The sequence below is a fragment of the Mobula birostris genome, chromosome 16 (assembly GCF_030028105.1).
Source record: "Mobula birostris isolate sMobBir1 chromosome 16, sMobBir1.hap1, whole genome shotgun sequence".
NCBI classification, from domain to species: domain Eukaryota; kingdom Metazoa; phylum Chordata; class Chondrichthyes; order Myliobatiformes; family Myliobatidae; genus Mobula; species Mobula birostris.
In genome coordinates this window covers 54,136,405-54,208,493 of record NC_092385.1, presented here as the reverse complement: position 1 = coordinate 54,208,493, position 72,089 = coordinate 54,136,405, and the positions used below count along the sequence as shown (strand labels likewise).

Below are 72,089 nucleotides of genomic sequence, written 5' to 3'. Positions count from 1 at the left end.
GTTAGCAATATCACTGTGTTGATGAGAAGAGCAATATAGATCATTAGGAGAGTCATCTAAAGTCTGCTCGCATTGGGGTTATATATTCAATCCATTTATTCCAGATTTGATAAAATTTTTCTTTTTGAGTTCTCAGGGAGTAAGTCAACTTTTCCATTTTAAATATTTCCAAGATAATTTCGTACCAATCTTCTAATGTAGGTGGTATTGGATTTAGCCATTTTCTAGTGATTGATTTCTTACTTGCCGCTAAGAGGGCCTGCAGCAACTTTATATCTTCCTTCTGTTCAAGGAACAATACATGCCCCAAATAGAGCGTCTCAAAGTTCAGAGGTATCTGGGACCTAAGTACCTTAACTAATGTTCTATGAATACCTTCCCAAAATAGACTTAATTTAGGGCAATTCCAGAAAATATGAAAATGATTTGCCTCCTTGGAGCCGCACCTTCTCCAACACATCACATTTGTATCTTTATATTTTTCCTGATATGGGGTCTTGAAGTATCTTATAATGTTTTTCCAACAATGTTCTCTCCAAGTCAAAGAATTAGTCGAGGACCATTGAAAGCTGCAGATTTTCCCCCAAGCCTCCTCTGAAAGTACCAACCCCGCTTCTTTCTCCCATTTCTCTTTAATATACAGTGTATTTACATTTTTAGCATGGGAGAGTGCATTATATAGGCGAGAAACTGATTTATTAGGTATTGAACTGCAAGCCGAATTCAGACTCTTGAAAAATTCTAATTCTACTGTTGATAGGTCTGTATATCTACAACTCTGGTTAACATAGTTTCGTATTTGAAGGTACCTAAAAAAGTCATTATGTTCTAGGCCATGTTTGTCCTGCAGGATTTGGAAACTTTGTAATACTCTTTTATCTATAAATGAGAGGTAGGTTGTAAGACCTTTCTTTATCCATAGCTTAAATCTTTTATCTCCTCTGTTGGGAAGGAATTCGGTATCATATGCACACCATCTAAAGAGTTTTAACATGTTATTAATTCCACATGAATTAACCACCTTCTGCCATACTTTTAATGTAAGATTAATCCAAGCGTTATTAAATTTTTCCAACTGGGCCATCAATCCTTTGTCAGCTATTGAGGCCTGAAGAGGAAAACTGTCAATTAATCCAAATTCTATTTCCTTCCATCTAGCCTTATATTCCCTATTACACCAATATAACAGAGGGGTTATCTGTGAGGCGTAAAAATAATTTCTCAGGCAAGGAAGAACCATACCTCCTCCTTCCTTCCCTAACTGTAAGGTGTTATATCGAATTCTAGGTTTCCTTCCTTGCCAAATGAAGCGGGAAATCCATTTGTCCCATTCCCTGAATTGATTATCATCCACCTCCACCAGTAAAGTACGGAAAAGATACAATAACCGAGGAAGAATATTCATTTTTATAGTATTTATCCTTGAATTTAAACTTAAAAAGGGGATAAGATTCCATCTATGCATATCTGCTTTTATCTCTGAGATTAATGGCCCATAATTTACCTGTGACAGTGTTGAAAGATCCTCCGGCAGGGTTATTCCTAAATATTTTAATGATTTAGCTTCCCACTTAAGATCGTATGTATCCTGCAATTTTTTTGGATGGTGTATAATTTAGGGACATAACCTACGTTTTCTTTACATTTATTTTATAACTTGATATTTTCCAATACTATATTCCATTTGTCACTTTACCCATACTCCTTATCTGTCCAAGTCCTTTTGTAGTTTCTCTTACTTCCTCAACACTACCTGCCCCTCCACCTACTTAGTATCATCTGCAAACATTACAACAAAGCCATCAATTCCATCATCTAAATCATTGACATATAATGTAAGAAGAATCAGTCCCAACCCCTGTGGAACACCATTAGTCACCGGCAGCCAACCAGAAAAGACTCCCTTTATTCCCACTCTTTGTCTTCTGCCAATCAGCTACTGCATTATACATGCTAGAATCATTCCTGTATTAGTACGTCGCATCCGGTTAGCGGATGATTTCCCTCCACGCCTCTCTGATGTAGTGGGGAACCGTGTACGAGGCAAGTTACAGCAGTGGTTTGCCATTGCCTTCTGCCGGGTGAGTTTCCAAAGAGATCACCAGCTCGTAACCCAGCACGGGTGGAACGTGTGCAGGGGAGCTGGCTGGACTCGAACTTGGGACCTTTCGACCCAAAGTCCGGCACAGATGCCACTATGTCATCAGCCAGGTCTCCTGTATTAGCATGTGCTCTTAACTTATTAAGCAGCCGTATGTGTGGCACCTCATCAAAGGTCTTCTGAAAATCCAGGTACACAGCAGCAATCAATTCTCCTTTATCTATCCTGTTTGTTATTTTTTTTCAAAGAATTCCAACAGATTTGTCAGGCAAGAATTTCCCTTGAGGAAAACATGCTGACTACAGCCTATTTTATCATGTGCCTCCAAGAACCCCAAAATCACATCCTTAGCAATCGACTCCCAATACCTTCCCAACCACAGAATTCAGACTAACTGGCCGATAATTTTCTTTCTTCTGTTTCAATCCCTTTTTGAAGAGTGGAGTGACATATGCAATTTTCCAGTCTTCTGGAACCATTTGCGAATCTAGCAATTCTTGAAAGATCATTACTAATGCTTTCACAATCTCTTTAGTCACCTCTTTCAGAACCCTGGGGTGTACACCGTCTGGTCCAGGTGACTGATTTAACTTCAGACTTTTCAGTTTCCCAAGAACCTTCTCCCTGGTAATGGCAACTTCACACATTTCATGATCCCTGACACCTGGAACTTTCACTACTCGTGTCTTGCACAGCGAAGACTGATGCAAAATACTTATTCAGTTTGTCTGCCATTTCCTTGTCCCCATTACTACCCCTTCAGCATCGTTTTCCAGTTGTCTGCTATCCACTCTTGTTTCTCTTTTACACTTTATGTATCTGAAGAAACTTTTGGTAACCTCTTTAACATTATTGGCGAGCTTACTTTCATATTCCAGCTTTACCTTCTTAGTGATTTTTTTTAGTTGCCTTCTATTGCTTTTTAAAAGCTTCTCAATCCTCTAACTTCCCACTAGTTTTTGCTCTATTGTATGCCCTCTCTTTGGCTTTTATGCTGGCTTTGACTTACCTTGTTAGCCACGTTTGTGTCATCTTGCCTTTAGAATACTTCTTACTCTTTGGGATGTATATATCCTGTGCTTTTCAAATTGCTTTCAGAAATTCCAGCCATTGCTGTTCTGTCATCATCCCTGCCAGTGTTCTTTTCCAATCAATTCCTGGCCAAATCCTCTCCTATACCTCTGTAATTCTCTTTACTCCACTGTAACACTGTTACTTCTGACTTTAGCTTCTCCTTCTCACACTTCAAGGTGAATTCAATCATGTTTTGATCACTTTTCCCTAAGGGTTCTTTTACCTTAAGTTCTCTATTCAGTTCAGGTTCATTGCACGCAACACCCAATACAGAATAGCTGATCCCCTAGCGGTTTCAACCATGAGCTGCTATAAAACATAAGCTCATTAGAAAGTCCCCTCTTGGTTCAGACTAAGTGGCCTATAATTTCCTTTCTTCTACTTTTCCCCCTTCTTGAAGAGTGGAGTGACATTTGCAATTTTCCAGTCTTTTGGAACAATTCCAGAATCTAGCACCAATCTGATTTTCCAGTCTTTTGGAACAATTCCAGAATCTAGCACCGATCTGATTTTCCCAATCTACCAACACACTGAAATCCCCCATGACTATTGCAACATTTCCCTTTTGGCATGCATTTTCTATCACCCATTGTAATTTGTAGATCACATCCTTTCTACTGTTGGGGGTCTGTATACAACTCCTATAAGGGTCTTTTTAATCCTTGCAGTTCCTTAGCTCTATCCACAATGATTCAACACCTTCAGACCAAAAGTCACCTCTTTCTAATGATTTGCCTTCATTTTTTACCCACAGAGCAAAGCCACCTGCCTGTCCTTTCGATACAATGTGTATCCTTGGACATTAAACTTCCAGCTATAATCTTCTTTCAGCCATGATTCAGTGATGCCCACAATGTCATACATAACTGTGCTACAAGTTCATTACCTCATTCCGTATTCTGCGCGCATTCAAATACAGCACCTTCAATCCTGTATTCACACTTCGCAATTTTGTCTTCTTTTTACATTGTGACTTATCTTGTTGACTGCAATGTTGCCCTATCATCAACCTCTCCTTGCCAAGAGCTTCACTACATGTTGTCTTTTTTTGTAAACCAACTAGCTCATCCAGTTTTTTTGTAAACCAACTAGCACTACCACTCCAGTTCATGTCTCCCTGCCAAATTAGATTAACAGCTCTAGTTAACCTGCCCACAAGGATATTAGAACTTGGGTTCAAGTGTAACTCGTCCTTTTGCACAGGTCATATCTTCCCCAGAAGAGATCCCAAAGATCCATAAATTTGAACCCCTGCCCCTTGCACCAGTTCCTCAGCCACACATTCAGCTGCCAAGTCATCCTATTCTTATTCTCTCTGGCATGTGGCACAGGCAGTAATCCAGAGATTACTACCCTGAAGGTCCTGATCTTCATCTTTCTTCCTAGCTCCCTAAAATCACTCTTCAGGACCTCCTCACCTTGTCTACCTCTGTCATTGGTGCCAATATGTACCAACCCTTCTGGCTACTCACCCTTGCCTTTGAGAATGCTATGGACCTGATCCGAGACACCCCTGATCGTGGAGGCAAGAAGGCAACATACCACCCTGGTATCTCTGTCGTGTGCACAGAATCTCATCTCTGTTCCTCTGACAATGGAATCTCCTAACAACACTGCAGTCCTCTTCACCTCTCTGCTCTTCTGAGCCACAGCACCGGACTCAGTCTTAGAGACCCGGTAGCTGTGCTTCACCCCTCTCCCCCACCACCAGTAGGTCATCTCCCCTCAATAGTATCAAAAGTTGTATACTTATTATGAAGAGGAGTTTTCTTAGACAACTTATTTTGTCATACAAAACCTGGTGGGAGGCGAAGGTCAAGTTTGAGGAAAGGTGGAAGATGGGATAGAAGAAACAGTTCTTGCAGAGTCTCCTATTGAAAATCAGAACAAATGAATTTTAATTTATGTAAAAGGTAGATACAATGTAAAGCCCCCTCTACACTGTCCCATATGAATAACATAATTTGACATTATTCTTTACATTACTTTTAATTACTTTTAATTCTGTCTGCCTGTTTGGTCTCTTACAAACCCAGCTCCCCAGTGAGCTGAAAGCTTTCACTATGATTTACAAGTTTCACTCTAGTTCTTTCCAGTTGACAAATGTTGGCCGAACTAATCTATAATCCTTTGATTTCCCTTATTCATTTTTCAAAAGAAGTTAATGGAATTTGCCAAATATTCTGTAACTTAGAATCATGGTATCATGGAGAACTACTGCAGGGAAACAGGCTCTTCGGCCCATCAAGCCTATGCTGAACTAATAATCTGCCTAGTCCTATTGACCTGAATCTGGACATTTCCCTCCATGCACTTCCCATCTATTTACCTATACAAACATTTCTTAAATGGTAAAATTGAACCCTCAACTATCACTTCTGCTGGCAGCTCGTTCCACACTCTCACTACCCTCTTGAGTGAAGAAGATCTCCCTCAGGTTCTCCTTAAGTATTTCACCTTTCACCTTTAACCTATGACATATAGTTCTAGCCCAACCCAGCCTCACTGGAAAAAGCCTGCTTGCATTTACCCTATCTATAGTGCTCATAATTTTGTACTCCTCTCTCAAGTCTCCCCTCATTCTCCTACTCTCAGTATATAAAGTCCTAACTTTTTCAACCTTTCCCCATTACTCAGGCCCTCAAGTCCCGGCAACATCCTTGTAAATTTTCTCTGTACTCTCTCAATCTTATTGATACCTTATTTATAACAGAATACTACACAGCCTTCTCTTGATTAAAAACAGGCGGAAACACTAATTTTAATTTGCACTTTGAATTAAGAAAATATACTGAAGGAGCTAGGATTCAAGAGAAGCTTAGACCAATTTTGTAAGGTAATGAAGAAAGTGGGTTGTTTTGGAAAGGCAGCTTGTTTCAATTAAATATGTTAGGGAGGTATAGGAATCACGATATAAAGCTTTGTCAGGCTAGATCTAGGTTAGATATCAAGAGAATAAACTTATCTTGGAGAACCATAATAAAACACATCAGTAGTAGTCTGTTCGGCCCAGAGTGCCTGTTAGGGAAATTAATTTGCTAAGGAAATTCAGTTAGAGTTGATCAATAATTTGAATACGGACTTCGAAGTGACTAGGGAATACCTGTATTTATGAATAAGGGAAGAATGACTCGCTAACGGTGGGATTGTTAAGTCTTCCAAAGAACTATAGTCACAGTCTTTTTTATACGTGCACACAGAAAGTCATTTACATCAGTCAAAATTTTAAGAAGTCTCAATTCCAACAAAAGTCCCAGAGGCAGTCTCTTCTCTAGCCACAGAGATAGGTTGTCAGAGCATCCTTGAAACTACATCTTTATTGCAAGCATGCTGAGAACACAGGCTGAATGGTGAGTCTTTATTTATGATAAAGCTTCATTAAATCCTTCGATCCAGGAAGTCATTAAAGTACAAAAGTGTAATTTGTTCTATATGGTAGTACCTGACATGTGAAAGAAAACCAGGACACTTTTTAATTGTCAGAAACCTAACAACACATGGGGTCCTCCCCACAATCTATGGCCTTCACTGTCTTCATCTTGTTAACACAGTTGTGTTAAACATTAAGGCCACACTAATTAAAGGAAGCTACAGTGTGATAATAACTCTGATATTTTAACCCTTTATCCAGAATTTTCTTCCACAGTGCCTATTGTAGCCCTTCAAAGGTACCATGTAATTTGTTCCATAACCTGCTGGCTTTAGCTCTGCAAGTTTATCCCATCAAACATTTGTTTGGAACATGCTGTGGAATATGCTCTGCCACCCCTTCAGTCTCAATTTTATAACTTGCTGCACCAGGTTATTCCCTACGATGCCTCTTCTGGCTGCATCTTCTTGTACTGACACTTCTGTTATTCGACGTGTCTTCTCTCTATTTATTCTATAGAAGTCATTCATGGTCTTAAACTTCACTTTCAAATCTCCCTTAATCTTCTTGGTGCAGGGAGAAAAAATAAAGTCACTTCATATCCCTTCAACACTGATGTTGCCTAGATTGGCTGACTTGTGAGAGTTTGGTTAGGCTGGACTTCCTTTTCTTGGAGGGACGGAAGCTGAGGGTGGGGGGTGGGGTGGTGTGATCTGATTGCAGAATATGATTGTGAGAGGTATAGATAAAATATATTGTCAAAAACTTTCCCCTGTGGTACAGCCATAAGGACCAAGAGAGCATAGGGTTAATGAGAGTGGAAGAAGTTTAAAAGCAGATTTGAGGGATAAGTATTTTAAACAGAGAAAGATTAATGTTTGGAATGTGCTGCCAGAGGAGATAGTTAAAACAGATACTGCTACTACGTTTAAAAGCTTTTTAAACAGATACTTAAATAGGCAAGGATTGGAAGGACACAGAATGAGGACAAATTAGTGTAGAGCAGTAAAACAAGGTTGAAGGGCCTGTTTCTGTGCATAATGATGCTATAACGCTATGACTGGAAACATCTCACTTGCTTTAAATCCTTCTAAAAGAGGAGAGCAAATCTCATAGCATGATCAGCATTTTAGACAGGTTGCCTTGGTTTTGTTCAGTTGACCCTGTATCCTGTACATGGAACCAGAGCTCTTTGCTCATCTGAGGCTCCCTGGTGAAGACCTCTTCTGGTCAAGTTGAGACCCTGATGAAGGGTCTCGGCCTGGAACGAGTGTTTATTCCTCTCAATAGATGCTACCTGACCTGCTGAGTTCCTCTATCATTTTGTGTGTGTTACTACTGTCATGTGTGACGCCAAGCAGAGCTACCGGACGGATGATGCTAATGAGAGAGATAATGGAAAACAATGGAGAAACGTTTGAAATGCTAACAAGAGAGAAGAGAGAGATTAACGAGAAAGAAACACAATTCAGATATTGACAGACCGTTTGCTTTGAACCTGAACTGCTTGAAGTTTAATGGACAGGTGATACCCCAGCAGGGGGATAAAAAGAGCAGGTTTGCTAAGGCACAACACGCCACGAGACCCTGGAAAGAACAGTGTTCCCCCACAAGGTGGTGGGAGTTTGGAGGACTGGTTCGCAGGAATTGGTCAGAGGCTCACAGGGTGTAAAGGTACAATTGGTGGGAACCTGGGGTGTGAGTCCACCCTTGCCTGGGTGTCAGATTTACTGCGGAAGAACGATTGTATCTGGAACGGAGGGGTCACAGTCGGTGACCACAGCGGGATCAGAAGACATCAAAAGGTCTTCCCAAAACCAACTGCATCTCTCTCTCTCTCTCTCTCTCTCTCTCTCTCTCTCTCTCTCTCTCTCTCTCTCTATCTCTATCTCTCTCTCTCTCTCTCTCCTCCCCAACGGTACAACAACAGCGATTACTTCGAACTGAACTGAACTCTGCTTCACTAAAGACTGATCATTTTACCCCTAGACTGTGATAGAGTTTGGTTGATTCCTATTACCCTATTTCTGTGTATATGTGCCTATTATCATTGCTAATCTGTTACATTTATATCCTTGTGATTAGTGTACTGTACTACTTATTTCTTTAATAAATCTTTATTAGTAGCTGGTAATCACAGACTCCAATGAACATTCCATTTCTGCTGGTTTGGCAACCCAGTTACGGGGTACAAAACATAAGTGGGGATCTCGTCCGGGATTTTGAACCCCAAAATTGGGACTGGGTAAGTTGATTGGGTTAAAATTCCTGATAGAAAAAAAAAGGGAAAACAGCAGAAATGGAGATTGAGGAATTTCTGAAGGCGCCAACCTTGCAGGCATTAGAGGATGCCAGGAAATCAGAATTGGCGACTGTTGCCAAATGGTTGAATCTTTTTAAGGGGAAGCCGACAATGTGGAGAGTGGAGATGCACAGAGCTATCGTTGAGCATTATGTATCTAAAGGTATGTTTCCCCATTGGGAACTGGAGGTGGTGTCTATGAGCAAACATGGTGGAGAGGCAGTGCAGCTGCAGATGGAAAAATTAAGACTCGAGCACGAGTTCCAAGTAAAGCAGTTAGAACAGGAAGAGAGAGTAAAGCACTTAGAACGAGAAGAGAGAGAAAGGCAGCTAGAACAGGAGGAGAGAGAGAAGCAGAAGGAAAGGGAGTTGGAGCTGGAGAAGTTAAGGATGGCACTAGATAGGGGCCAAATGCCGAACCAAGGTGGAGGGTTCAGGGCGACCCAGGAGGTTAGGTTGGTTCCCCCATTTGAGGAGGCCGATGTTGATCAGTACTTTCTACATTTTGAAAAAGTCGCTGCAAGTCAGGACTGGCCGAGGGACAAGTGGGCTGTTTTGCTTCAGAGCATACTTAAGGGGAAGGCTCAACAAGCTTACTCAGCGTTGTCAGCAGAAGATGCCCAGAGGTATGATGTGGTGAAAGAGGCTATACTCAGGATTTATGAGTTGGTCCCGGAGGCATACCGGCAAAGGTTCCGGAATGTGAGGAAGCAGTGGGGCCGCACGTATTTAGAGTTTGCCCGTGAGATGCAGATGTATTGTGAGCGTTGGTGCGCCTCGAAAGGGGTCAATGGGGATTATGACAGACTGCTACAGCTAATACTGACTGAGCAATTTAAAGGTTGTGTCCCTGAAGGTATGAGGCCCTATCTAGATGAGAAAAAGGCAGAAACCTTAGCCGCAACTGCTAAGTTAGCGGATGAGTACGCGTTAACACACAAAGCAAAGTTTACCCCGAGTAAAAGCTACCAGAAGGGTAGTCGAGAGGGCGGAGAGAGTCCACCGGAAAAGCCAGAAAGTAAGCCGGGGACTAGTGAGAAGGATAAGGAAGACAGGAAGCAGTTTGGTAGGAAGTCTCCTGGGGTCGTATGCTATAATTGTGAGAAAGCTGGTCACATTGCGTCCAGGTGTTTTGCCCCAAAGAAGGAGACGGGGAAAGGAAAAACAACAACTCCGACAGGCTGTATTGAGCTGGGAAACAAACCGCTAGGGGAGAAGAAGTCTGATAGAGTTCAGGAAGGGCTTGAGAAGTTTATTTCAGCTGGATTGGTGTCGGTGAAGGAGGGGTCAACCCCAGTTCCAGTACGGATCTGGAGAGACACTGGGGCTTGTCAATCATTGATCTTAAGGAGGGTGTTAGACTTTAGTGCAGAGACCGAGACTGGGGAGGTCAGTGGGATAAAAGGCATTGGGAAAGGGACTGAAGCAGTACCTTTGCACCAGATACACCTGAAAAGTGACTTGGTTTCCGGACTGGTCACGATAGGGGTGAGGCCCGAATTACTGATGGAAGACGTGGAGGTCTTACTCGGTAACGACCTTGCAGGTGGAGATGTGTACCCAGCAGTAAAGCTGACGAGCAAGCCTGCCAGGACTGAGGACCCGCCCATGGACTCACAGGTTTATCCCGTTTGCGCAGTAACTCGGCACATGTCCAGAAAGGCTGCCGAAGCGAATGTAGATTTAGCTGAGACGTTTTTACCAGCCTTGTACCAGGAGGGGTTAGAAAGTGAGAAGAAGGAGCATAGTGGAGCGGAAGGAAGTGAGGGAGTTGAGGGAGATTTATCATTAGCGAGGAAGGAATTTATACAGGCACAGGAATGAGACAAGGAGCTGATGGTTTTGACGGAGACAGCTCTCTCCGAAGCAGAAATAAAAAGGGAACCAGTGGGCTATTGTGTGAAGGAGGGAGTACTGATGAGGAAGTGGAGACCAAGTACCGTGCCCGTGAATGAGGAGTGGTGGGTGGTACACCAGGTGGTAGTGCCGAAAATTTATAGGGACGAGATTTTTAACCTGGCCCACAAGATACCCCTCGGTGGACACTTTGGGGTGAGGAAAACAGTCGATTGAATTATGGAAGAGTTTTACTGGCCGAACATGAGGAAGGATATTATTGAATATTGTAGATGGTGTCATTCCTGTCAGGTGGTAGGAAAGCCGAACCAGGTCCTGTCTAAAGTGCCCCTTCGACCGATACCCGCTTTTGGGGAACCTTTTTCCCAAATAATTGTGGATTTTGTCGGTCCCCTGCCCAGAACTGCGAGTGGGTGAGAGTCTGTGATGACTATGATGTGCGCCGCCACCAGGTCTCCGGAGGATGTGCCCCGGCAAGGGTCAAGGCTCCCGCAGTGGTAAAGGCGCTTGTGAAATTTTTCACTACAGTGGGGCTGCCAAGGCAAATCCAGTCATATCAGGGGAGTGTCTTCACATCTCACACATTCCGACGGATGTTGAATGAGATGGGAGCAAAGCAGATTTTGGCCTCCGTGTACCACCTGGAGTCCCAAGGGGTGATGGAGAGATTCCACGCAACATTAAAGACCATGATTAAAATTTATTGTCAAGAGAATGCTAGGGACTGGGATGATGCCTTGCCTCTCCTGTTATTTGCCGTAAGGGACACGGTTCAGGAGTCATTGGGGTTCAGCCCATTTGAGCTCGTCTTCGGTTATCGGCCCAGAGGACCTCTGACCTTACTGAAAGAGCAATGGTCCAATCCGACAGTACAAGTCAATGTGATTGATTATGTTTTAAAATTTCGTGAGAGGCTTAAAAGGATCTGTGACCTTGCCAAAGAAAATCTATGACACTCCCAAACTAAAATGAAATGGTGGTATGATAGGCGTGCCCGCGAGCAAGTGTTTCAAGTGGGCAATAGGGTCTTAGTTCTGTTTCCAGTGGTAACCAACCCCCTCCAGGCGAGATTCCACGGTCCATACAAAGTGATTAAAAAGATAGACTCTCTGAATTATGTTATTGAAACGCCAGACAGATGTGAGCCGACCCAATTAGTACATATTAATATGTTAAAAGCTTACCATGATCAGAAAGCAGATCTAGCCGGTGTTATCACAAAAATAAATGAGGCTCGGGTGCCAAATGATAAGGGGAAACCCATCTTGAAAAGATAAATATGGTGCCGACCAGATTGGAGAACTCTATTGTTTTGGCCAACTTTGCTGATAAGGTCTCTCACTTAACCCCTGAACAGAGCGAGCCGCTGATAAAGCTAATTAACCGGCACGCAGACGTATGTCCAGATGTCCCGAGGCGATGCAAGGGGACGGTACATGATGTTATTGTTACATCAGATCAGCCTATTAAGCAACACCCCTATAGGATGAACTTGGAGAAGGGCAAGCTAATGCAGAAAGAAACTGAACACATGCGAGCCACAGATATTATTAGGCCATCCAAATCGGAATGGGCGTCCCCCTGTGTGGTTGTCCCGAAACCCAATGGAAGCATACAATTCTGTACAGATTACAGAAAGGTGAACGCCATCACAAAATCTGATGCTTACCCCATTCCAAGGGTAGACGATTGCATCGATAAAGTGGGGAGAGCTAAGTACATCACAAAGATCGATTTGCTGAAAGGGTACTGGTGAGTTCCTTTAACCGACCAGGCTAGAGAAAGCCCAGCATTTGTCACTCCATCGGGGTTATACGAGTATAATGTTTTACCTTTTGGCATGAAGAACACTCCAGGGACCTTCCAAAGGATGATTAATTCAGTGATAAAAAGGTTAAAGAATGCAGAAGCATATATTGACGATTTAGTGGTCTGGAGTGACACTTGGGAGGAGCACATTGTGGCAGTAGAGGAACTGTTTAAATAGCTGTCTGAAGCCAACCTGACAGTGAAGCTCGCAAAAAGTGAGTTCAGCCACACTAAAGTTCAGGCTATCTCTGAAGTTCCCATCCCGATGGACAGGAGAGCTCTGAGAAGGTTTTTGGGGATGGTGGGGTTCTATCGGAAGTTTTGCAAAAACTTTGCGGATATTACCCTCCCTCTTACTAAGCTCTTGCCGAAGAATGCGAAGTTTGTGTGGAACGACCTTTGTCAACAAGCCTTCGAGAGTCTGAAGGCGATTCTGTGTCACCACCCTGTATTGAGTGCGCCTGACTTTTCAAAACCCTTCTCCCTAGCAACAGATGCTAGCGACGAAGCGGTAGGGGCGGGGCTGTTTCAGACAGACAAAGAGGAAATTGAACACCCAGTGGCTTATTTTTCTAAGAAGTTTAATGTCCATCAGAGAAATTATTCCACTGTGGAGAAGGAATTACTGGCAATCAGACTGGCATTACAACATCTTGAGGTTTATATCTGTCCGGCATGGAAACCACTGATAATTTACACTAATCACAATCCATTAGTGTTTTTGGCCACAATGAAGGATAAAAACAAACGCTTATTAAGTTGGACCCTGGCCTTACAGGAATTTGATATTAAGATAAAACATATAAAAGGAACTGACAATGTGATTGCTGATTGTCTGTCAAGGTGTTAAAACTTAAAGTTCTCTGTATTAGCCGAATAGCTGATGACTACCTGCATATTAGTACGTATCTTATAATGTGCATTCACGCCTATAATTTTTACCTCACTAAAAATCCTTTTAAGGGTGGGGGTGTCATGTGTGACGCCAAGCAGAGCTACTGGATGGATGATGCTAATGAGAGCAATAATGGAAGAGAATGGAGAAAAATTCAAAATGCTAATAAGAGAGAAGAGAGAGATTAACGAGAAAGAAACACAATTCAGGTATTGACAGATCGTTTGCTTTGAACCTGAACTGTTTGAAGTTTGATGGACAGGTGATACCCCAGCAAGGGGATAAAAAGAGCAGGTTTGCTAAGGCACGGCACGCCACGAGACCCTGGAAAGAGCAGTGTGCCCCCACAAGGTGGTGGAAGTTTGGAGGACTGGTTCGCGGGAATTGGTCAGAGGCTCACAGGGTGTAAAGGTACGATTGGTGGGAACCTGGGGGGTGTGTCCGCCCTTGCCTGGGTGCCAGGTTCACTGCGGAAGAACGATCGTATCCGGAACGGAGGGGTCACAGTCGGTGACCACAGCGGGATCAGAAGGCATCAAAAGGTCTGCCCGAAACCAACTGCATCTCTCACTCTCTCTCTCTCTCTCTCTCTCTCTCTCCCCCTCCCCCCCAACGGTACAACAACAGCGATTACTTCAAACTGCGCTAAACTGAACTAAACTCTGCTTCACTTAAGACTGATCATTTTACCCCTAGACTGCGATAGAGCTTGGTTGATTCCTATTACCCTATTTCTGTGTATATGTGCCTATTATCATTGCTAATCTGTTACAGTTATATCCTTGTGATTAGTGTACTGTATTACTTATTTCTTTAATAAAACTTTATTAGTTCCTAGTAATCACAGACTCCAATGAACGTTCCATTTCTGCTGGTTTGACAACCCAGTTACGGGGTACGTAACACTACTGATAAAGAGTTGAGTGTGTTCTTGGGCATTTCCAGATAAAATTGATGATGAGCAGCTGATGATCTCTGCACTTACAAATCTGCTTTTGCCATGACATCTCAGGTTCACCCTATTTTGCAATTATATGTTGTTGCCTGAACAAGCAAGAAGTACTGAGACTGACCTGGTGGTTATAATTAAATCAATTTCTTTGAATATTTTTAAGGAAGAGACAGCTAAATCCTGGATAAGATTTTATGGAGCCAGAGGATGGCAAATCAGTGGAATTCATTCCCACAGATGGCTGTGGATGCCAAACCATTAGATATACTTAAACTGGAGGTTGATAGGTTTTTGGTTAGTTAGGGCATCAAACATTACAGGAAGAAGGCAGGAGAATGGGGTTGAGAGGAAAGTAAATCAGGTTGAGTGGAGCAGCCTCAATGGGCTGAATGGCCTAATTCTGCTCCTGCGTTATGGGTCTATGAAAGGTTACTGGCGGTCAGTAGGAATGTGGAGTTGAGGTTGCAGTCAGTTCACTCTGATCTTATTTAATAGTAGCGTAGGATTAGAAGGCTGAGCACCCTTCCCCTACCCCTAGTTTGTGTATCTATATGTTGGTTTGACATAGGCTGCACTCTCAGTGGTGCTGGCCTCCTGATGAGATGGACCTCAGGCCTCATCAACCCTCCTGGGTGAACTCAGAATATCCCCTGGCATAATTTGAAGAATAGCAGGTGAATTTCTCCAGGTCCCCCAGCCAGTATTTAACCTTCACCCTGCAATATTAACACAACCAGCCCGATGCTTATTGCTGCTCTGTTTGTAAGAGTTTGCTGCAAAAAAAAACCTCACTCATTTCCTACAGTGTTGATAGTTTAATTTATTGCCAGGCAGTTTAGGAAATCCTGAGTTCGTGTGAGGCAGACTATGCCTGCAATGATAGTTAAAATGATAATGTGTTATATAGTTGCTCTGGAATAATAATGGTTCACACATAGCTCACCAAGAACTGATTCCCCTGCTTCCATTAAAATCATAAACAACAGGAATTCTGCAGATGCTGGAAATTCAAGCAACACACATCAAAGTTGCTGGTGAACGCAGCAGGCCAGGCAGCATCTCTAGGAAGAGGTACAGTCGACTTTCAAATCTCTTACTAACTCTTCCTTCAGTTAGTCCTGACGAAGGGTCTCGGCCTGAAACGCCCACTGTACCTCTTCCTAGAGATGCTGCCTGGCCTGCTGCGTTCACCAGCAACTTGGATGTGTGTTCCATTAAAATCATAGTGACTTGGCTTCCACATTCCCTTTAATATACCAGGAACTTGTTTGTGTCCTTCATTAACATGCCAGGACACCACTTTCTGCTGTGCATTTAATGTTTGAGTAATATTATAATTAATTTTTGATTTAGCATACTTTTTTAAAAATAATGCATTATGGATTATATGTGAACATACAGTGCATATAAGAAGTATTCACCACCCCCCCCCCATTGGAAGTTTCCGTGTTTTATTGTTTTACAACATTGAATCACAATAGATGCTATTTGGCTTTTTTTGACGCTGATCAACAGAAAAAGACTCTTTCATGTCAAAGTGAAGCAGATCTCTACAAAGTGATCTCAATTAATTATGAATATAAAACACAAAATAGTTGATTGATAAGTATAATATGACACACCGAATCATCACTGGTGCAGCCAATTGGCTTTAGAAGTCACATCATTAGTTAAATAGAGATCTGTTTTTGGAGATCCATGTTGTTATGTACCCCTAGGGGTTATATTTTTTATGGACTATACCTTTAAAAAGAGAGAGAGAGAGTTGTTCAACGCAAGCACCTTGTTATTAAGAGAGAGAGAGGTGAAAACTGCTTACAGTTTGCTTGGAGATGGTGTTATGGTTTCTTTGCAGCATGTTTACACTTTTAGAAGGACATTGGCAGCTTCTAAGTTCTTACAGAGAGAGAAGGGAGGAGCTACTTGATGAACAACTGGTGTTCAGCACGGTGAGATAAATAGAAGTTCAGATGATAGACTCACAGACACATGGTTTTGGACACTGGATGAGCTTTGTTGTGCCCACAGAAAGGTGGGTTTTTGGAGGATTGATCAGGAGAATCGATCAGTGGCTCTCGCAGTGTGGAAAAGGTGTGACCGGTGGGAAGTTAGTGTGTCCAACCCTTGTCTGGGTTGATAACTCCAGCACAGAAAATGGTCCCCTTGTTGTGGTCACATTCGGTGAATTTAAAGGAAGAGAAGAGAGGAGAGATAGGTTTGAAACTGAAGAAACCTAGTGACAAAAGGTTACTGTTTGGACTCCCTCTCTCTCTCTCTCTCTCTAAGTAGCCCATAAGGGTGAGTTTGAGTTCCATTCGAATATGAAGGTGTGACTGTCACGTAGTTAATCCACAAGCATGGTTTCTCTGGTGAGGGGAGTACCTTTGTGAATACCACTTGTGAGTTACCCTTGTTTAGGTGTGGTAGTTCACTGAAGAAAGGCACTTCTGTGGCAAATCACTGTTGGAGTTATTTCGTATGTTGTGGAACTGGATAAGTGGCTATCACGTTGTGTATTCGGGGTTGGTTCCCTTGAAGATGGGCCCCTTAGTGATAAGCTACTGTTGGTGATAATCCATATGTGGATTCTGTTTGAGTGTCCTGTAGCCACCACTTTGGAATGACCCGTAGCTGAATGTGTTGAAAGGATATTCGTTGAAGATCACTGTTGGTGATATTTCATGTGTGGAGTGGAACAACTTCAGAGATAAAACTTACTGCTATTGTTATTTTGTATTGCTGTTGTGGAATCTGTGGAACATTGATGTAATTGCCTTCTCTCAACATTTACCCCGGATTACAAATATCTTTCTCTCTCCATCACTACTCGACTCAATACCACGAACTGAACTGAACTTTACTCATCACTGTAAGACTGTAACTATTTACCCTAGGCTTGAAGAAGCTTGGTTTCTATATTTCCACACTTATACACATATAATCTCTGCTAACCTGTTTAATATATCTGAATTTATATCAAAGTATTGCGTAGTTACTAATAAATAGTATTAGTGAATAGCAATACCAGACTCCAAAGTGTTTTCTATTTCTGCTGGTTTTTTAACCTGTCATGGGGTACGTGACAGTGTGCATTGAAGGCTTTTCAATTGATTGTAGTAAAAATACACCTGTATCTGGAAAGTTTAAATGCTTGTTAGTCAGTATCCAGGCAAAAACGACACCATGTAGCAAGCAACTTCACTCCAAGGAACTTCATGTAAAGGGTGTTGAAAAGCACAAATCAGGAGATGGATACAAATAATTTTTTGAGTCACTGAATATCCCTTGGAGTACAGTTAAGTCAAACATCAAGAAATGGAAAGAATATGGTACAGCTGTAAATCTGCCTTGAGCAGGACATCCTCAAAATCTCAGTGATCATGCATGAAGGGGAAGAGTGAGGGAGACCACTAAGAGATTTATGACAACTCTGGAGGAATTACAAGCTTCAGTAGCTGAGATGGGAGAGATTGTGCATACAACAACTGTTGCCTCGGTGCTTCACCAGTCACAGCTTTATGGGAGAATGGCAAAGAGAAAGCCGCTATTGAAAAACCTCATGTAAAATCCCAGCTAGAGTTTGCCAGAAGGCATGTGGGAGACTCTGAAGTCAGCTGGAAGAAGGTTCTATAGTCTGTTGAAACTAAAATTGAGTTTTTTGGCCATCAGACTAAGTGCTACATTGCACACCATCAAAAACTCACCATCCTTACTGTGGAACATGGTGGCGGCTGCATTTTGCTGTGGGGATCCTACACTACAGCAGGCCCTGGAAGGCTTGTGAAGGTAGAGAGTAAAATGAATGCAGCAAAATACAGGGAAATCCTGGAGGAAAACCTGATGCAGTCTTTTAGAAAACTGTGACTTGGGAGAAGATTTGTTTTCCAGCAAGACAATGACCCCAAGTATAAAGCCAAAGCTACACAGGAATGACTTAAAAACAACAAAGTTAATATCCTGGAATGGTCAAGTCAGGGTCCAAACCTCAATCCAATTGAAAATTTCTGGCTGGATTTGAAAAGGGCTGTTCACTCATGATCCCCATGCAATCTGACAGAGCTTGAGCAGTTTTGTCAAGAAAAATGTGGAAAAATTGCAGTCATCAGATGTGCAAAGCTGATAGAGAGCTGTCCACACAGACTCAAGGCTGTAATTGCTACTAAAAGTGTGTCTACAAAATACTGACTTGAAGGGGGTGAATACTTACGCAATCAATTATTTTGTGCTTTATACTTGTAGTTAATTTAGATCACTTTGGAGAGATCTGTTTTCACTTTGATATGAAAGGGTCTTTTTCTGCTGACAGTGTCAAAAAAGTCAAATTAAAGCCATTTAATGATGTAAAACAATAAAACATGAAAACTTCCAAGGGGTGGAGTACTTTTTATGAGCACTGTAAGTGAATTGTGTACATCATTGCATTACTTAAAGTAAAAATGAACTGAGGCTCTCATCGCTCAGCTCCCTTGTTTTCCTTTCAATTAGTTTTTATGTTTTGGAGTTACAAAACATAACAGTGATGATGAAGTATTTTTAAAACAAACCTTAGATGACTACCTACCCATTGAAGTACAGCAAGACGTTCGAGTTTTAAAAAAGCACAGCGAGTAAAGACTGGGTTAAAAAAAAGCAGTGAAGTATGTGCTCGAGTTTAAAAATAAAGTTCCCAAGGTTTATTTTATTATCAAAGTACATATGCAGAATACAACTCTGAAATTTGTCTTCTCCAGATAACCATAGAAGTAGTTGAAAGAAAGACATCACACCCTCACACAAAAAGAAAAAGAAACAAAAACTCACAAACCCCAAACATTCCAATCCTCCCTCGCACAAAATCTAACAGATCATCCAAACCCGCAGCCCAGCAATCAGCAACAAGAAGAATGGGTAGGAACACAAAAAAAAAAATCGAACTGAAAGAGGCCAATATGAGCTATAATAACTACAGTCCAATCCATAAATATCAGAATTTCAATAACAGTTCTGGGAGCATTGGGACCCAGCCGATCCTCTGATAGCAGCGACTTGAACCTGCGGCCCCTCCAAGAAATGCTCGTTCTCCTCCACATTGTTTCAATCTTCCTCAGTGCTCTAATTGGTGGGAATGTAGTCAATCATGGCCCCTCGTCCTGTCGCTGAGCTTCTCCCCGTGGTAGTTTGTGCTCGCATTTCTCTCCTCGAATTTTGTCGAGGATCGCAGAGCGCTAGCTCACTTGATTAAACTACATACTGTAAGTAATAGGTTCCAACAGTTTCAAAAACAAAATTAAGTTAAAAAGAATAAGTAGAAGATGTCAAAAAAGCTGAAATAATTGACTATTTGGAAGATGTTGCCCATGGAATTACTCGCTGGTGCCATTTTGACCAGAAGCAAAATAACAGAAAACAGAAATAAGCAGAATATAGACAAATTCACAGGTTCATAAACAGTGAGTACCAAGTTGTAATAATCACAAATAAAAATTAAGTAGAAATGGCTGGCTACATCAGAACGATAGATGTATTTGAATGCTCAACAGATAACTGGCTTGTGTATACTGAGATAATTGAGCAGTATTTTGAAGCAACTGAACTAGCCAATGAGAAGCATATGCCAATGTTGCTGAGTATATTGGGTTTAAAGATGCACAGTTTGCTTTGAGATTTAAATGCTCCAACCAACCAGCTAAAATGAGCTTTGCTGATATCATGAAAGTAATGCAGAAATGTTTAGAACTGAAACCATTGTTGATTGCAGAACACTTTAGATTTCATAAGTGGAAGCAAAAGGAAGGGAAGTCTATTTAAGTAGATATGGCTGAATTGAAGAAGTTGTCTGAGCATTGTCAGTTCACTGATAAGCTTAATGATGCAGTGAAAGATAGCTTAGTATGTGGAATCTTACAACAAAACATTCAAAAATGGCTCCTAACTGAAGCACAACTTACATTTAAAAGAGCACCTGAAATAGCTGTATCAATGGAAACAGCAGTCAGGAATGAAAGTAAGCTTGAACAAAATTACAATATCTAAACAGCAGTGTGTGTGGCTAAACAAATTGTTTTACCATTGTGGCATGGGTTCATATACACCAGACCAATGCAGGTTTAAAGGCAAAACTTGCAGAAAATGTAATAAAGTAAAACACATACAAAAAGTATGTCAGGCAGATAAAAATAAATGCACTGTACAAGGAAAAGATAAAGATAAAAAGTCAAGTTTGTAGAGTACATACATGTCACCACATAGCACCCAGACATTCTTTTTCCTGCAGACTTACTTAGCAAATCCATAGAACAATAACTGTAAACCGGATTAATGAACAACAAACTGTGCAAGTGCAAATATAAATAAATAGCAATAAATAGTGAGAATGAAATAACAACATAAAGTGTCCTTAAGGTGAGACCATTGATTGTGGGAACACCAGAAATAGGATGAGTGTAGTTATTCCTTTTGTTCAAGAGCCTGATGGTTGAGGGGTAGTAGCTGTTCTTGAACCTGATGGTGTGAGTCCTGAGGCTCAGGTACCTTCTACCTGATGGCAGCAGCAAGAAAAGAGCATGGCCTGGTTGGTGAGGATCTTTGATGGATGCTGCTTTTCTACAGCAACATTTCGTGTAGATATGCCTATGAAGATTTTCAGTCATCCAGGTCATTGTATATCAAGCAGTAGTAAATCAAGGCTACTGGACTTGCTGTGTCGTCTACAAGACACTTCACCACCCATCCGAGAGGCTTCTTCAGTTCTGATTCATGGTGGGTAGTTTTCGGCTTATAAAATTTATGAGTTGTTTGAAATGAAATATCTTTATTGTTATTGCTTTGTACAATTTGTCATGCACCAATACAGCGAAAAAGAGTTTGCAACTCTCGTACTCAATGCTATAAAACAACAAATAAAATAAATAAACAATAAATAAAATCAAGTAACCAGCCAGTACAAGCAATGTCCAGCAGTACAAAAGCGCAACTCAGATGCATACCAGTATTAAAGTAGCAATATAACAAATTTATGGATGATGCTTGATCGATTGGTTCAGAGCAATTATAGCTCTGGGGAAAAAGCTATTTTTCAGTCTTGAAGTGCGAGCATAGAAAATATTATAACGTCTGGCAAATGGAAGAAGTTCAAAAAGACGACTGCATGGGTGTGTATTGTCCTTACAGATGCTTGTAGCTTTCCTTAGGCAACGAGAGCTGTAGGTGTCCTCCAGGGCTGGGAGCTGTGTCCTGATGATCTTCTGTGCACTAGAGACGACCCGCTGAAGTGCTTTCCTATCAGCTGCTGTACAACTGAGATACCACTGTGATGGGGTCCTGAATTACCCCTATGAACTGTGCTTTTAAAAGAGAGAGAGAGAGAGAGTTGTGGAATGCCAGAAACCTTGTTAAAAAGAGAGAGAAAGAAAGAGAGACGTGAAGACTGCTCACAGTTTGTTTACACTTCTACAAGGACACTAGAAGCTTCCAAGTTCTTACAGAGAGAGAAGGGAGGAGCTGCTTGATGGACAGCTGGTGTTCAGCACGGTGAGATAAACAAAAGGTCTCCTGGAGACACATGGTTTTGGACACTTAATGAGCTTTGTTGTACCCACAGAAAAGGTGGGTTTTGAAGGATCGATCAGGCCCTCACTCGGGTTGATAGTTCCACCAGAGAAGAACGGTCCCCTTTGTTATGGTCACAGTTGGTGACTTCCAAAGGATTTTGGAGGACAATGGGAAGATCGACGACGTCAGCTCACCTGAAGACAAATCTCTCTATCTGCCTCTCTCCATCGCTACTCAACTCAATACCACGAACTGAACTGAACTTTACTCATCTTCGTAAGACTATCTATTTACCCCTAGACTCAAAGAAACTTGGTTTTCATATATATTTCCACACTTACTTATATATATATAATCATTGCTAACCTATCTGATATATCTGCATTTCTATTACTGTATTGCGTAGTTGCTAATAAATACCATTAGTTAATAGCAATACTGGAATCCAAAGTGTTTTCCATTTCTGCTGGTTCTTTAACCCCTCACGGGGTACGTGCCGCCACACAGAGATGCAGTATGTTAAGATACTCTCTATGGTGCTGCGGTAAAAAGTCACCAGCATCTGGTCAGGTAGATCATCTTTCTTCAGCGTCCTGAGGAAAAAACAAGCGTTGCTGTGCTTTCTTAATTATTGTTGTGGTGTTAGTGGACCATGTAAGGTCTTCTGAGATGTGTATTCCCAGAAACCTGAAACTGGACACTCTCTCCACTATGTCTCCGTTAATGTAGACTGGAGCATACTCGTCAACCTGTGACTTTCCAAAGTGGATTATTAGCTCCTTATTCTTTGCTGTATTAAGAGACAGGTTGTTCTCTGAGCACCAGCTCACTAAGTTCTGTACCTCCGCTCTGTACGCTGATTCTTCTCTGTTGCCGATCAACCCGATCACTGTTGTGTCATCTGTGAATTTGACGATGGTATTGGTCCTCATGTATGTGCCCTTCCCCTCCAGGTGTGTCAGGACAGTGTGAAGAGCTAATGAGATGGCATCCTCCGCAGACCTGTTTGCTTTATAGGCAAACTGGTGTGAGTTCAGTGTAGCAGGGATAGTGACTTTACTGTGGGAGAGGACCAGTCTCTCAAAGCACTTCATTATTGTTGGTGTGAGGGCAACCCCCTGGACGATAGTCACTCAAATTGTTGATGTATGTTTTCTTCATTACAGGCAGTATGATGGCTGACTTCAGGCACTTGGGGACCATTGCCTGAGGTAGAGACAGATTGAAAATTCTCATAAATTCATCAGCCAGGTGTTGAGCACAGTCTTTAAGTACCCGTCCTGGACCCCCATCTGGGCCTGCAGCTTTTCGTGGATTGACCCTCTGCAGCGTGCGCTGTACATCATGTGTGCTCAGTGTAAGAACCTGTTCATCCTCTATGGCCGGGATTCTTGCACTCCTCACATTGCTGTTAATCTCCATTCGGCAAAAGAAGGTGTTGAGTTCATTGGCCAGTGTGACATCACTGTGGGGGCAGACAGGGTTACTCTTGTGGTCAGTAATAGCCCTGACGCCTTGCCACATACTCTGATTGTTAGCACTATTAAAGTGGTCCTCTACCCGTTGCCCGTGGATGTCTTTGGCCTTTTTTATGCCTTTTTTCAGGTTTAAAGGTATAGCAATCACACAAGGGTCACTGAGTCCAGATACGCACACTTTGGATGAGGCGGACAGGTGGTTTGAAGTGGGGGGGGTGGTTAATGAAGCCATCTTTGTTAAACCCATCCCTGAAAAGAGGGCTGGGGTACAACACCCCCTGTCAGCTACTTACAATGCAGTCCTAACATCTCCACAACAGTTCACACCTCCACTCATGCAAAGGTAAGACTAGTGACCCTCTCATTACCTCTACGACTCTTAACGACCCTCATGTGATTGCTATACCTTTAAACAACTCACAGAGTTTATAAGCCAGAAACTACCCACCATGGATCAGAACTGAAGAAGCCTCTCGGAAGAGTGGTAAAATGTCTTCTACACAACACAGTTGCCTTGATTTACTACTGCTTGCTATTTCATGTAGATGTGCTCAGTGGTTGGGATGGCTTTACCCATGATATACTGGGCTGAATCCACCACCCTTTGCAGGATTTTCAGCTCAAAGGCATTGGTGTTCCCATACCAGGCCATAATGCAGGCAGTCAGCACACTTTCCACCACACATCGATAGAACCTTGCCAAGGATTTTGATGGCATGCCGAATCACCACGGACTTCTGAGGAAGTAGATGCACTGTGGCCCTCTGAGATAGTGACACCCAGGAACTTAAAGTTACTAACCCTCTCTACCTCTGATCCTCTGACGTGTACTGGCTCATAGACCCCTGGTTTCCCTCTCCTGAAGTCTACAATCAGTACCTTGGTCTTGTCGCCATTGAGTGAGAGATTTTTGTTATTACACCACTCAGCTAAATTTTCAATTTCCCTCCTAAATGCTGATTTGTCACCACCTTTGATATGGCCCACAATAGTGGTGTCATAAGCAAACTTGTATATGGTGTTGGAGCTGTATTTAGCCACACAGTCATAGGTATAAAGTGAGTAGAGCAGGGGGCTAAGCACACAGCCCTGTGGTGCTCCTGTTTTGATGGAGATTGTGGAGAGATGTTTTTGCTAATCCACACTGACTGAGATCCAGGATCCAGTTGCATAAGAGAGCAAACAAATTTTGGTGCACACTTCTGTGCTTCTGATTGTGAGTATAATGAACCAGAATCTACTCTGTGTGAAGTAAGGTTATTGCATGAAATTCAAGTGTGAGACCAGACCAAAAGCTACTTGTGCAGGTAGATGCAATGTTCAAAGCCCAGCTGGATGAATGGAAGGGCACAAAGAAAGGAATCAACGGAGATACGAAAACAGAGGATTCGTCAGATGACGCTGTGGATGAGGAAACCAAGAGGAGAGTTCAGATCGTAAAGGGAGCAGTAGAAGGATAAATAAGAGAATACTCCAGTGAACTAAATGCACCTTCCCAAGATCATGATGCACAAATTAAAAGAAGAAACAGGAAGGAGAAGAAAAAGGAGCAGAACTACTTCCTGCAGTCTCAGAGTCAATTTCTACAACACCACAGAGGAGGCCCCAGAAACTGAGATTGTTTCACAGCCACAAATCTCAGCTGCCAAGCAGAGTGACATCCCTTGTCAGATCACAAGACCATAAGACACATGAGCAGAATTAGGCCATTTGGCCCAACCAGTCTGCCGCACCATTTCATCATGGCTGATCCATTCTTCCTCTCAGCCCAATCTCCTGCCATCTCTGTGTATCCCTTCATGCCCCGACCAATCAGGAATCTATCAACTTCTACCTTAGGTATACATACAGACTCGGCCTCCACAGCTGCCCTTGGCAACGAGTTCCACAGATTCACCACTCTCTGGCTAAAGAATTTCCTCCTCATCAGCATTCTGAAAGGCACCGCTCTATTTTGAGGCTGTGCCCTCTTGGCTTAGACTCTCACACCATAGGAAATAACTTTTCCATGTCCACTCTATCAAGGCCTTTCACCATTCAATAGGTTTCAAGGAGGTCACTTCTCATTCCTCTGAATTCTAGTGAATACAGGCCTAGAGCTATCAAACACTCTTCCTGTGACAAGCCATTCAAACCTGGAATTATTTTCATGAACCTCCTTTGAACTCTCTCTAATTTCAGCACATCCTTTCTAAACTAAGAGGCTCACAATACTCTAAGTGAGGTCTCACCAGTACTTCATAAAGTTTCAACATTACATACTTGCTTTTATATTTCTAGTCCTCTTGAAACCAATGTTAACATTGCATTTGCCTTCCTCACCACAGACTCAAACTGCAAATTCACCTTTAGGGAACCCTACACAAGCACAAGTCAAGAAAGACTTTATGCCACAAAAGTAAGAAAGCCTCCACCGTGATTAAATCTTTAGGTCTGAATGGGATGATTTTGAAATTTCAAGCAAGAGAAAATCTTCAGATGCTGGAAATCCAAGCAACACACACAAAATGCTTGAGGCCAGGCAGCACCTATGGAAAAAAGTACAGTCGACGTTTCAGGCCGAGACCTTTCAGCAGGACTATGCTTTCAAATTTACCATGCTGTGGATGTCTATGTAATAGTTTTGTTATATAGTATACTGTACATGTGCACACAATCACACGCACACGCACACGCACACGCGCTATATAGCTATGGTACCTATAAAAAATATTCACCCTCTTCAAGGCAGTATTTATGGATGCACCGTTAGCAGCAATTACAGCCTGGAGTCTGTGTGGACAGCTCTCTATCAGCTTTGCTCATCTGGACACTGCAATTTTCCCCCATTCTTCTTTACAAAACTGCTCAAGCTCTGTCAGATTGTACGGAGATCATGAGTGAACAGCCCTTTTCAAGTCCGGCCTCAAATTTTCAATTGGATTGAGGTCTGGACTCTGACTTGGCCACTCCAGGGTATTAACTTTGTTGTTTTTAAGTCATTCCTATATAGCTTTGGCTTTATGCTTGGGGTCATTTACTTGCTGGTCAATGACAGTTGATGATGTGCAATGTTTGGTTTATGCCAAACATAGCATTTAGTCTGAGGGCCAGAAAGCTCAATTTGGGTTTCATCAGTCTATAGAACCTCCTTCCAGCCGACTTCAGAGTCTCCCGTACGCCTTCTGGCAAACTCTCGCTGAGATTTTAAGTGAGTGTTTATCAACAGTGGCTTTCTCTTTGCCACTCTTCCATAAAGCTGTAACTGGTGAAGCACCCAGGCAACAGTTGTTGTCTGCACAGTCTCTCCCATCTCAGCCATTGAAGCTTGTGAAACACTCTGGTTTCCTTGGCTGTGTAAGTCTCGGGAAGACAACCTCTGGCCCAACAAACTCATGAAATTGAGGCACTCTCGATCTCACCCCAAACCTTGGTTTGTGTGGATGCTGAGTCATTTGCTACCCTGTTACAAATTAATGCCACAAAATAACAGACATTACACTGCATGCAATAAAAGTAATTATATTTATGAATCTTAACTGAAGAGTTAGTAAAGAATAACAAAAAGAAATTAAAACAGTCACATGTACACAAGTTGGAGCTCATCTTGAACTTCACTGTCACTCATGTGCTGGGCCCTCGGTCAACGTGAAAACACGTTGCTCGGAATCCATCCCAAACAAATGGATCTCCCATCAGATTGTACGCTACGATTGGTTCTCCCCAGTGTCTTCTCTCTTCATCTCCTCCCGAAAAACAGTCCCAAGCTCAACCTTAGTGTCCCTAAACAGAGAAACCTCCCCTTAATTCAACCATCCTAATTGGATGGAACACATTTTTATTTAGATTAGATTAGATTATGAGGACACTCAGTCCTCATTTATTGTCATTTAGAAATGCATGCATTAAAAAATGATACAATGTTCCTCTAGAAAGATATCACAGAAACACAGGACAAACCAAGACTAAAACTAACAAAACCATATAATTATAACATATAGTTACAATAGTGCAAAGCAATACCGTAATTTGATAAGAGCAGACCATGGACACGGTAAAAAAATGTCTCAAGTCCTGATAGCCCCATCATCTCACGCAGGCGGTAGAAGGGAGAGACTCTCCCTGCCTCCAAGCACCACAAACTTGCCGATGCATTGGAAACACCCAACCACAGCCGACTCTGAGTCCGGCTGAAAACTTCGAGCCTCCGACCAGCCCTCTGACACTGAGCACCATCTCTGCTGAGCGCTTCGACCCCACCCCGGCCGCCAAGCAACAGGCAAAGGCGAGGACTCAGGGCCTTCCCCTCTGGAGATTCTAGATCACACAGTAGCAGCAGCAGCTAAACAGGCATTTCAGAAGTTTCACCAGATGTTCCTCCGTGCTGTCATGTCCGTCTCCATCAAATCAGGATTGTGCACGGCACCCTACTTGACAGATAACAGATATCATTCACCAGAGTGGCTGCTGCGAGCTGCGTCGCGCTGCCATCTCCTCCTCCTCATTTCTCCTCTCTCTTATCTTCAAAAATAACCCAGACATAAGCCGAAAACAAGCAGCTCTCACAGAACAGCACAAAATGAAATACATACAGCATAACAGTAAAATATATGAACCAGCGCATTACACTTGTAACTCCTCCAGAGTTGTCATAAGTCTCTTGGTGGCCTCCCTCACTAGTTCCCTTCTTGCACAGTCTCTCAGTTTTTGAGGACGTCCTGCTCAAGGCAGATTTACAGCTGTGCCGTACTCATTCCATTTCTTGATGTTTGACTTAACTGTACTCCAAGGGATATTCAGTGGCCTGGAAATATTTTTGTGTCCACCTCCTGACCTGTGCTTTTCAATAAACTTTTTCGTGAAATTGCTTGGAGTGTTCTTTTGTCTTCATGGTGTAGTTTTTGCTAGGATACTGAATCACCAGCAGTTGGACGTTCCGGATGGAGGTGTATTTTTACTACAATCAATTGTAACACCTTGTTTGCACACAGGTCTCCAAAAACAGATCTTCATTTAACTAATTATGTGACCTCTAAAACCAATTGGCTACACCAGTGATGATATAGTGTGTCAAATTAAAGGGGGTGAATAATTATGCAATCAATTATTTTGTGTTTTATATTTATAATTAATCAGATCACTTTGTAGAAATCTGTTTTCACTTTGACACGGAAGAGTCTTTTTCTGTTTACCAGTGTCAAAAAAAGTCAGATTACATCTATTGTGGTTCAATATTGTAAAATAATAAAACACGAAAACTTCGAAGGGGGTGAATACTTCTTATAGGCACTATATATATAGCCCTCTATTTTTCTAAGCTCCATGTACCTATCCAGGGGTCTCTTAAAAGACCCTATCGTATCCGCCTCCACCACCGTCGCTGGCAGCCCATTCCACGCACTCACCACTCTCTGTGTAAAAAACTTACCCCTGACATCTCCTCTGTACCTACTTCCAAGCACCTTAAAACTGTCCTCTTGTGATAACCATTTCAACCCTGGGAAAAAGCCCCTTTGAGTTAGAGTTTATAGCTAACCAGGGAAGAGTGTTGTGTATTTAATATATATAGTTGATTAAGCATTTTGAATTCTTTGTTTAAATAATGCATTGCAGGTCATATGTAAAAATACATGAATTGCATATGTCATCACACCACCACATGATACGCGCGCACCTCACTTAACGTAAAAACGATCTTACATGAGCTATCTCCTAGCTCCCTTGTTTTCCTTTCAATTAGTTTTCATATTTCAGCGTTACAAAGCTTAAGTTTCTATGCTGTCTTTAAACTCACATTATTTACCATTCACTGTGTGATTCACAGATAACATCGTCTCCTAAAAACCTAAGTGATCGGCTGCACAAGTCATTAAATACTGTTACCACCGCAGTAAATGAAATCGTCCTATGCTCTCAATTCTTGACTACTTTGAGAGCTCTGTATTGAGAATGAGGAACAGCTGGAATGCTTGCTGTTGCTCGCAGATGTCAGGTGGCTCTTTGAATGAAACTCCTGCAGACTTTTTTATGCCCTTTGTGAAACTGTGATGAAATCCTTTGAAGACTTCATTCAGTAATAAAATCAAGTCAAGTCAAGTCAAGTCAAGTCATTTTTTATTGTCATTTCGACCATAACTGCTGGTATAGTACACAGTAAAAACGAGACAATGTTTCTCAGGACCATGGTGCTACATGAAACAGTACAAAACTACACTGAACTATGTAAAACAACACAAAACTACACTGGACTACAGACCTACCCAGCACTGTATAAAGTGCACTAAACAGTGCAGGCATTACAATAAATAATAAACAAGACAATAGGCACAGTAGAGGGCAGTAGGTTGGTGTCAGTCCAAGCTCTGGGTATTGAGGAGTCCAATTGCTTTGGGGAAGAAACTGTTACATAGTCTGGTCGTGAGAGCCCAAATACTTCAGTGCCTTTTGCCGGATGGCAGGAGGGTGAAAAGTTTGTGTGAGGGGTTTGTGGGGTCCTTCACAATACTGCTAGCTTTGTGGATGCAGCGTGTGGTGTAAATGTCTGTAATGGCAGGAAGAGAGACCCCGATGATCTTCTCAGCTGACCTCACTATCGGCTGCAGGGTCTTACGATCCGAAATGGTGCAATTTCTGAACCAGGCAGTGATGCAGCTGCTCAGGATGCTCTCGATACAACCTCTGTAGAATGTGGTGAGGATGGGGTTGAGAGATGGACTTTTCTCAGCCTTCGCAGAAAGTAGAGACGCTGCTGGGCTTTCTTGTCTATGGAGCTGGTGTTGAGGGACCAGGTGAGATTCTCAACTCAAGAATATTAGATATGACATTCCTTATTTGTCAGAATTGTTTGCAAACTTTAATTAAATCAATGTTCAATTGCAAGGAGATGATGTGAATCTTAACAAAATCATATCAATCATCTCCACATTTCTGTCCAAGTTAACCCAATATAAGTGCAACATTGGTCATCATGACTTTTTCCAATTTCTGAGCTTCTCTGAGTTGGAAGAGAAAGAAAGATTACCAGATGATGATCTTCTAGTATACTATGCCCACCTGGGTGAGCTGCATAAAGACATGTCAGAGAGGTTTCAGGATCTTCTCTACATCCAAATCCAGATTGGGTAATTAATCTATTCCGGAAAGCTTGGAATGAGGAATTAGCAGAAAGGATGCAGAAAGAATACCTTTGAATGGAAAAACCTACAGAAAGTAGTGGATACAGTTCAGTCCGTCACGGGTAAAGCCCTCTGTGTAGATTGAGCACATCCATCATCAACGAGCCTACCATCCAAGCCATCCTCTCTTCTCACTGCAACCATCAAAAAGAACATACAGGAGCCTCAGGACCTATAACACCAGCTTCAGGAATAGTTATTACCTGTCAACCATTAGACTGTTGAATCAGAGGGGATAACTTCACTCATCTATCACTGATCTGTTCCCACTGAACTGGACTCACTTTCAAGGACTCTTCATCTTATGTTCTCGATAGTTATTGCTTATTTATTTTTCATTATTATTATTGTTGTTGTTCATTTTTTTTTCTCTTTGTAATTGCACAGTTTTTTGGTTTTCTTTTGCACACTGATTGTTGTCCATCATGTTGATGTGGTCTTCCATTAATTATATTGTGTTTCTTGTATTTATTGTGGATGCCCACAAGAAAAATGAATCTCAGGCTTGTATACGGCAATAATAAATTTAATTTGAATTTGGAAGCACTAATCTCGCTACAAAATGACTGAAGCCAAGGTTCAAAAAATCATGTGAAGACTTTTGTTTGCGGAAAGAAATCTCTGAACATTATCCTACACTGTGGAGAAAGGTCAAGATGTTCTTTATTGCCTTTCCAACATCATATTTACTGGAGGACAGTCCGTGCGGTCATCCAACCTCTTTCAAAGCAGCAGAGCATACTGCAAATTACTGAATGTAGGGATCTGAGTGACATTCGGTCTGATGTCGAGAAGCTGATATCACTGCACCAAGCCCGCCCATCTCATTGAGAAGTGAAAAAGAAATGAAATAGTGAATAGTTGGACTACTAATGTACAGTCAAAAATTGTTGGTGAAATTTGTTTTACTGTAATTAAATAGAGAAATATTTTTATTTGTAGCTTTAAATAGATTTGAATAATTTTTGCAATTATTTGTCACTGCTTTGAATTTGCAGTTCTGGTTTTCATTGTGCATGATAAATCAAATTTCTTCATAGTTTTTACATAATGGCTGGAAAGGGAGAGGGAGGCACTGAAGATGTGTTCTGGGTGCCAAAGGGGAGTTAACTCACTGTTACATGCTCAAGGAGGTCTGTTTTTTTTTGTGAGAATGATGTAATGGTCTTTTGGAGGTCACCTGATGTGATTTTCCTGCCAATGTGAGGTCACATGATGACCTGTGCACATGGGTATATAAGGGTCGACCCAGATGACGCAGTAGGTTTTTAGTTTGTAGATTTCCGGGTAGAACGTGCTGTGTCTCCGTTTCTGTTGCGTGTTTGTTTTTGTGACGCAGTTTCATTTTTAAAACGGAGTATTGCGTTCTATTGCAAGATACCATATTATTGGACTGGAAATTTTTGCTAGATGTTTCGATTTACTGAATTCCAACAGTGGTACGGGAGAGTGAAGACTTTATCAAAGTACAGAATCAAAGGATCAAGAGGAGTCGGCATCGGTCGGCAGTTTAACAAAGGATCGACCTTATTGAGTCTTCGTTGGCGGAGTAGCGACCTGCATCGAGGATAACTCTTGCCAAAAAGAGTAAGGAGTTCATGCGAAGGTTTGCTCTCTCTCTAAAAGAATTTAAGGTCAGTTGTGTTAAACTGTTTATTTTCGGCATCGTGAATCCTGCGGACAGAACCAGCAGGAAAGTCACGTCTGTGAAGAAATCCTTTTCCAGAGAAGTCTCTTCCAATTGAATGTATAAATCTGTTGGACTTTCGAATTTATCGCTTTAAGAACTATATCTGACTTTATCGCTTTAAGAACTGTTTAAGCATTTGACGCTTTAAGAACCAGTGCCGAGTGTCGATTTCTTGAACGGCTGCATATCGGTTAACTTCCGGTTCAAGTTTTCGTTTTTTTTTCCTTCTTGTTTATCCTTGTTTAATAAATGTTTGGTTGTTTTTATATAATCTGTCTCGATTGATGTTTATTGTTGCCAGTTACTTAACACCACAAAGGTTTGGGCTGTAAGATCTGCCAATTGAGCATCACTTCAGAACATGCTGGATTATCAGATTTTTAAAAAATTTATAAAATTCATATCCATAAAACTTATTTATGTTTTAGGCACAGCCCATTATATCCATTCGGTGGCGCTATGGGACTGTTGTCATCTGAACATCAACACAAGAACTCAAACAGAATATTCCCAAAATAAATAAAATGAAGAAGTGAAATAAATTAACACGTTATAGGAAAAGGGGGACACAAGGGACGAGGGATGCTGGAGCCTAGAGCAACAAACACAATGCTGGAGGAACTCTGCAGATTGAGCAGCACGTGTGGAGGGAAATGGACAGTCAGGACCCTTATTTTCTAATCTGCTGGTCCAGAATTCCCTGAAGTCAGTGGGGGTCTGAGGTCCAGAATTCACTGTAACTTGGCAGGAATCTGAAACAGTGGATTCTCTCTCGATTCCATGCCATCTCTCAGTATGGATGCCTGCTCTCATGAATGTTTCCTACTGGCAGGATAGTTTTTTTACCATGGTAGGGTTCTTCTTTCTTCCTTATGTAAGAGTATGCACAGTCAGAATAAAGAGTGAATGCTTTGTAATGCTCCAGGCATTACAAAGCATCCCAGGGCACCCCATACCCTGGATAACCTCATACAACTAATGTCCTAAACTTGCAACCTCCCGTCTTGGCAGTAATGTTCTCACGTATAATTTCCATGTGTGATGGAGAAAATACATCCACTTGAGTTACACTTATTGACCATTGTACCTCCTGTATCTAATAAAGTGTTCGCTGAGCGTGTGTTCATAGTCTTCTGCTGCTATAGCCCGTCCACTTGATCCAGAGGGGATAACTTCACCCAACTTCCCTCACCCCATCACTGAATTGTTCCCACTAAACTGGACTCACTTCATCTCATGTTTTTGATACATATTGCTTATTTATCTGTTATCATTATTCTAGTGTTCACTCTTTCTTTATGTATTTGCACAGTTTGTTGTTTTTTTGCCTATTGGTTGTTGTATGACTGTTGCGTGTGGTCTTTCTTTGATTTTATTGCTTCCTTGTACTTTGATTGTTTACAGAAAAATGAATCTCAGGGTGTATATGGTGACATGCATGTACTTTGATAATAAATTTACTTTGAACTTAAAGGTTCAATGAGTTGTGCATTTAGAGATGCTTTTTTGCACAGCACTGTTGTAATGTGTGGTTATTTGAGTTACTGTCACCTTCCTGTCAGCTTGAACCAGTCTGACTATCCTCCTCTGACCTGTCTCATTAATAAGGTGGTTTCACGGACAGAATTGACGGTCACTGGATGCTTTTTGTTTATCACACCATTCTCTGTAAAGTCTAGAGACTTGGGCAAGAAAATCCCAGGAGATCAGCAGTTTCTGAGATACTCAAACCACCCTGTCTGGCATCAACAATCATTCCATGGTTAAAGTCACTTAGATCACATTTCTTCCCCATTCTGATATTTGGTTTGAACAACAACTGAACCTCATGATCATATCTTGAACACAAGAATTTCTGCAAACGTGGAAATCCAAACCAACACTCTCAAAATGCTGGAGGAACTCGGCAGGTCAGGCAGCATCTATGGAAATGAATAAACAGTCGATGTTTCAGGCCGAGACCCTTCTTCGGGACTGCAAAGAAAAGGGGAATATGCCAGAACAAAAAGGTGTGTGGGGAGGGGGATAGATAGAAGGTGATAGGTGATGCCAGGAGGGTGGGAAAAGTAATGGCTTGCATGCTGTCACATGATTAGCTGATTAGCGATTTCCATAAACAAACAGGTACCTCATAAAGTGACCACTGAATGTATATTCCTAATATTTCATTTAGTAATTCAGGACAATCTTCTTTACTCAGAGCATGAATAGCATCTGGAACATGCGACAAAAATGAGCAAAACAATCAGGAGAGCTATTCTTTAGTTAAGGAGCGTTTGTCTGGAAGTGCATTCCCTGTTGGCAATATTTAGTGTTTTATCGCCAACCCAAGGGCAATTAAATTTCCAAGTTGAAGTCAAAGGAGTGGATTTCAGAAACAGAGTGCAATGGTACAATGTACTGGCAGTATCATGTACAGTGGACTCAGATTTATTAATCACATGTACATGTTAACATACAGTGTTGCAGGAAAGCAGGTATCCAGTATCAGGGAGACTACCGTCCGGATCATGCTCTCTTCTCGCTGCTGTCATCAGGAAGAAGGTACAGGAGCCTCAGGACTCACGCCTCCATGTTCAGGATCAGTTATTACCCCTCAACCACCTGGCTCTTGAAACAGAGGAGATTATTTAACTGAGCTTCACTTGCCACATCACTGAACAGTTCCTGCAACCGATGGACTCACTTTCAAAGACTCTTCACCTCATGTTTTTGATATTTATTGCTTATGTATTTATTATTACTATTATTTTTCTCTTTTGTGTTTGCACATGTTGTTGTCTTTTGCACAATAGTTGTTTGTCTATCCTGTTAGGTGTGGTCTTTTATTAATTCTATTATGGTTTTTGGATCTACTGTGCCCATAAGAAAATGAATCTTAGGGTTGTATATGATGGCATATATATACTTGATAATAAATTTACTTTGACCTTTGAACTTTGACATACATTGATTGCATTAATAGCTATCGCACCTAAGGACCAAAGTTGAGAAGTTCAAAGTAAATTTATTATCAAAGTACATACAATATACTCTATTTCGCAGCAAGAGTTACTGGGAATGAATTTCCAGCTGAGCTTTTAAACCAGAGGAAATTAATGCCCCATTTCACAGGCAAATATGTGGTTTGTCTGACCTAATAAATTGTTCTGAGTTTAGTCATGTTGAGATGAACTGATGGAAAAGCTGAAAGCTACACTAATAAGGTTCAGTGATGTAGGGCAGGATGGGGCTCCTGAGGAACATGATCAATTACACCCAAAAATTGCTGGAGGAACTCAGCAGATCAGACAGCATCTTTGGAGAGGAATCAACAGTCAATGTTTCGGGCCAAGACCCTTCTTCAGGACTGGAAAGGAAGGAGACAGAAGCCAAAATAATAAGGTGGGGGGAGGGGAAGGAGACAAGCTGGCAGGTGATAGGTGAGACCAGGTGGGTAGATAGGGTGTGGTTAATGTAAGAAGCTGGGCCGCGATAGGTGGAAGACGTAAAGGGATGAAGACAAAGGAATCTGATAGGAGAGGACAGCGGACCATGGAATTAAGGGATGATGGGTAATTGTGAGTTCTTCCAGCATTTTGAGTGTGATGCTTAAGATTTCCAGCATCTATGGAATCTCTTGAGAACATAATTGGTTATCTGCTTCTGTGCTGCACACTCCATACAGTGTAACCTCCTCCCTTTCTTTTGGTAGAAAAGACGTTCAGTGGGTACTGCTTATCATTATTACACCCATTCTTCTCACTGGCACCAATGCCAGGTTGAATGCTAGCTCCAGCAAGTGGGGGTTAAGGAGCATAGAAGTCAGGTATTCAGAACCATGGAGATATATCCACCATTGGTACTGCTGAATGTGCTACGTTGTGCACTCTGTGCATAATGAAGGATGTGGAAGCTTTAAGGAGGGCGCAGCAATGATTTACCAGGATGCTCCTTGGATCAGAGACCCTGTTCTATGAGGATCAGTTGATTGAACTAGGAGGATGAGAAGAGAATTGATAGGGGTTTACAGATGATGAAGGGCTTAGATTGGGCGGACAGCCAGAGACTTTTTCCCAGGGCAGAAACCAGGGGGCAGAATTTTAATGAGATTGGAGGAAATTAAAGGAGAGAATGTCAGAAGTGAGTTATTTACACAAGAATGTGGTTGGTGTGTGGAATGCCCTGCCAGGGGTGCTGGTAGAGGCAGATATATTAGGGGCATTTAAGAAACTCTTAGATAGGCACATGGGTGATAGAAAATGGAGGGTTTTGCAGGAGTGAAGGGTTAGATTGATCTTAGAGTAGGTTAAAAGATCAGCACAGCATCGTGAGCCGAAGGGTCTGTACTGTGCTGTAATGTTCTATGTCCTAAACTTAAATTAAACATAAATTATTAAATCATAAATATGTATTCCAATTAAAAAATCCTTAAAGCAAGTAGTAGCCATTGGGCAAATGAGTAGAACTGGTGTTTGGGAATGAGGCGAGCTGCTGGAGAAACAGTAAACATGGGTGAAGTTCAGTTTAATTGTTGGAATACTACAGACTCTCATGAAATGCTTCCACTTTCATTAGCATTTGGAGGAAGAAGTCTATATTTAGAGAGAGAAATCTGTGGCCTACGGTTGAAGCAATCTGTATTTATTCAGCATTAGGCCGAAAAGCCCAAAGCCGGCAGCCATTGGCAGACAGTGCTGCAATCAGGCATTCCTTTCCCTGATATGTCAGAGACAGAATAATCTCTGGTGCTTTGGGAACAGCTGATGCCAATGACAGGCTGCTCACATAGCACAGGCCGTCCAACAGGGCTATAGGTTTACATGGGCTGGTTCTGCAACATCTACAGTTCCAAGCACAGCTCCAGTCCCATCCCCTTCAACGGCTGCCGCCTGCTCTGCCTTCCCCGCCACTGATCTGATCCTCCGCCATTGGATGTGGAAGCATGCTCACAGGCGAGCAATTGAACGAAACCAAAATTGACCTCGGCGAGGAGCAAGGGCAGCCAGATCAAAATGTCCCAGCAGCAAAAGGACAGATTTCAGCGGTGGAGGACCGGGATCCCAGAGGCATCAATGCCCACTTAAAGGTGAGTTCTGCTTGGCCTTGTGGAAGCATGCAGATTGGGAATGGTGCATGGTAATCGAGTAACTCACTGTAATCTTCAGCTGGTCTAAGTAACACTCCCCTTTAAGAACGGGCAGTGAAAAACACAAATGGTGTATTTTCAGAAGCTCCACCCCCTGCAGGAGAGTCTTGTTTGAAGAGAGTCCAGGCTAAAAGATTGATTGGTGCACATGCCTGATTCAAAGCATTTTCAAGTGATATGCTAAAGACATTTTTCACCTATTGTTGCACCTGCAAACTGTCCACAGACGAATGAGGGTAATTCTTGGCCAGGGACAAATGAGGGCGATGGTCTTTTTTGTTTGCAGGTCCATCTAAACAGGATATTGACAATTTGAGCTATTTTATTGAACTGCTAATGCATTCTACCTCTTATAATTTAGCACCAAATGCATGGAACAGTCAGTGTGTATGTACTATCGTAAAGGAAGATAAATGGCCTAAATACTTGATTGTACAGTGTGTGTTTGTAAGGTACTGCTGAATCCAATATTGATTTTGTCCAGAATGAGCTGGAAACTATTTCCAGCTGAAATTGTGCAGATGTGCAATTGGACTGGGCATTTCTATGCGATGATCATGCCTGACATTGTCTTGGTGTTATGTGTATACCAGGTGTGACACAGGTACACCTACAATAAGTAGGAGCAGAAACATGCTACAACTATTGTGGAATGGTCGCTGTAGAACCAGGGACACCTTTCACTAGTTTAGTAGTTTCTTCACCATCTAAAGGGGTATTCTGATGTTGGGTGTCCTATCTAGGCACCTTCAAACTGAGTGGCTACAACAAAGAGGGTCTGATGTGGAGATGCCAATCTGTAGAAATGCAAAAGGCTACAAGGAGTGGTGGACACAACCAGTTCCATAATGGCAAAGCTCTCCCCACCATCAAGAACATCTACAAGAGGCAAAGTATCAGGAAGCTGGCACCCATCATCAGTGAACTTCACCATCTGGGCCATGTCCTCTTCTCAATGCTGCCATCAGGAGGAACAAGAGCCTGAATTCCCATACCTCAAGGTTCAGCTTCAGCTTCTTCTCCACTGACATCAGATTCTTAGATCAACCTGAAAAACCTTAATCTTACCTTGGACTACATTTCTCTCACTTTGTTGTTTTGTTCACTTTGTTTGTCTGGAACTCTCCAAAGAACAATATGTTGGTAGGCTCAGGTTTTCCAAAATGGTCCAGCACATCACTGAGATGTGTAATAATCTGCAAGGAGACCAGGGTAAGTCTGACTTGTTGCATTTTGAGAAGTCACATCTGGGTAGGAATTTCAGAGTGAATGGCAGGGCCCTGGGGGTTACTGTAGAACAGAGTGGTCTTGGAATACAAGTACATGGTTCCCTGAAAGTGGAGTCACTGGAAGAAAAGGTGGAGATGAATTCTTATGGGACACTGACCTTCATATTCAGGGCAACAAGTATTAGAAGTTGGGAGGTTATGGTATGTTTGTACAGGATGCTGATGAGGCCACGCTAGGAGTATTGTGTTTAGTTTCAGTCACTCTGTAGGAAAAGTGTTACTGGCAAAGAATGCAGAAAGGATTTATGAGGATACTGCTAGGAATTGAGATACTGAGTTATAGGGAGAGATTGGACAAGCTAGGAATTTATTCCTTACAGTCTAGGAGACTGAGAGATGATCTTATCAGAATCAAATCAGGTTTATCTCTGGCTTACTGTATATGGCATGAAATTTGTTATATTCTGGTAGTGTACAATGCCAAGACATAAAGTAACAATAAATAGTGCAAAAGTGGAATAATAAGGTAGTGTTCATTGGTTCATGGACCGTTCAGAAATCTAATGGTGGAGAGAAAAAGCTTTTGCAAAATCATTGAGTGTGGGTCTTCAGGCTCCTGTACCTGCTCTCCAATGATAGTAATGAGAAGAGGACTCTCCCAGATGGCGTGTGTCCTTAGTGATAGATGTCGCATTTCTGAAGCTGTCCTCAATGGTGGGGAAAGTTGTGCCTGTGATGGAGCTGGTTGAGCCTACAACCCACAGCAGCCTCTTTCCATCCTGTGTATTGAAGCCTCCATACTAGGGGAGGACTGATGTGTGTTCTCCCCATTTCCCCTTCCGAAGTCCTCAATCAATTCCCCTGTCTCGCTGACATTGAGTACAAGGTTGTTCTTGCGTCACCTCTCAATCATCCAATCTATCTCACTCCCGCACACCTCCTTGTCGCCATCTGAGATTCTACCAACAATGGTATCACCAGTGAATTTATAGGTGAAGCTTAAGCTGTGTTTAGCCTCGTAGTCATGTGCGTGGAGGGAAAAGAGCAATGGGCTAAGCACACGTCCTTGAAGTGCACCTGTGTTGATTGTCAGTGAGGAGGAGATCCACACTGTCTGGTCTCCTCATGAGGAATTCAAAGGTCCTGTTTTGGATGGAAGTACAGAGGCCCGGCTTTTGGAACTTGTTGATCAATACTGAGGGACAGCCTGATGTATGTTTTGCTGTTGTTTAGATGGTGATCCAATATATTTTATTAGTAGCTGTTTCAATAGGTTTCAATAGATACTTCCACAACACATCAGGTGGCGGCACTGACCTCGAACCCGCCTGCCTCCAGAGCCATGAAAATCTGGCACCCTGAGGCGCACTAGTCTTCCAGGCCACGTCCTTGGCATATCGAAAAGCAGCTGGTCGTGAGGCTCTGAGAGCGAGCCCCATTTCCGCAAAGAACCAAAGTCAGCATGTAACTCCAGGTCAGGGTCTTCAAAAGAACCCTGAAAAGGGAAAAAAGAGATACTAAGGATAGAAATAGAGCTGTTCCAAAGATGCAAACAAAGGAGGCACCATTAGGTGCCATCGTCCAAAGCTCCACCTCTTCGACACGCCTTTAAGAGGTGTATAGCATTTTGAGGGGCATAATCAGGGTAAATAAATTTAATTGTTTCTGTAGGGCTGGGGAATCAAGAACTAAAGAGCACAGGTTGAAGGTGAGAGGGGAAAGATTTAATAGGAATTTAATGGGCAAATTTTATTCAAAGTATGATATGTATGTCAAATGAGCTGCCAGATGCAGTGGTGAGGCAGGTACAATAACAAACTTTTAGAAGAGAGTTTAGCAGGTGCATGGATTGGAAAGGTTCAGGAGTTACGGACTAAATGCTGGCAAATGGAACTGGCTAGGATAGGGCATTTTCGTCAGGGACTAGTCAGGATGAATGGCCTGTTAGTGAGCTGTGAGACTTTGATCATCACACATTTTCTTCTGCCTGGCGTTCTTCGCCAAAGTCAAATTTACTCTGAACTTTTCCTTCAAGCGTGCCCTCTGCTTGTGTGTCCTAGCCGCAGCATCAGAGAGATCATCCAGGCACCATTCACAAATAATGGTTTAATTTACTTTGATGTGGGGGAGGAAGAAGTACCAAGAATTGTTGTTTCCAAGCAGCATTGACAACACTCAAGTGCCCATAGGTAACCCAGACCACCCCTTCAATGGGAAAGGTTTGCATTCCCTCACATGTGCAAGTGGTTGTGGATCTGGAGAGGAACTTCCTCCTGACAATTGACTTGTTTCTCAGAAGCACACATGTACACAAGACTCTTTTACCATTAGGGAGTCTTCACTGAAGTATGGTGGAGAATTCCACCAGCTAGCACTATCTGGGACTACGGATTCCCAAGGACATTCAAGTAAAGATGGTGCTGAGCTGCGACTTCTGTTAAGGTTGTGGCTTAGTCTTAGTTGTGTTTTTAGTGTGTTTTTTGGGTTTGTGGAGATGGTTTTGGGGACAGAGAGGGGAGTTAGGGGAGAGGTTAGGGTTTTAGGGACAGGGAATTGGAGAAATTAGAAGACAGGCCAGCATCTTAAGTCTTAAGTCTCCACTCTACTCTTGAAGGGCAGTGGTGCGGAGATGGGACATCAGCGGACCAGGTCAGATTGTCCAGCTGACAGACCAGTGTGGATGAAGGGTACTGCCCCCTCTCCCAGGTCATTGAGTTGTCGATGGAATCCAGAATCAGAGTTCCGTGCGGCAGGAGCAATGAGATCTGAAAGCCCCCGGGTTCAGTGAATTGGCCCCCTGGTATCAGTACTGAGCACCAAGGCTCAAAGGGTCAAATTGGAACTCTGGAAGTCAAGGCCCATTGGGCAGAGCTCCAGATCTGTGAATCTCTGCGACACCACTGGGGTCGTCAAAGGCCTAATGTCAGTGTGTGCGCAACCAAATCCATGTCTGAGTCCAGGTCCGTTTGATGATTAAGGCTGAAGAATGCATTCTATCTTGGAGTGTGGCTGGAAGGGAGAACAGGGACTTGTCTCGTTGCTTATTGTGTTCTGTTTTGTTGTGTTTGGTACTGTTCTGCTGAGTATTGTGGGGGATGCGGTTTGCACTGGAATGTGTGGAGACGCTTGTGGGCTGCCCCCAGCACACCCTCGAGTATGTTGGTTGTTAATGCAAACAATGCTTTTGACTGTAGGTTTCGATGTACACATGATCAATAAACTTGAATCTGGAATCTTGAATCTTGCTTCCGATGGAAAATAAAATTCCTCAATGTACTCTGGTGAACATCTCCACACATCAATTTAAAACACCAACCTGATACCCCAATAAATAGGCTGGAGCGTCCATATGATACAAAAATTCCAACGTAATGATTTCAACATCTACTTGGACTGATTATAGCAATATGAATAAATTAATCCCTACTCTAATCAGTGTAATGTCTGTACGGATGGTGTAGTGACTTCACAGCAAGAGATCCCGGCCAGACCTGGTAAATCCTATAGAGTATTTAACATTTCAGTAATATTTGAATAATATTGTAAATACATCGTTTGATTAAGCATTCTTTGTTGTTTACATAATTCATTATCTAAGACGTATGTGAGTGGCATACATCATTACACCACCACGTCAAAAGTGAGTGCCTCACTAAAGAAAATAAACTAAGTACACAAATATCACTGTCTTCCGTGTTTGTCTCTTGATTAGCTTCTGGAGTAATAAAACAAAACATTAGTGACAAGATAGTTTTAACATAGACCCAAAATGACCACAGACCTGTTGAAGTTCAGCATGTGTTTCTTCGGAAGGGGAAGGGAATAGTCGAGTTAAAAATGAAGAAGAAAAATGTTGAAATTCACAGATTCATGAACAGTGAGTACCGGATAATAATAATAATAAATAAAAGCAGAAATGGCTGGCTACACCAAACGTTCAATTGCTCTGCAGATGACTGCATAATGCATACTGAATGATTTGAGCAGTAGTTTGACGCAAATAAAAAAGCCAATCAAAAGTGAGTGCCAGTGTTATTGAGTGCAATAGATGGAAAAGCATACGGTTTGCTCAGAAGTTTAATTGCTCCAACCAACCCAGTCAAACTGAGCTTTGCTGATATGATGAATATTATGCAGGAACATTTAGAACCAAAACCATCGTTGATTGCCGAAAGCGTTAGGTTTAATAAGTGGAATCAAAAGGAAGGGGACTCTATTTCAGCTTATGAGGTTGAATTGAATAGATTGACTGAGCATTGTCAGTTCAGTAGTGGGCTTAATCATGCACCGAGTGATCACTTAGTTTGTGGAATCTTACAAATGCATTCAAAAATGACTCTTAACTGAATCACAACTCACATTTTAAAGTGCAGTTGAACTTGCTGTATCAATGGAAACAGCAGCCAGAGACAGAATTGAGTTGCAGTCAGCAATAGATGAGAGTGTGAACAAAATTGCAATACTTAAACAGAAACCGGCCTGGCTGAACAAATAATGTGACCGTTGTGGCAAGTGTTTACATACACCAGGCCAATGCAAGTTTAAAGGTGAAACTTGCAGAAAATGCAACAAGGTGGGACACATACCAAGAACATTTTAGGCATGACAAAATAGATCAACTGAACAAGGAAGAGAAAAAGATAAGAAGTGAATGGCAGATTAATTAAACTGGAATTGGACACTGGCTTGGCTGTTTCAGTCATTCCACAAAATGAGCTTGAACGGCATTTAAAAGATACTGAAGTGAAGCCTGCAGATATCTAACTAACAATTTATACTGGAGGAAAGATAACTCCTGTGGGAATGACATTTGTGACAGTGAAATACCCCAACCAAGAAACTTCATTGGGCTTGTATGTGGTAAGAATAGGAGGTCCACTGTTGTGGGGCTGTAACTGGCTGAGAGAACCACAACTTGACTGGAGATCCAGTCACCATTTGCTTGCCACATCCCCTGCAACAGAGTCAACTGAAAGGGAATTAAGAAAGCTACTGGATGATACCACAGCAGTGTTCAAGGATGGCATTGGAAAACTCAAACAAAGAGTATCAGGAATAAAATAATGTTAAATGAAAATGCCACACCCATTTATCCTGTCCCTTACACCGCCCATGATAAAGTATATCGATCACATGGAGGCTGAAGGAATTCTTTCCGAGGTTGAGTGGAGCCTATGGACAATGGCAGCAGTCCCAATAGCCAAGCGTTTGTGCTCCAGCATTTTGTGTGTGTTGTTTGGATTTCCAGCATCCGCAGATTCTCTCTTGTTTGTGGCCTGCTGAGTCCTTCCAGCATTTTGTGTGTGCTGCCTGGAGTTTTAGCATCTGCAGGTTTTCACTTATTTGTGAGAAGAATAGTTATGTCAGGATCTGTGGTGATTTTAAGATTACTGTCAACCCAGTACTGAAAGTAAATCAATACCCTCTGCCCAGGATAGAGGATATCTTTGCAAGCCTTTCAGGAAGGAAACACTTCGGTGAAGTGGACTTAGCTGAGGCATGAGCTATCTCCATCCTACAGATGGAGATGGAAGAACGGTCCAAAATTTTCTTCACTTTAAACACTCACAAAGGTCTTTATCATTATAATAGGCTTATTTCTGGAGTAGCATCTGCACCTGCACTCTGGCAGTGAGCTATGAGCCAGGTGCCGCAAGGCTGCCAGGCGCTCAGTGTTACCTGGATGACATCATTGTTACCAGTGAGGATGGAAAGGAACATCTCCAAAATCTCAAGACAGTGCTAAAAAGATTAGAAGATTATGGGCTCAGAGGTGATATGGCAAGTATGAATTCTTTAAACCAAGTATCACCTATTGTGGTCATACAGTTGATGCACAGGGATTATACAAGTGTGCTGAGAAAATTCAAGCTGTGGTGGATGCCCCAAGGCCAAAGGATAGGTCACAGTTGTGGCCCTTTTTAGGATTTGTCACTTACTAGAACAGGTTCCTGTCAAACCTGGCTACTGTGTTCCACCCCTTGAACTCATTACTACAGATCGGGAAGAGATGGCAATGGACAAAGCAGGTGTCTTGTAGACATCCAGTGAAACTTACCTGTGACGTCTTGCCATTTGGTATATGTGCACATGCTATGACTGATGGAAATGAACGCTCAATAGCCTTTGCGTTACGTTTTGTAATTGCTGCAGAGAAAAATTATGCACAGATTGACAGAGAGGCCTCGTGTCTGGTTTGGGGTATAAAACGTTTCAACCAGTACTTGTATAGCAGAGAGTTCACTCTCATTACTGATTATCAACCCCTAGGATCCATTTTCAATCTACAGAAGTGTGTTCCGCTAACAGCAGCAGCACGAGTGCAGAGATGGGCTCTGCTCCTTGGAGGACACAATTACAAGATCAAACTCAAGTGGACAACTGATCATGGAAATGCTGATGGGTTGTCACGTTTACCCTTGGAAAAGGAAGTGTCTGAAGAATGAACAAAAGGGGACACTTCTCTTGATGTGTCCTTCCTAATACTGATCAGAAGTCTCCCTATTATAGCACAGATGATCCAAAGGGAAACCAGAAAAGACCCCACACTGTCTCAGGTCTATATGCCACCCAAAATGGTTGGAGCATGCAGGTTCCCCCATTTTTACCAGCCCTGCAATGAACTTGCCCTTGATGGAGGTTGTCTTATGGGAGGATTGAGAGTTGTCGTATCATCCAAGCTAAGAGCTAAAGTGCTGGAGGAGTTAAATGCTGGTCATCTGGGCATGTTCAAAATGAAAGTGTTGGCTCAAAGCTTTGTCTGGTGGCCTGGGATAGATCAGCAGGTCGAGCAGCTTGCCATGCACTGCTTGACATACCAACACATCCAGAAGATGTCAAGAGCAACACCTCTCCATCCCTGGGAGAGGCCTGCATTGCTCTGGAAGAGGATTCATGTGGATTTTGTTGGACTATTCATGGGCACAAATTTCTTGGTAGTCGTGGATGCAGCTACAAAGTGGCCAGAGGTGTTCCCAATAACCCCACTACAGCCTCTCACACTGTTGATGTGTTGAAAAACCTCTTCTCAAGAATAGGTGTTCCAGATCTTTTAGTTAGTGACAATGGACAACAATTTATTGTGGAACAGTTTCAGTCATTCCTAAAAATGAGTGGAATAAGACATGTTACATCTGCACCATGTCACCCAGCTCCAACTAGCTTGGAAAAAAGTTTTTTCCAGAGTCTGAAGAATATATTGCGAGTAAGGTCAGCAAAACAGACTGTAATGACAGCGAATCAGAAACTCACCAATATCCTCTTGGCATATCGCAACGCAGCACACTCCATAACCAACAGCTCACCACTTATGCTGTTCCCAGGTCACCCCTTGTGTTCATGCTCGGATCTCCTCAAACCCAGTCTCGGAAAGAGCATGCAGGACAAACAGCTGAGACAAACTGAGCGCTCCTCCAACAAGGAGGTTCAATGTTTCGCTTCCAGACAAGCAATCCTGGCGAGGGATTATGGTGGTGATCAAACGTGGGGTACTTGCAAAGATTAAGAACAGAACTGGACCACTCTCCTGCACAGTGGAGATCGTGTCCGATGTCATTTGGAGACGACACATTGATCAGTTGAGGAAAGCAGAGTCAATTATTAGAAAAGAAAGGTGTCCAGAGCTGTCGGTCCCAGAGTCAACTCTTACTAGACTACTAGATTACTAGAGAGCAATACATTACATACTTGAGTTGAGAAGCATTCTACATCAAGTTGGAGTTTATAGCTAAGCAGGGATGAATACTGTATATTTAATATTTTAGCAATATTTGAGTAATATTGTAAATGTATTGTTTGTTTAAGTTTTCTTTATTGTTTATATAGTTCAATATGGGTTATATGTAAGAGGTACGTGAATGGCATACATCATTATGCCACCATCACATCTGAGTGCCTCACTAAGGAAAAGTAACAAAGTTAACAAGTATCCCCATCTTGTGTTTTTTTTTGATTAGTTTCTGGAGTTACAAGACATAACAAATCTCCTTTGCACCCTCTCTAAAACTTCCACATCCTTCATTTAATGAAGCAAGCAGAACAGTATTCGAAGTGCGGTCTAAACAGAGTTTTATAGAGGTACAACATTACCTAGTGGATCTGGAGCTCAATCCCCTGATGAATGAGGACCAGTACACCATGTGCCTCCTTAACCACATTATCAACTGCACAGCACCTTTGAGGGATCTATTAACTTGGAACCCACGGTCCGTCTGTTCCTGCACACTGCCAAGAACTCCGCCATTAACTTTGTACCCTGCCTTCCATCTTCCAAACTTCCAAAGTGAATCACCCCACTCTTTTCTGGGTTAAACTTCATCAGCCTCTTCTTAGGCAAACTCTGCATCCTGTCTATATACCATTGTAACCTACGACAACCTTCTACACTATCCACACCATCACCTACCTTCATGTCATCTACAAACTTACTAATGCACCTCTCCACTTATTCATCCAGGTCATTTATAAAAATCACAAAGAGCAGGGGTCCCTGAACAGATTCTCTCAGAAGCACCACCGGTCACCAACCTCCAAGCAGAATACTCTCCGCCTACTATCATCCTCTGCCTTCTATGGGAAGCCAATCCCCCCTTCAGTCTAAAGGTGTATGGATTGGTTGGTTAATTGCATCTGTGAATTGCTCCTAATGTATAGCTGAATGATAAATCCTGGGGGAGTTGATTGGAATATTGAAGCAGGAGGTTGAATAATAAATACATTATACATTTAAGTTTGAAGGTTCAAAGGTTTATTCATTTATAAAGTGAACAAATTCTGAAATTCTCCTTCTCCGGATAGCAACAAAACCAAGAAAGAAAAAGAATGGCAGTTCAATCATCAACCCGCAAATCCCCCCCCTTCCCCCACAAAAAATAACAAAAATGGAGCAGGAGACACATTGGCCCCCAAATGGCATACCCATGCACACACATAAAAAACCCGAAAAAGATGGGGCAAAAAAAGGGTTTTAGTCCAAGTCCACATCCAAAACATGGAAAACCTGGGTAACATTCTCCGGGCACAGCGGCTGGTTCTTCCCTCTCTCTGGTCACTGAGTGATCAATAGGCAGGCAGCTGGCACTCGCCTTCCACGTTGCCTCGATGCTTCAGTCTCCCTCATCAGCTGGATCAGTGAACAATGGAAGCATTAATCGCTGAGATGGAGCCAAACAATGGTTTGTGCCCTGTCCCACAGCCTTCTCACCATGAAGTTCCCGCAAGCTGCCTGTCTCCTGGAATCCTCTCGGAGACTGCAGAACACAGAAGCACCCAAATGAGCTCCAAACCTCCGCATTTGACTCGATGTTTCAATTTCCCTCGTTGCTTTGATCGGCAAGCAACGGAAGCTTTAATCGGCAAAATAGAGTCGAACGCCAGCTTGCACCCCGTCCTGCAGCTTGCCCGTGTTCACCACCTTTGCCTCCTGGAATCCTCTCAGAGGCTGCAGAGCACTGTAACACCCAAATGATCCCCAAACTGCATATAACAGGTTCCAACAGTTCCAGAATCACGTTCAGCATGAAAAACAGTAAAATATATAAAAGAAGTGAAATATCTGGTTTCTTGATCTGTCCGGAAGATTGAAAGGGCATTGTACGCAGATGCCATCTTGCCCGGAAAATGCTGGATTCTAGTAAATTATGGGATGAACTCAGTGGGCCTGCTTCTGTGCTGTATCTCTCTATAATCCTATGACCCTCAATGAACCCAGACATCTGCATAGCATAACCTGTGATTATCTCCAAACTGTAGGTGTAAATAGATGGCAAGAAGTTTCCTCGATCATAGCTCCATTGTGCGGAGATTTTGACTCCTGAAAGAGACCAAAGTAACTACTTCTTGCCAGGATTGTTTAGTTTGCCTGGCAAGTCCCTTGATTCCCGCTCATCCCTTATTAAATGTGGGAGCTACCTCCTTTCCCTCTGCAAGCTCTCTCTACGTGCCAACCAGAGTGTGTGTTGTTGCTCAGTGAGTGCCAGGGGGTCTCTGTCTTTTAGGGTTGAAGGTTGAAGCCTGTCTCTGATTCCTGTTGGCACATGAGTGAAGTTAGGTGAGGTTCCCTCATGACTCTCCCAGGCCCTTGTTTCAAAACTTAAGCCTGGGCTTCAAGCCATTTTCTGACGTTCCTTGTGGGTGACCCATTTGGACTTTATGTCAGGTATCAATCATCGTATCAAAAAAAAGACAAAAACTCCTACTTCTATGTCAATTCCCATTCAAGATCTGTTGATCTGTTACTCATGTTTGGACTAATACCAGAACACTGGGATGTGGGAGAAGTGCAGTAACAATGGGAGCATCAACTGCGGAAAAGAAAAAGCATGTCTATATACACACGACTGCCTAGTCCCTGAGCCCACGGGGCCATTCATTGGCATGGTGGCATTTGGGTGTGAGAAATTTTGAAGCAGTAGGTTTTGTAAGTTGCCTCATGGAGAGTGGAGAAAAAAATGTTCATGTTATAGAGTCAAAGCGCAATCCAGCTTGGATACAGGCCCTTCGGCCCAACCAGTTCATGCTGACCACAGTGCCTGACCAGCTGAGTACCTCCACCATATCTTGTTTGCATTGCTTCAGGACTGTATGTGGTTAATGGATTCAACCAAGTGGCTGACTTAGTTCTGGATGGTGTTGAAAGTTTTAGCTGTTGTGGGATACTCTCATCATGTAAGAGGCTACACAGCACCCATGCCAAGACCACTGGACTCAAAAACAAAAACTTCTCCCAAGCCATCAGGCTGATTGACACCCACACTATAAACCCACCCCCTTCCACCCTCACACCATTACGTACACATCAGTCACTCCTCTCCACAACCCCTTAACACTCTTCATCCCCCCATGCACTGCCACTTCACAATCACATTCCACATCTTTTACCTACACTAACAGTCACTGTCCTACTGTGCTCTCATGTGCCCTGCTGCTAACCCAGAAGAGTTCCGCTTGCCAAAAGTCACTGCCATATTAACATTTCCTATCAGAGTCACCTTGTGTACAGATATTCTTGCACCTAGTGTCACTTTGTGTACATACAATCAGTCGATGTGTCATAATCTTATCTATATAGAGTCACATGCAAGCAATTACTTGTACATTGTGGTCTGTAGGATTGCTTTTATACTTGTATTTATTGTGTGTAAATTGTGTTCTTTATGCTCATTGTGTATTTTTATTGCACATGAGATGTGGAGTAACAATCACCTCATTCTCATTTACCCTCGTGCACTGACAGATGGCAATAAATAATCTTGCATCTTTGAATCTTGACATGAACTAACATGAAGTGCTGAACGTTCTCTCTTCTTCTGCAAGTTCACTTTTGCGGGTGGTGGAAAGCTTTTAGTAGGAATTTGAGATATTTGTTTCTTTCCCCCTTGATTCACAGGTGATGAGAGACACTGGCGAAGCCATCCTTTAATGCCTATCCCTGATTCCTCCATAAAGGGTGGAGATGAGTTACCCCATTGAATATCTGTAGCTATTGATTAGTCCTGCTTCCTTAGTGCTTTCAGAGAAGTCGTCGCAGCATTTTAACCTGGTATTGATTAGTGATTGGAATGGTGTGTGCATTAATGGGGAATTTAGGGGTTCTAATGCTCCCATGAGTCTGCTACTTTATCCTCTGAGGTTGTAAAGGTTAGACTTGCTGTAAAAGAAGACTTGATAGGTTGCTGCAGATGTTGGAGACTGGAGCTGTGACACAAGGCTGGTGGAGAGAGGGAACAGTTAGGCTGGTGCATAGGATGCCAGTCAAGACAGCTACTCGAGCATTGTTAGGCCTGCAGTTATCATTTCCATCACCATTCACATTGGCATTTCTATCACCACTCAAAAGGGCACTGCGTGTCCTCATAATCATAATAATAATTGGCTGCCATAAACGGTCCCTAATGTGTACGGCTGTGTGGGAGGGGAGGGTTGGGTTGATTGTAGAGTAGGATAAAAGATGGGCACAACATTGTGAGTTGGAAGACCACTGTGAGTCGAAAGGCTGTGTCACTGCCTGTTCTATTTTCTGTGTCAGTGGTAGAGGAAAGGACGATAACCACAGTATGGGGAGAATAAAATAGGATTAGTGGAAATGGGTGTTTGATGGTTCTGCACAGTTTCAAGAGGATGAAGAACTTATTCCTGAGCACTATGGTAGGCAATGGTAGGCTTTTGGATATAGATGTCAGGAGATTTGACACAGATAATACTACCAAATATAACAGAGAAATAGTCAGACTTACTATTTGTCTCACATAACTTTGACACAAATGTTACATGATACTTACCAGAGCATGCTTGAATGTTTTGTCCTGATCTTATTCCCTGAGGCTATTAACTGCTTCATTATCTGAAGTTGTGAATGGAACTAAACACTCCACTCAATTGTGAATTGTCACATTTCCACCTACATGGAGGAATCCGTGTCGGGGGCTTCCTCTTGCCGACATACCCTGGGCTTTGAGGTATTTCTTCTCCAGCTCCCTTAGTCATCTTCTTTTGGGATTCCTATTGTTACAGTCAATGAAAAGATTTTCCCTAATTTCTACTGAGTTTAATATTACTGGGGTTCCTTAATGTTGGAAATTGTCATAATACTATAAGACCGTAAGACATAGGAGAAAACCAAGGCCATTTGGTCTGCCATTCCATCATGCCTGATTTATTATCCCTCTCACCCCCATTATCCTGCCTTCTCCCTGTAATTTTTGATACCCTGATTAATCAAGACACAATTAACCTCTGCATTTAATATACTCAATGACTTGACCTTCACAGCCATCCATGGCAATGAATTTCACAAATTCACCACCCTCTGGCTAAAGAAATTCCTCCTATCTCCGTTTGAAATGGACATCCCTCTATTCTGAGGCTGTGCTCTCTGGTCCTAAACTCACCCACTAGAGGAAGTACCCTCTCCACATCTACTCTATCTAGGCCCTTCAATATTCAATAGGTTTCGATGAAATTCCCCCTCATTCTTCTAAACTCTAGTGAGTACAGGCCCAGAGCCATCAAACACTCCTCATACATTAACCCTTTCATTCCTGGGATCATTCTCATGAACCTCCTCCGGACTCTCTCCAATGCCAGTGCATCTTTTCTTAGATAAGAGGCTTAAAACTACTTACAATACTCCAACTGCTGTCCGGCCAATGCCTTATAAAGCCTCAGCATTACATCTTTGTTCCTATAGTCTAATCCTCTCAAAACGAATGTTAACATTGCATTTGCTTTCCTTACCTGCAAGTTAACCTTTAGGGAATCTTGCACAAGAATTCTCAAGTCCCTTTGAACTTTGGATTTTTGAGATTTCTCCCCATTTAGAAAATAGTTTATGTTTTTATTCCTTCTAACAAAGTGCATGACCCTACACTTCCCTACACTAGATTCCATCTGCCTCTTCTTTGCTATTCTCCTAATCTGGCTAAGTTCTTCTGCGAGGCTCTGCTTCCTCAATGTTACCTGCCCTTCCACCGAGCATATCATCCGCAAACTTGGCCACAAGGCCATCAATTCTGTCATCCAAATCATTAACATATAAAGCAAAAAGAAGTGGTCCCAATACCGATGTCTGTAGAACACCACTAGGCACCAGAAGCCAACCAGAATAGGTCCACTTTATTTCCACACTTTGCCTCCTGCCAGTCAGCCAAACCTCTATCCATGCCAGCATCTTCCCTGTGATACCATGTGCTCTTTTCTTGTTAGGTGACACCTTGTCAGCAGCCCTCTGAAAATTCAAGTATACAACATCTACTGAGTCTCACTTGTCTACCTGCCTGTTATTTCTTCAAAGAATTCCAACAGAATTGTCAGGTGAAATTTCCTTTTAAGGAAACAGTGCAGACTTTGGGCTATATTGTCATGTGCCTCCAAGTACCCCAAAGCATTATCCTTAGTAATGGACTGCAACATCTTCCCAACCACTGAAGTCAGTCTAACTGGCCTATAATTTCCTTTCTTCTCCCTCATTCCCTTCTTAAAGAGTGGAGTGACATTTGCAATTTTCCAGTCCTCTGGAACTATTCCAGAATCTAGTGATCCTTGAAAAATCATTACTAATGCCTCCACAGTCTCTTCAGCTACGTCTTTCAGAACCCTGGGATGTAGTCTATCTGCTCTGGAATTCTTATTCACCTGCACACCTTTCAACATCCCAAGAACCTTCTCCTTAGTAATAGTCAAGATGACGCCTGCGTACAACACTGCTTTGGTCTACATCTTCTGGATAGATCATGAAACTATATATTTCACTTCTTTCATGCCTTTTATGTTTGATTTTTGTCTTGATTGTGATTGTGGAACTGTGATTTGCAGTTTGGAGATCGTTTAGGTGTTTCAGCGCTCTGCAGTTTCTGAGGGAATTCTGGGAGACAGAGGCAGCATGTGAGAACCTTAAAGTGAGAAGGCTGTGAGTTGAAGTTTGACTCCATTTCACCAATTAAAGCTTTTTTTGTTTGCCGATTAAAGCGATGAGGGAGATTAAAATACTAGCTGCCTGCCTTTTTACCACTGGGGGATCACTCCGCTGCCGGAGAGGGTAGACTGCCTTTTTATCCTTGGTGAGATCGCTCTGCTATAGAGATGGAGAATGTTGCCCAGGTTTTCTGCATTTTGGATGTGGACTTGGTCTGTGAACTTTTTCTTCAGACTTGTGGTTTTTTTTTCAATTCTGTGTTTTTCGCCTGATTTTCTCGTTTTTGTGTGCGAGGGAGGGGGATTTGGAGATTGATGTGCCTGTTTTGTTTTTGTTTGATTTTTTGTTCAGGGAGAGAGTATTTGGGGATTGATTATCATGCTGCCATTCTTTTCTTTTCTTTCTTGGTTTCATGGCTATCTGGAGAAGAAACATTTCAGAGTTGTATACTTTGATAATAAATGAACCTTTGAACCTTTGAGCCTGAAACTCTCCTCTGTAACTTGTCAAGTTCCTTAAGAGTGTGGTAGTGCGATCACCCAGGCTCCTTCTAAACTCAAGAGACCATGACACATCCCACTTATACTGATACTGCTGGTGTCTTCTACAGCAAAATACTTAATAGGTTTGTCTGTCATTTCTGTATTCCCCACTGTCTTTTCTAGCAGTCAAGTATCCACACTCGCTTCTCTTTTACTCTTTAGAGAAATCCTCTTTGATATTATTGGATAGTTTATCCCCATATTTCATCTTTTCACTCCTTATGGCTTTTAGGTGTCATCTGTTGTTCTTAAAAGCTTGCAATCCTCTAACTTCCCACTATTTTTGCTGTATTATATGCCCTCACTATTGCTTTTATGCTCTCTTTGACTTTCCTCGTCAGTCACAATTGTGTCATCTTGCCTTTAGAATACTTCTTCATCTTTGGGATGAATCTTTCGAGCACCTTCAGAATTGCTCCCTGAAGCTCCAACCAATGATGTTCTGCTGTCATCCCTGATAGTGCTCCTTCCAATCAACTTTGGCCAGCTCCTCTCTCGTGCCTCTGTAATTTCCTTTACTCCACTATTATTCTGATATATCTGACCTTAGCTTCTTCTGAAACTCATACTCACTCTCTCTCTCTGGCTCTCTCTCTCTCCCTCTCTCTCATTCTCTATCTCTCTTTCCTATTCTCTCTTATTCTCTCTCACATTCTCTTACTTGTCCTCACTACATCTCACCTCTCTTTTTTGTTTGCCTCTCTCTTTCCTGCTCCTCTCTCTCTCGTTCTCACTATCTTTCATTTCTCCATCCTCCTCTCTTTGCCTGAGTCTCCCCCTCTCTTCTCCCTCCTTCTCTCTCTCTCTCCTCCCCTTTCTCCTTTCCTTCTCTGTCTGTCTTGCTCCCCTTTCTTTTTCTCTCTCTCCTCACTTTCCTCCCTCTCTTTTGTCATCTTTCCTCCTCTCTCACTGTCTCGCCACTCTCCCTCTGCCCTCTTTTGCTTTCTCCCTACATTCCCTATCGCTCTCTCTCTCTCTCTCTCTCTATTAATAGTTAACTGCCAACATTTTTAAAATCGTAAATACCCTGTGGTGTGCTTGTCAGATGTTTTAGTGGATTGAAGTTCCTAATACGTATGGTTGCATTAAAACCTTTCATTTTGGCCATCTGGAAGACCACCAGGAGGTTCCATTTAGCGCCCCCTCCCCCACCCTCTTCCTCTCCTCTGCTGCTGCTTAACAGCTATTATTCCTTTCTAGGAGATAAAAATACAGTCACAGCTGTGACAGGAACCAGCAGCGCTGATCATGTCAAGAGCTTCTAGTGAGATGAGAGCAGCATTTAGCCCAGCATTTGTGTGTCGAATATGCAAAGTTTGCAGTCAGAAAAAGGAAGAAAGCTGAAGATGAGCAAGAATCAAGAGCACAATTTTACAGAGCAAACACTCATCACATTTCTCCATGTTGTTCTGATACAGGTTGAAAGCCACATTTTAAATAGGATAATGCCTCCACTAAAATAGCAGGGGTAGCAATGATATCTGATCACGCTAATCAGCCTCCGCACCAGTGAATGGTAATTTATGCATCACACATGATACATTCCGCATTGTTAACAGAAACCGGGCGGGTTCAAGAATCAAAACTGCAGTTCTTAGAATACTTCATGGTACCATGGCCTCTTCTCGCAATACACCAGTCTGTCTTCATGATTCAAGTGGCTGAAGGAATAGGAAGACAAGAAAATCAGAGCAGGAGTGGACCTCTCAAGCCCCAAGAATTTCCCTGCTAGTCAAAATGATCTTGGCTGAGCTACCCAAATTCTCACTTCCTCCTCTGTGCCAGTTCCCGATTGCCCTCAATTCCCCAGTCTTTCAAAAATTTGCCTTTTTAATACTCCCAATGATCTCCTTTTGGCAGCCTTTTAGGCAGAGAATTCCAGAGATCCCCCGCCCTCCAAAAGACATTCTCTTGCACCTCACTTTTAAATGAGTGTCTTGTGGCCGCATCTCCTCATGTGATTTTTCTCCCACTAGTGGAAACATCTTAACATTTACCTCAGAATGTTATACAATTCAATAAGATCACTCCTCGTTTTTCTTAGCGCCAAAAAATATACAGTAGATCCAATTTCTTGAGCTGTTTGGGTTAAGGCACTCTTTCATCCCAGGAATTAGCCCAATCATTCTGAGAAATTGCCTTGTCATCCCAGGAGTTAGCCTGTGGTTAGTCGCAGGGAGGGTGGGGAAATGACTGGTCAATACAGTGGTCAGAGGAACTGTTTTATGGTGGAGACACCAGATTATGTTAAGGATTAATGCTTAAAAGGGAGCAAGGACCCAAATGTTAAATGTCAGGAGACCAGAACCCTATGAAAATCCTATCATGTGGTATCTAGAACTACACACAATCGTCCATGTGCATTCTAACTACTATCTGTAAAGTTGCAACATAACGTTCCAACTTTTATACTTTATGCCCCATTCTATGAAGGCAAAGTAAAGTTCGTTTAATTGTCATTCAACCACACATGAATACCCATGAATATGGCCAAACCAAACAGCGTTACTCCGGGGCCATATGTCTTTTTGACCACCATAATGACTAGTGTTGCCGCTTTCAGAGAACTATCGACTTGACCCTCAAGATCCCTCTGTTCATCAACATTCCTCAGTATCCTGCCATTCACTATTTACGTCCTATCCCGATTCAAGTTCCCAAAATGCACTGCTTCATATTTTTTGGATTAAACTCCACCTGCCAATGTTCCACTCATCTTTCCATCTGATCTATATCCTGTTTCAGTCTTGCACAAAACATCCCCCCTGTCCACCACACTACAAATTTTCATGTCATCCATAAACTTACTCATCATACCTCCTACATTCATTTCCAAGTGATTAATTTGTATCATAAACAATGAAACTCCCAACATCAATTCTGATTAGAACTCAGAGCAACTCAGGAAAGCTTTCTTCCACCACTAAGCTCTTCCTCTTATCACCAAGTCAATTATAGATCCAGTTAGCTGGCCCCCTTAGATCCCATGTGCCTTAAACTCCTGGAAAAGCCTACCATGTGGGACTTCATCAAATGGCTTACTAAAATCCATATATATATGTATGGACTATCTGGTGCAAGTTAATCTGATCAACCATTCTAGACAGCCCTGTCCCCTCTGTGTACTACCCTTGTAACTGCTCTGCACTGTAAAAACACTTTTAACCACTTTTTATAATGCTGTAAATTACATTGTAATTAAATGCTAGTATGTGTGTACTTATTCACATTCTATTCCATATTTGTACCTTAAGCTCTAATTTTATTTTTATGTAATTCTTTCTTCTTTATAATTGTTGAATGTTGATGTTTTTTGTTGCCTGACTAACGCACCACAGCACATTCCCAATACATGTAAGTGTATGTGGTGAATGAAGTTGCTCCCTGATCTATTGCTCTGCCAGATGGGGGCAGTTAATCTGAAAATGTATGTGGCGAATCAAGTTGATCCTTAATCTATGCTCTGTCTCCATCAGTATCCTTGGTCACTTTTGCTATGTTTGCTTCCTTAAAGGTGAACTTCGAAGATGTAATTGCAGAACCTGATTCGGTGCACAGTTTTGACAAAATCTGGATTTGGAGCGACGCCTTATTCGAAGTGTCCAAATTATGGTGCTACAGAATCATTTCTGTTATCTTTGCTGTGCCTGTGTCTTTGATCTCTGGAATTATCTTTGCTATTTTAAGTTGTTTGCACATCTGGTAAGTTCAATTTAAATACTGTAGAACTCTTTGTCTTATTTCAGTGATTTCTGTTAAATAGTTGCTCAACTTTGTTGATATTCATCACAGATCCGATTCTTAATGATTTTTTTTAACCAGTATTTTCCCGCTTCCTTCCCTCCTGTCCTGAAGTTGTTAAACTGCTCCACAGGTAGTGGAGACCTTCCATTACATGATTTCTCATTGCGTGAGTCTTGCCGTTGTGTCAAACAGTAACAATTTGCGTCTAATAAAAAGCACACCAAAACCTCTACTTCTCACAAAGCTAAAGAAAGTCAGTAATCACTGATGACTATCACCAAACTTTACAGATGCACTATGGAAAGCACCCTACCCAGATGCATCACAGCTTGGCAGCCCTGACCAACCTCCCTTCTGTTGGATCTGTCTACTCTTCCTGCTGCCTCAGGAAAGCAGGCAACATAATCAAAAACCTTTCCCACTCTAAATGTTCTCTGTTCTACCTTCTTCCATTGGGCAGAAGATGCAAGAGTTTAAGAACATGTGCCACCAAGTTCCAAGTCAACTTCTATCTGCTGTTATCAGACTCTTGACTAAACCTCACTCATGCCAAAAGATGAATTCTTGAACTCCTGATTTCCTAATCTACCTCATTGTAGATCTCTGTGACTGCAATACCATATACTATATTCTGTTTTCTTCTTACTACCTTGATGTTCTTATGTATGGAATGAACTGCCTAGGTAGCATGCAAACAAAATCTTTTCACTGTAGTTCAATACATGTGACAGTAATAAACCAATACCAATACCCTAGCATCTTTGGCTCTTCAGAGGAGTAGCATCAGACATCCATACATACATTTCAGAGAAAAAACTTATTAAATATCAGTGTGATTTGGGAACCATGCCTGGAATGAATTTTAGGGGGCCTTCTAGTTATTCCTGTGCATTTATAATAGGAGCGTAGCAGGAGGGTGTGTTGGCACATGGCCAAGTGGTTAAGGCTTTCGTCTAGTGATTTGAAGGTCGCCAGTTCGAGCCTTGAGGCAACGTGTGTGTCCTTGAACAAGGCACTTAGCCACACATTGCTCTGCGACGGCACCGGTGCCAAGCTGTATAGGTCCTAATGCCCTTCCCTTGGACAACATCGGTGGCGTGGAGAGGGGAGACTTGCAGCATGGGCAACTGCTGGTCTTCCATACAACCTTGCCCAGGCGCAAGTCCATGGTCTCATGAGACTAACGGATGCCTGAAAAAACAGGAGGGTGCAGTAGGTATGTAGACAGGCCAACCAGAGGAGAGCCCATACTGGATCTGGTGCTAGGCAATGAAGCAAGATCAGGTGTCAGATCTCTTAGTATGTGTGCTTTTCAGAATAAGTGACCACAACTCCCAGCCATTTACCATAATCTTCAACAAAGATAGGAGCAGACGGTAGGAAAGTATTTAATTGGGGAAGGGGGAATTATGATCAATCAGACAGGAATATGGGAACATAAGTTTGGAATGGATATACTAAAGGAAATATGAAGGTTGTTTAGGGACCACTAACATGGGGTTCTGGATAGGTTTGTCTCATTGAGGCAGGGAAAGGATGGTAGGATGAAGGAACCATGATTGGAAAGAGAAGTGGAACATCTAATCAAGAAGAAGAAGGAAGCTTACTTAAGACTTAGGAAGAAATGATCAGACAGGGCTCTGGACCACTGTTCCCTCGAAGCTGCGTGGGTGCACAGTCGCACAGTAACTGCAGTACTTCCGTGTACATAACCTTTGTTGCCATGCAAAGGTTCAAAGGTTCCATTTAATGGCAGAGAAATGTATCCTGAAATGCTTTTAAATTGGATTTTTAAATAATTGAATATAATTTTGAAATTATACTAATATAATTTTGAAATTATGTTAATATCTTTGAACTATCCTGTAATTCATTATGTTAGTTAGCACGATCTTCTAAATAATTAATGTACCATACACTTTACTTTGAAAGATTTTAGAGCTTCAACATATTTACATTGTCAGTGCTTCAGGTTACAATAAACACAGAATGGAAGTCGACAGCTCATCGTTAATAAACTGCCAGCCTGCTGAACGCCAATGTTGTTGTATATGTATCACAAAAAAAAATGCATTTAAAGTGTGTGCAGTTTCAGGCCATGTAAAAATTTCCTCCTCAGGGCAAAGGTTGGTCTACACAGCTGTAAAACAAATTAGAGGAAACATCACTAATTGAAGAGAGTTTCAAGGTAGCCAGAGAGGAGCTGAAGAATGGATTTAGGGGAGCTAGAAGGTGTTGGCAAATAAGATTAAGGAAAACCCAAGGCATTGTTCGTTTGTACATGCACGTGAAAAACAGAAGGATGACCAGATCGAGGGTAGTACTGATCAGGGATAAAAGGGGAAACATGTGGCTGGAGTCAAAGGATGTAGGAGCAATACTTAGCTTCAGTATTCATCTGTGAGGGGGACATTGACCTTTGTGAGTACAGCATAAAGTAGACTGATATGCTAGAAGATGGCAACATTAAGAAAGAGGCTGTACTGGAACTTTTGAAAAATGTTAAGATAGATAAGTCCCCAGGGCCTTTTGGGATGTAACTTGGGTTACAATGGGAAGCAAGAGAAGAGATTGCTACACCTTTAGTGATGATCTTTGCATCCTCACTGGCCACAAGATTGGTACCAGATGATTGGAGGGTGGACAAAGTTATTCCTTTGTTGAGGAAATGAAGTATGGATAACTCTGGAAATTATAGACCAGTGGGTCTTACTTCAGCAGGTGGAGAATTATTGGAGAAGATTCTTAGAACATTTGGAAGAGCATAGTCAGATTAGGGAGAGTCTACACAGCTTTCTGAGGGGCAGGTCATGCCTGAGGAGCCTGATAGAATTTGAGGAATTCGACAAGACAAATTGATGAAGGTAAAACAGTGAATGTGGTGTACATGTATTTTGGTAAGGCATTTGACAAGGTTTCCTGTGGTAGATGCATTCAGAAATATAGGAGGCATCAGATCCGGGGAAACTTGGCTGTCTGAATTCAGAGTTGGCTTGCCCACAGAAGGCAGAGGGTGGTAGTAGATAGAGCATATTCTGTCTGTCTGATTGTTGACCAGTAACGTTCTGTGGGGATCTTTTCTGGGGCTCCTGCTGTTTGTGATTTTTTATAAATGATGTGGATGAGGAAATGGAAGGGTGGGTTAGTGAGTTTGCTAATGAAATGAAAGCTGATGACACTGTGGATAGTGTAGAAGGTTGCTGTAGGTAACAACGAGATACTGAGTTGGGCTGAGGAGCGGTAGATGGAGTTCAATCCGGGAAAGTGTGAAGTGGAACCTGAAGGCAAAATTTGAAGGCAGAATACAGGGTTAATAGCAGGATTCTTAGCAGTGTGGAGGAACGGAAGGATCTTGGGTCCACATCCACTGATCCTTCAAAGTTGCTGCTCAAGTTGATAGGGTTGTTAAGAAGGCATATGGTGTGTTGGCTTTCATTAGTCAGAGTGCCAGAGCGATGAGATGATGTTGCAGCTCCTTAAAATCCTGCTTAGACCACACTTGGAATATTGTGTTCACTTCAGGTTTTCTCATTATAGGAAGGATGTGGAAGCTATAGAGAAGGTGCAGAGAAGACTTACCAGGATGCTGCCTGGATTAAAGAGCACGTTTTATAGGCTGTCTGAGCTGCGGCTTTTCTCTTTGGAATGAAGGAGGATGAGAGATGACTTGATAGAGGGGTATAATATGATAAGAGACATAGACTGAATGGATAGCCAAAGACTTTTTCCCAGAGCAGAAACGGCTAAAACCAGGGGGCATAATTTTAAGGTGATTAGGGGATTAAGGGAACATGTCAGAGGTATGTTTTCTACAAAGCGAGTGGTGGGTACGTGGTACAACCTGCCGGGGTGGTGGTAGAAGCAGATACATTGGGAGTATTTAAGAAACTGTTAGATAGACACATGGATGATAGGTGGTTTGAAGGAGCTGTTACATTTTTCTATATTATAAACATATATATTAGGTGATAACTGACTCCATCATGGGATAGTCTAACCACCTACCCTTGACATTCAAAAGCATACCATCATCAAAACCCCATTATCGATATCCTAGGGATGGGGAGTGGGGTTGTTACCAGAAACTGAATTTACTAGCCACATAACTAACGTGTCTACGAGAGAAAGTCAGAGCTGTGTATGGTGTGTTTAATGATTCACCTCTTCATACTCCAAAGCCTATCCACCTTCTACAAGTCACAGGAGCTTGATGGTACATACACCGATTGTGTAGATGAGGGCAGCTCCTGCAACACCTATAAGCTCTTTTCCATCCAGGACAAAGTTTGCTTACTTCCATAAACAATCATTGCCTCCACTACCAGTGTACAGGGTTATAGTGTGCAAAATCTACAAAATACATTTCAGTTACTTATCTGGGCTTCTCTAACAACATCAATTAAAGCTATGAGCTCCATCATGAGCCATAAGCCATAAGAGAAAAATTAGGGCATTCGGCCTATCGAGTCTGCTCCACCATTCCACAGTGGCTGATTTATTACCCCTCTCAAACCCCATTCTCCTGTCTTTGCCCCATAACCTTGGATGCCCTTACTAATCAAGAACCTATCAACTCCGCTTTCAATATACCCAATGACTAGACCTTTATAGCCATCTGTGGCAATGAAGTCCACAGATCCACCACTCTAAATTCTTCCTCATCTCTATTCTAAAGACTCCTCCTTGTCTTCTGAATCTGTGGCTTCTGGTCCTAGACTCCCCCACTATAAGAAACATCCTCTCCACATCCACTCTATCTAGGTCTTTCAATATTTGTTAGGTTTTGATAATAAGAATGGAGAACAGAAAGAAATTAAAAATTACAACTCTCTTCCAAATTATCTCATAATTGATGTGCAAACACATCAAAACATGTGGAGTTTGGCGTCAGCAACCAATACAGTTTGGGGATTGTGCTGGGAGCAGCTCGCAAAAATCACAATGCTTCCGGCACCAACATAGCATGACCACAAGTCAGTAACCCTAAGCATACATCTTTGGAGTGTGGGAGGAAACTGGAGCACCCGGAGGAAACCCAAATGGTCGCAGGGAGAATGTGCAAACTCGTTACAGGCGGTGGTGGGAATTAAACCCTGACCTATGATCACTGGCACCGTAAAGTGATGTGCTAACAGTGCCGCCCTATTGAAGCGCTATAGCTTGTATGAAGGTGGAGCAGGGGCAGTGGTGTAGTGGTTTAGCATGATGCTATTACAGTTTGGGGCGTCGGAGTTTGGAGTTCAATTCTGGCGTCATCTGCAAGACGTTTGTATGTCCTCCCTAGGAACGCATGGGGTTCCTCCCACATTCCAGAGATGTAGCAGTTGGTGTGTTAATTGGTCATTGTAAGTTGTCCTGTGTCAGGCTAGGGTTAAGTAGGTAGGTTGCTAGGAGGGGCAGCTTGTTGGGTCAGAAGGACCTGTTCTGTGCTGTATCTCTAAATAAATAATTATGCACTGTAATTAGCGACCAGATCATGAGTTTTGTGACATAGGATCAAGGATATAATGGTCAGGACCAGGGATAAGTTTACTTTGTGAAATAGTACTAAACGATTGTTTATTTCCACCTGGAAAGGCAGTTGGAATTGCTTGAATATCTGATCCAAAGGACAAAACCAACCCTGGTGCAGTTCTGGAGCCATTCCAAGTTCCGTGCTCTGTCTGAGGCACCAAGTATAGCTCAGTCACAATATTCTTGTCTCAGAGTCCCTTAAATCACGTCTTCAGTCCTGAGGCAAGTGTGTTGCTACTGAGCTATGGCTAATACTGTGAATGGAGGAAATGGTGAGTTTTCTACTGTGCTGCCTTTAGTTGACAGCCCTTTGCCTTAAGGGAGAGTCACTCTAGAATGATCAGACCTGTTCAGCTCTGGCACTTTACAGAGCTGTTGCGGAGAAAAATGAAGTATTCCCAGTGATGTCAGAAGATCTCATGTACTTGGGCTGGAGGAGCATCTACGAATCAGATACACAGTGGCTGGAACTTGGTCTTTATCTCAGAAATGACAGAAATGATTCCTGGGTTGGCAAGTTTGCTGTAGGGTGTGGAAACAAATGGGATGAGTTGTACTCTCTTGAGTTTAGAAGGAGCTTGGGTGATCACATCTACAACACTCTTAAGGGGCTTGGGAAGTTACAGAGGAGAACAAGAACACAAGAAACTAGGATCACCTCTTGGCCTCTCTAGCCTATCCCACCATTCAATATGATAGTGGCTGATTACCCCAAGCCTGAATTCCTCCTCTGTATTAGATCTCCATAATCTCAATCCCCTGATCTTTCAAAAATGTATCTACCTCCAAAACTCTCTGGGACACAGAGTTCTAAGAGACTTTCCATCCTCTGTGAGATTAGATGCAGGACTAACGTTCTGACTGAAAGAGGTGTGGAAAACCTGTGCCATAACCTCAAAAAGGGTCAGCCATTCAGTTCAGAAATGAGGAGAAGCTTCTTCTCCCAGAAGAAAGGTTCAGGAACAATTAATATCCTTCAACCATCAGGTCCCTGACCTGGTGTAGATGACTTCACTCACCTCAATACTGAACTGACTCCACAACCTACAGACTAACTTTTAAGGACTCTACAACATATGTTCTCAGTATTATTTTTGTATTTACACAGTTTGTCTTTTGTACATTGGTTGTTTGTCAGTCTTTATTTATGCAGAGTTTTTCAGAAATTCCATTGTATTTCTTTATTTTCCTGTAAATGCCTGCAAGAAAATGAATCTGAAGGTAGACATATATGTACATTAATTGTAAATTTACTTTGACTTTGACATTGAATCTTTAGAATTCTCTAACCAAGAGAACTCAATTTCTATACTGATAAATTTCTAGATCTTAAAGAAATTGTGTGATAAATGGATGATGCAGAAAAGTGGTAAAAGATCATCCACATTGCTCTAGAGAGGCACAAGGGGCTGAATGGCCCACACCTGCTGCTATTTCTTATGTTTTCTTTACTGTGCCCTTAGAGTTAGTTCAGAAACTCACAACATGCACTCAGATAACAATACATCTTCAGCACTTATTTTTCCAGATAATTTATTCTTGTCGAATTATATTTAATTATCAAATATAACATTAGTTTGGAGTAACATGCACAAAATGCTGGAGGAACTCAGTAGTCAGGCTGAAGTTATGGAAAGCAATGAAGTGTCAATGTTTTGGACTGATACTCTGGATTTCCAGCATCTGTATAATCTCTTGTGTTTACAATTGTCAGGATGTTGTTTTGCAAAGGTTCCCTTACTGATATTGCTGCCTGTGGATATCCTTCTCCTAAGCTTACTGTGTCCGAATAGGGGACATCTCAGACCTTGCTAGAAAGATATAGCACTCAGAAATATTTAAACAACATTCAAAAATTTATTCTGTTTCCGAATAAAGTAAAATACTCCCCACAAATGTAAATAAATAAAAATTAAAATCAACCCAAATAATTTAAAATTATGGAGGGCTACCTGCTCATTCAAAGCTTCACAGTTCCCAATAGGTCAATGAGGCAAGTGCTTCTCGGTGCTGTGCCTGGGAATCTGAATGTATCGGAATGACTGGAAGACCTCTTGGCAAACATATTCACAAGTTACCATAGTTACTTCCATTTAAATGAGTGGGTGCTGTGGTTCCGATTGTAAGTCCTAGAATTTACCAGCAAAATCTCTCTTTCCCTCACATGTGACAAACATAAATAAATTGATCTAATGCAGGTTGATCCTCTTTAGCCGGTGCACCTAGATTTTATCCTCATAATACTTTTATTTTACTTAGATACTGTATCTTTATCCTCTGTTACTATTGCCCTTCCATTATTGTGTTTGGACTCTGAAACAGACCCATGGAATTGGGAGCTTAAGGTCAATAGTCCCTTTTAGCAACAGGAATTCTCTCTCTGGCTTGGGTTTAACCCTTAAAGGTTTTTTTGTTTTGAAATGGAGTAGATTTCAGTGAAGTCTCAGTGCTTTCCCTCTGACCACATCCATGAGCTCATCATCCAAATATCTGATGCTGACTGAGCTCATAGTCAGCACCTTGCATCATTAGCCTTTGACTCTTGACTGGGAATGGCTTGAACTTAGGCTTTCTTTGTCAAACCTTTGCATCTACTTGCCCAACCCATCGCTGTAATCTCATAACCCAACAATTTATGTCCCAGTTGTGGAGGCTAAGTCTTTAAATATACTTAAGGCAGAGGTTGATATATTCTTGACTGGTCAGGGCATTTTGGGATACGGGGAGAAGGCAGGAGATTGAGGCTGAGAGGAAAATTGGATCAACCACATTGAAATGGCGGAGCAGACTCGATGGGGCAAATGGCCTAATTCTACTCTTATATCTTATGATCTTAAATTTCTGCACTATTTTCCAAGGCAGAAATGGCTACCACAAGGGGGAATAATTTAAGCTGAATGAAGGAAAGTATCGGGGATGTCAGAGAGCAGAAGGTGCATAGAGTGGTGAGTACATGGAATACCCTTTCCAGGGGTGGTGGTAGAGGCAGATACATTAGGGGCATATAAGAAACTCTTAGATTGGTACATGGATGATAGGAAAATGGAGGACTATATAGGGGAAAGGGTTTGATTCATCTTGGATAAAAGGTTGCAGTAACATTATGGGCCAAAGGGCCTGTACTGTGCTGTAATGTTCTATGTTATATATTATATGCTCTATCCTCCACTTCTGCTCTCCAGAACATTTCCCCATTTAATTCCCATTCATGAAATGATGAAAGGAATTCCACAGGTTAGGACAGTCCCTTGACAAAGCCATAAGGCCATAAGACCATAAGACACAGGAGCAAAATTAGGCCAATCAGCCCATTGAGTCTGCTCTACTATTCCATTATGGCTGATCCTAGATCCCACTCAACCCCATACACCTATCTTCTTGTCATATCCTTTGATGCCCTGACTGATCAGGAAACGATCAACTTCCGCCTTAAATATATGCACGGACTTGGCCTCCACTGCAGTCTGTGGCAGAGCATTCCACAGATTCACTACTCCCTGGCTGAAAAAAATCATCCTTACCTCTGTTCTAAAAGGTCGACCCTCAATTTTGAGTCTGTGCCCTCTAGTTCTGGATACCTCCCACCATAGGAAGCATGTTCTCCACATCCATCCCATCTTGACTTTTCAACATTTGGTAGCTTTCAAAGAGATCCCCATGTATTTTACTAAATTCCAGTGGGTACAGGCCCAAAGCTGCCAATATGTTAACCCCTTCATTCCCGGAATTATCTTCATGAACCTCCTCTGGACTCTCTCCAATGACAACACATCCTTTTTGAGATAAGGGTTCCAAAACTGTTGACAATACTCCAAGCACAGCCTGCCTAGTGTCTTATAAAGCCTCAGCATTATCTGCTTGCATTTTATTCTCTTCCCCTTGAAATAAACCCCATAATTGCATTTGCCTTCTCCACCACAGACACAACTTGTAAATTAACCTTCTGGGAGTCTTGCACCAGGGCTCCTAAGTCTCTTCGCACCTCTGATTTTTGAATCTTCTCCCCATTTAGATGATTGCCCGTACTATTGTTCCTTTTACCAAAATGCATTATCATACATTTCCCAACACTGCAGACCATCTGCCACTTTTTTGCCCATTCTTCCAATTTGTTTAGGTCCCGCTGCTAAGTCCTAACCTTTAGAATTCTCTCCACCCCTTCCCCTTATCTAACCAAAGCCTCTGCTGAAAAATTACCTCTTCTATCAGGTTCTTGGTACTTTTAATACAATTAATGCAGCTCGATGTCAGATCCTGTATGATAATAAATTGCACAATGGATCCAGAGCTGTACAACTCCATGACTCTATGATAAAATTCCTAAGAAGCCTCTTAGAATATCCAACATGTGATATAATTGGAACTTGTTCTTATCGTAATATAAACTATGTGAAACCATGATATGCTAATGCTTGTTTCTGTGTTATTACCTTTATATAGGTGCGTCATGCCCTGTATCAAGAACTGCTTGATTAACATGCCTTGCATCCAGGTCATCTGGGGAACGATTGTGGATGTAGTCATTTCTCCTTGCTGTGAAAGTATGGGGAAATGTTTCAGTGGCATCAACCTGCACATTGCAAGAGATTAAAACTCCTGACAACCGCAAGTGGTCGATCCAATGGACCTGACAGACTGGATTCTACATCATTATTCTGACTGGGGTGCGTCACTGTACAGAGATGGTACAAAGCTGTAGATTCTAATGCATTTGCTCCTCTCACTGAATACCCTGTGCCTGGGCATCTTCAAAATGCTCCATTTCAATTGTAGCTTTTGAATTTTCTTTTGTATTAAATAAATTGTGCAAACCTGCAACTTCAGGCAAACTTGAAAAAAATGAAGTCAAAATTGCAATGTATGCAATTATGTAAGACTGTACATTCTGAAATAAACCAAAAGTATGCTTTTATTTGTGATTTTCATTTTGGGGGTAACATCATAGCAGTTCTCAACTCATGTCCTTAACTGCATTGTTGTTTTAGTTTAAGAAACTAGCTGGAAAATTTGAAGACATGAAGGCTTTTTACAGAGTACACTCATACACATTGGTTGCTTTAAATATGGTAACATTACACCAGCTGCCAGGTGCCTTGCTGCTTATGGAAACGTCTGCCAGCACTTTTTATAATCCATTTCAACTCTGCACATCCTGGTATCGAGGGTCATCGAGTACTTTTCACCCAACAGTAAATGGGCTGAATAGTCTCCTCTATCCTGCCAGATGTTCAGTGCAGACATTACAGTGATCCTGTTTATTTTCAATAAACAGTGGCTGTCGCTCCTACTAGCCTGCAGCGTGTTATTTTGTTCTTCATTGGAGCTTCTGTTTAATGACGTACAGGAATACTTGTTAAAAAGTGATTCTGATCCCTTAAAACCGTGCTTTTGAAACAATCACTGTCTTTTGTTGATGTACCTAAGTAGATAAAATTATTGAAATAAATACAGGAAATGCTGAAGACACTCAGCAAGTCAGGCAGCATTTGTGGAGAAAGAAAAACAGTTCAGATTGATCACTTTTGTGCAATGAAGTGTCTTCTATCTGAAATAACCCTGTTTTTCTCTCCAGATTTGATTCCATAACTTTAGCATCTTCTGTTTTTATTTAAAATTTCTTCCAGTTTTAGTTTTGCTTTTTGTTGACCATTCAACTCCTGGGACTCACTGCTTTCACAGGTTTTGTAGTGAATACAAGAGTAGGGCTGTCATGTTACATCTGTTGGTGAGACTGCACTTGGAGTGTTGTGTGCAGTTATGTTCGTCTGGCTGTTCAGCATCTCGTTAAGCTGAATGGATGCAGGAAAGTTTTACAAACATGTTGATGGAACTGGACAGCTTTAGTTATAAAGAGAAGCTCAATAAGCTGGAGTTGTTTTCCGAGAAGTGTAGGACATGGAGGGGTGACCTTATAGATGAATATAAAGTCATGATAAAGATAGATAATGTGAATGGTCACACACTTCTTTTTCCCAGGGTAAGGTGGAGAGAGCAGGTGTAAAACAGGAAGGCATGCAATTAAGGTGAGAGGGGAAAGATTTAAAGGAGACTGGAGGGATAAGCTTTTTTACACAAAAGAATGTGGAATAACCTGCCAGAGGAAGTAGTGAGGCGGGTACAATCATAATGTTTTGGACAGATACATGGACAGGAAAAGTTTAGAGGGAGAAACAAGAAACTGCAGATGCTGGAACCTGGAGCATAAACAGTCTCCTGGAGGATCTCAGTGGGTCAAGCGGCATCTGTGGGTGGAAAAGAACTGTTGACATTTCAGGTCGAAACCTTGCGATAGGCTCGAGACCAGACCTGATGTGGGGTTTCAACTTAAAATGCAACAACTCCTTTCCTCCAGCAGATGTGGCTCCAGAAGTTTGTTGCTCTTTTTTTTGCTCAAGGCTTAGAGTGGGAGAGGCCAAATGCAGGAAAATAGGATTAAGTCAGGGTGGCACCTTGGCCGTCATGGACAAGTTGGGCTGGAGAGCCTTTTTCTATGCTGTATAATTCCATTGGTAACACCAGGAGGTTTGCATCATGTATAACAGTAATGACTAACTCTAAAAGAAAGACACAGAAGTCCTTTAAAATCTGAGGATGTCTCAAAGCCAATGAAATATTTCTGAAGTGGAGTCACTATTCTGGTGTAGGAAACGGAATCCACAACTGGAATTATGGTGATGGCAATATTACCTGTTTTATAATTGACATTATTTAAGAGGTAATTAAATCCTAGTTAGACCGCAGTTGGAATATCACGGTCAATTCTGGTCATCTCTTTACAGGAAATATGTGGAAGCTTTAGAGAGGGTGCAGAGTAGATTTACCAGAGAGCTGCCTGGATTAGAGAGTATATCTTATGAGAATAGGTTGAGCAAGCTTGGGCTTTTCTCTTTGCAGCGAAGGAGTTTGAGAGGTGACTTGATAGAGGTGCGTAAGATTTTCATAGGCATAGATTGAATGGGTAGCTGGTGACTACTTTTCAGGGTGGAACTGGCTAAAACGCAGGTGCACAACTTTAAAGTGATTGGAGGAAAGTATAGGGGGATGTCAGAGGTAGTTTTTTTACAGAGTGGTGAGTCTGTGGAATGCACTGCCAGGAGTGGTGCTAAAGGCAGATACATTTGGGGCACTTAAGAAACTCTTAATTAGGCACATGTATAATAGAAGAATGGAAGCTATGTAGTACAGAAGGGTGCGATTAATCTTAAAATATGTTAAAAGTCAGCACAGCATCATAGACTGAAGGGCCTCTTGTGTTGTAGTGTTCTGTGTTCAATGCTCCAATTCCCTAATTCTTCTTCAAGATGGTGGCATGGAAGCTTTAATGCCTATCTAAAAATGTATACAGGGCTTTGGAGTAATGTCTCATATAAATAGTCTTCAATAGAACACCCCTCCCTCAATACTGCACCAATATACTAGTCTCGATCTTTGTGCTCAGGTCTCTGGACTGAGATATGAACCTTTGTGATTTGATGAAGAAGCGACAGTGTTACTGTCAATGAGTGACATTGAACCTAGTGCCATACAGCTGCAAGACAGGCCTTTCGGCCCACTGTCTCTGTGCTGACCATCCAGGCAGCCACTGATACCAATTATATCCTGTCCACATTTTCAGCTCCTCCAAGATTCTACCACCCACAACGGCAATTTACAATGGCCATTGAACCTATTTTAGGATGTGGAAAGGAACTGGAGAGGCTGTGGTTAACCTACGTGGTCAGATGGAGAACATTTAAACTCTATGTAGATATCACCCTGAGGCCAGGATTGAACCTGGAGTTTTAGAGGTACGGGGCAACAGGTCTATCAGCTGCATGCATCATTGTGCTGTTCCGCATCACCTTAAGTGGTTTTCATGTCGCAAATCATTGACGACATCGTGCAAGTCATCTGAGCAACTTATCTCAAGGAACTTTATTGCTTTATGTAAGTATAGAGAATGATTCTCCAGAATCAATATGTCCTGACACTGGGAAATCATAGATACAGCCAATTTACAAACCAGAATGAGGATACTTGGCCCACTGCATCTGCAGGAAGAAAAGTACTGTCCCACCTTCCAGCTCCTGTCCTGTCACCCTCTGTATCGCAGCTGTACATGCGGTCGGTGCCTTGCATCTCTTCAGTATCAGGTGAGCCCATGTTTGCTTTCCCACGACAGTCAGATGCCGCTGGGGTATATGGGCACACACTACCCTTGTCCACTCAATGGGCTTAGCATGGATAACAGGGCAGTTAACTGTAGCTGTCTGCAGGTCCCAGCGCTCCTTGGCTGAACATCGGCAGTCATATAGTTGGAGGACTGGCTGAAAGTCATATAAATGACCTCCCATTTATTTCTCTCTCTTTCTTGTGGGCTTGCCACTGCACAAAGGAAGGTTGGGTTGAACGTTCCCCTGCTCTGCAACATGATGCACAATCACCAGATATGATCCAAATGAAGTGGAGAGCCTCATCTATACTTAGGTGAAAGGCCTACTCTGATTGCATACTCTGTCAGCCACAGCTCATCTCCAGGGGTACGAATGGATCTCAACTCCTGTCACTCAAACCCATAGAGTTGTCAGCCCCTTTGAGCGAAGGTGAGGACGTACAACTCTACAAAACTAGAACAATCAATGGTTTACTCCAACACATTTTTCTCCATATGACATGATGGGGCAATGTTCTTGACCTTGGCAAGGTTTAGAATGGATTATCAGTTGCCCAATATGCATCAAACTTGAATTTCCTGACTATTGAGGTTGCTTGGAAAAAGTGCAGACAGGGCATATTACAGTTAGGGAATCTGGAACCTTCAGGTCTGGACTTCCATGCAGTTTGAAAGTTTTCCCAATGAATATCTGTACTTCAAAACCATAAGACATAGGAGTAAATTTAGGCCATTTGGCCCATTGAGACAGATTCGCCATCCCATCATGGCTAATTTATTACCCTTCCCAAATCCATTCTCCTGCCTTCTCCCCATAACTTTTGAAACCCTAACTAATTAAGGACCTATCAACCTCCACTTTAAATATAGCCAATGACTTGGCCTCTACATCAGTCTGTAGCAATAAATTCCACATATTCTCCCCTCTCTGGGTAAAGATATTGCTCCTCATCTCTGTTTTAAAGGGATGTCCATCTATTCTGAGATTGTCCCCTTCGGGCCTAAACTCACCCACCATAGGGTACATTCTTTCTATGTTCAATCTTCTAGGTCTAAGACAATTTAGGAGTAGAATTATGACTTCTAGTATGAGCATTTGAATCACCATGGTTTGGAAGTTCAAATGCTGACAAATGGGATCAGTATGGTTGGGAACTT

The 72,089-nt window shown here is 42.1% G+C and overlaps 1 protein-coding gene across 1 annotated transcript; it reads left to right on the top strand.

The window, feature by feature from the left end:
- Nucleotides 1-36,984: 36,984 nt before the first annotated feature.
- Nucleotides 36,985-67,679, top strand: LOC140210872 (caveolin-2-like). The gene is made up of 3 exons (XM_072280132.1): nt 36,985-37,280; nt 57,036-57,223; nt 67,220-67,679. Exons 1-3 carry the CDS (start codon nt 37,137-37,139, stop codon nt 67,368-67,370), a joined length of 483 nt encoding a protein of 160 aa, XP_072136233.1. The 5' UTR covers nt 36,985-37,136; the 3' UTR covers nt 67,371-67,679.
- The last annotated feature ends 4,410 nt before the right edge of the window (nt 67,680-72,089 follow it).

Bases quoted from the DNA above. Each gene is read 5' to 3' on its own strand.
- LOC140210872 (XM_072280132.1), top strand. From the start codon at position 37,137: ATGCTCACAGGCGAGCAATTGAACGAAACCAAAATTGACCTCGGCGAG. The intron at 37,281-57,035 runs GTGAGTTCTGCT...GCTTCCTTAAAG, and splicing joins GCATCAATGCCCACTTAAAG to GTGAACTTCGAAGATGTAAT. The intron at 57,224-67,219 runs GTAAGTTCAATT...ACCTTTATATAG, and splicing joins TTAAGTTGTTTGCACATCTG to GTGCGTCATGCCCTGTATCA.